The 70,790-nt window shown below is 37.7% G+C and overlaps 1 protein-coding gene across 1 annotated transcript; it reads right to left on the reverse strand.

Annotated features, from left to right (window-relative positions):
* Window positions 1-16,732: 16,732 nt before the first annotated feature.
* LOC149802811 (nose resistant to fluoxetine protein 6-like) lies at window positions 16,733-51,287 on the reverse strand. The gene is made up of 15 exons (XM_089951318.1): window positions 50,925-51,287; window positions 49,383-49,567; window positions 45,753-45,846; window positions 42,784-42,877; window positions 41,708-41,880; window positions 41,225-41,392; window positions 40,346-40,442; window positions 39,852-39,950; window positions 39,289-39,454; window positions 38,155-38,234; window positions 32,392-32,514; window positions 31,186-31,309; window positions 30,457-30,643; window positions 19,872-20,014; window positions 16,733-18,155 (listed from the first exon to the last, which is right to left on the reverse strand). Exons 1-15 carry the CDS (start codon window positions 51,280-51,282, stop codon window positions 18,033-18,035), a joined length of 2,214 nt encoding a protein of 737 aa, XP_089807444.1. The 5' UTR covers window positions 51,283-51,287; the 3' UTR covers window positions 16,733-18,032.
* Between the last annotated feature and the right edge of the window lie 19,503 nt (window positions 51,288-70,790).

Here is a 70,790-nt window from a genome sequence, read left to right on the forward strand (position 1 = left end):
TTTTAAAAAAGAAAGAATCAATATATTAGTTGACGACTAGTGTACTTTAAGTAAGAGTGAAAACAAAGTATTTATATCACTTCTGCGAGGGCATATTACTTCAAAATTTCTTTTACAGTTTTATTACAATGTTCACAAAGTTGCCTAAATATTGTGCATTTATCTGAAAAGAAAATAAATTTAATTTTTAGGAAGTTATAACGCTTTTAGCCATTACTTGCTTATTGTGGCTAAATACTATATTTATACCTGCAGGGTCATTATACACAAATTATTCCATTTGTGACTTTAAGCAAATATTTTAAATGTAAAATAACACTGAAAATTATACTGCTAGATTAAACAAACACTATAAGAACCAATTTTTTTTAATTGTTTGTGTATCTAAAATTATGTACCAATAGAGTGTGCATTTTATATGCATGTGTGTTTTTGTATTCTTTGCTTTTCTTTTAACGAATATTTTATTTATTTTTCCTAGATTATCTGATAAAAAGAGGTGGCCTTGGGATAGTTTTTTTCCAAGCCAATCGTCAACGTTCTATGGAAAAACAATGTTTACAAAAATTGTAAAGCTCGAATCCGAGAAACTCCCTTTATTAAAACCTGCAAATTTGTTTACCATTATCACCATAATATCAAAAAGTTATATCAATAATTTACATTAAATAACTAGAAATTATCTGTATGAATATGTTCAACATCTCTACTGTAAAAGAGATTGGCACAGTCAGACTGTATTTGTTTTCAGTTTAGTGGAGCTAGATGCAAAGACGTTGAAGATTTTCGAGTAATTTATATTATCACTTTGAAAAGAAAACCAGAAGTCATTATTTCACTGGTGGATTTATCAAAACGTACACGCAGTAGGAGGCGTGAGGAAAATAAAAGGTTAAGGGGAGGAATACAAATCACTATCTGAATAGATGAACCAAGAAGCGAGCATGACGTAAACATGGATAGCTTTTGAGAAGTGAGGTTTGATTCGTAGTTGCCCCCACTACTGTCAATAAATTATGTGCTGGCCATGATCATTTTTGTGTTCAGGTGAGGGTTCATTTAAATTATTTCATGAATATATACCTGTATTCATCAGACTGCATTTTGCCATGTATAACATTATCACCACCCGAATATTGTCACACGGAGTGATAGATATTGCTCTGATCTCCTTCAATATTTAAATCACAAGTTTGTTACTATAAATGAATAACACATGTCATGGAAGCCAAACCAACCGCTTGCCATACCCAAAAATTACATGTCAATTGCTTATCGTCTTGGATGGAATCCTCGGTATGACAAATAATTTGCCTTCAGTAACAATACCTGCAATATGCCTCAGTTTCGAAAGGCGTTGATTTCTTGAGTTATGTCAAATGAACTTTAACTGTTCAATACATTTGCCGAAAAGGTCATAGCTTATATTTCAATATCTGCAAACATACAACCAAAGGCAAATACATGTTTTCAGTTCATTTTATGACTTTTATTGATAAAAATAATTACTTTGATTACCCCTTGTCACTTTGGCTTCTTTGCAAATCATTCCGACGAGACGGCATTCACTGGTTTGATTGATTACTGGTTACCGAATATTGATGGCGAGAAATGAACCGGAGTTTCATTATGCTGACATATGAAAAGCTTTTGATACTGTTAAACATATATTTTACTACATAAATTATCCCCACATAATGTTGCAGGACGCTCATTACAATATTTTTAAAACTATCTCAATAGCAGATGTGAATTGTAGAGGTACTGTAGCAGATATGAGTGGGAGAGGTACTATCTTGGAATTCAAGACAATTTCCATTGAAGGACCCAAACAATAAAATACAGGCCCTCTCTTTTTCATAGTATGATATATATGAATTTGCTGAGTACTTGAAACATTCCTCAAAGTCTTTTTATGCAGATAAATACATCACAATTATTTAGTTGTAATGATACTAGCGTTGTTGAGAGTAAACATATAAAGAGTTATAATTTGCATTGAAAGAAGTGAATAGTAACAAACTTAGTTTAAATGCACATAAAACCCAGTTATTGCTTATTTGCTCAGCGCAGCGAGCAGCCAAATGTAGAGAATTGTATTTAGAATAATTGGGTACACAGCTTGAAACTGATGAATGTGAATAAATATGTATCCCTTTTATCATACTTTATTCTTTGAAACATTCTTTGGAATAAGTATTATATGAAAATATATTTTTATTGATGGGTTAGAAGTTTATGTCGGGTCAATTGATCCGAAAAGTGTTCGATACAATTCTTTATGTCGGATCAGTTGATCCGAAAAGTGTTCGATACAATTCTTTATGTGGGATCATTTGATCCAAAAAGTGTTCGATACAATTCTTTATGTGGGATCATTTGATCCGAAACGTTTTCGATACAATTCTTTATGTGGGATCATTTGATCCGAAAAGTGTTCGATGCAATTCTTTATGTGGGATCATTTGATCCGAAACGTGTTCGATACAATTCTTTATGTCGGATCATTTGAGTTGAAAAGTGGTTGATATGATTGTTTTTCCACATTTTGTCAGCTGCTATACAGTGTGGGCAGAACATTCCTTTTACATCCAGAGACAAGAATACAATTTACAGGAAAGAGCAGTCAGGGTGATTTTAAATGTCAGTGGTATTTGAACATTTCCATCATCTGTTTTTAACATTCTTAGATGCATGCCAGTTAATGATTAGATTCTGTTTAGGAAACCTCTTACTTTTCAAGGTCTTACATTTTTTAGTGCCAGTGTATTTTAACGCTTTCAAGTTTATACATTACATTAGCACTTGAGTAAGGAACATTTACACAAGGTGTATTGTAAATTAAAAACAAAGACTTATATGTACCAAAAGTTCGGACAACTTATTTTAGGCATCGGTTTGCTTACCCTTGTACAGATCTATTTTTAAACATGTAATGATACCCATGCAAATATTTTAAAGGACAACCCTGGTTCCATGGCAGCATAGCATCTGTAACTGGTGGCTGTGATAGATCGATGTGACAGCAATCCGTTAGTCTTTTATAATCTGTATTAACTTTTGTCAAAATTACTTTTTTAAGCAGTAGACGTTAACCTTGTATATTTTTTTTATAGCTAATTACACATTTTTGCAGTTGGTCTGTTTTAATTGCAGGGTCATAATGTTAAGTAAACCGTAGCTAATTATGTCAACGTGGATTAATAAAGGATATTATTATTATTATTATTATTATTATTATCAATCATAACATCGAAGTGAAAGCAATCAATTTACACCCATTCACCAGGTACGTAAATCGATTTTGTTCAGATCTGATACCAGCAAAATCATGTACTGATGACATCTAGCGAATCAATGTCAATGCCTACCCGCGTTTGATACTTTGACTGGGTTCAGCATTTATCTCTCGCACTTATGTTATTGGCAAGAAAATAAGACCAATGATTCATATTTATCAAGCATGAATTTATGAATATAAACACGATGTAGGCAACTTAATGCCATAAATTGGTTGAATCTTTGGCTAAAACTGATTGAAAATATAACAAGGCAGACCATACACAAAAAATGGAAAATACAGTTAAATAATTTTGTTGAAGGTGAAAACTCGCTGATTGGAAATAACAGTTTATATATATTTTTTCAAAGCTTGATCATGCCATAGCCAGTACCCAAAGCGAGATGAGAAAGGAAATGGAGTCGGGGATGTACCATGGGATCTCTCTCTCTCTCTCTCTCTCAAAATTGCAAATGCGGACACCATCAAATTAAATTTGTCTTACAAACAGCTCTGTTTCAAAGCTTTGAGAGATTCCAAACACCGACTACTTCTATACCAATGGACATAATACGCAAACTTTGTGGAGAATCACTGCTCTAACACTCACAATGCGTCAGCCACCTGTATTGTTCGTTGTATAATGGTTTTCTCAAGACAAACATCTTGTGTCGCACAGGCAGCACTTGGTCAAGGGAAAACAACAACTTACATAAAAAGGAACAAACAAAAGATAGGTGGGTCTTGTGTCTTTAATGAATGTTCACTGGAATGTTAATGATATTTAGGTCATAGGCTCATTGGAAACAATAGAGGAGGAGGAATCTGAATGGAGCACATGAGAGGATACCAAGAATACACATCACGGCCAACACACGACACGGTTACTGCGTGGCAAATGGGAGATGCACTGTCTATTCTTTTTGCATTCTTGTATTTTTCTAGGTTCAAAATTAAAACCAGGGACAAGGACAAGAAAATATAGGCATTCGTAGTAATCAAACAAGAAAAATTTTGAAATTATATTTGCAGGGAACAAGAAACAAAAGCTTTATTTTGAAGATATTTTTCAGGGAAATCTTTCGGAAATAAAGGAATAAATTAAAATATTCTAAAACGAAGTGCTGAACACACAGACACGCCCTGGAAAACTTCAATTAATACAATTTACCAAAGGGTGTGATTCCGATCCAACCATTGGATCAACCCAGGTCGCAGTCCTTATTTGTCAACGATCTGTGACCAGCCATAATTTGAATGTGGTTATTGGTCCATTAAGAATGTTCATGTTCACAATGTATGTCCTCCTTTAGAGGATGACATTTATGGAGAGAAGTACTAATAATCTGCGCGATCAATAAGTTTACGTCCGTATTTAGAAGCGAGTCGGAAATAGAATCAGACATCTTTACAGTAAAATAAATACTCCTGACGCTTCTATATGAAAGGAGTGTGCTTGTAGAGGTGGGAAGGAAACAAGCAATATAACTATAAAAGAATTTTTTATATCGTTATTTTGTTATTTCAAAAACATTTGCACTGGTTGACGAAATCCCCATATTTTACTGAGATAAGTACACGCTTCTTGTCAGACCAATTTCACACAAGAGAAAAACAATATGGAAGATGTTAAACAATGGAACGATAATTATAAGTTGCTGCAGTTGTGGGGGACAATATGAAAGAGTATTTATGAATTATACTGCAAGACATTTTGAGCACAGTATTACTCAAAACAAACAAAAAACGATTTCAAATTTTCCAGGACATAATGTAGTCAATCCAGTGTCAAAATTGCTGTTATGAAAACAACCAACTCTAACAACAACTAACAAATTTGCACGCGCCCTACTTTTTACATTTCTAGCAAGTATGGATTCTTGGATGTATATCTTACATACACTCTCTTTAAATTAGAAATAATATCTTTTCATTAAATACTTCATAAGAGTCAAAGTTGATAAATAAAATAATACATGTTAATGTTATTAGTGACAGCTTTTGAGCAATTTAATCTTTCAAATTTCCATATCCTGAAATCACGTGCAAAATCAACCCAGCATTTTGTTTTACAAGAAACACATTTTAAAAATAATTACCTGTGGGAAGAAAAGAGAAGATAAATGTCAAGACGATGGTCGGGATCATAATTTTTTGAAAGCGTCTGCATTTTATCCACATCTTGCTTAAAGCCGCATGCGCACATTACATTATATACATCTCTAAAGCACACTGTTCTATTGCTCACGTGTTTCTGTATAGTGTGATCAATAGCCTTTTGGTTTCAACAAATGTATAGACCATTCGCTCTTCATTTCCAAGTTGACAAGGACAGTTTATCCTAATTTGAGCTTATTAGCTCCATTTATTGTCTCTAATTTCGTCTCGTACTAATTGTCTCCGAAGAAAGTGTACTTTTCAAAACCATCACATTTCGCTGGTCTTTTCAATACATATTTGAAGCTTGGAAGTTGTTGAATTTTTTAGAAGTATCGGCCTTTATTAACCAGACAAGGTACTATCCAAATGCAAACTTTTTGCGTCATGTGGTTTAAGAACGTTCATCTAAGCACAAATAGCTGGTTGTCACGGAATTGTATAAATCATTTTTTTTATATGCATGTACTCGGGTTTCGTTTTTTTCTTCTGTGTGTGTGTGTGTACAAAGATACCCGAGGGTGATTTATGTATATTGTACAATGATTTGGAAATAGTGAGTTCTGTTCATCCTATGCCGCAAGTGCGAAGTGCTTTCGATGGGAAGAACCCAATACACCCAGCGCACAGACGATGTGCTCGGCATCGTCTGTGTATAAATACCTCACCAAAGGTCAAAATCTTTACATTACGGAACGTCTTGTCAGTGAGCGGTCCAGAACACAACTAGAAATAAGGATGTCCTGCTGCGGTAAAGGAGGAAACCTAGATTTCCCACTCTTTCCCGCCTGGAATAAAAGGAAGGTAACTTCTAATCTATCTCTTTTTTGCACACAAACAAAATTAAATTTTACATTTAACAATCCAATAGTTCAGAAAGTTAATATTAAAGTGCCCAATTTGATGTAATAGGGGTATTGTTGTACCAACAGTTCTTTTCAGAACTCTTTGCACCCTTAACGCGCTTAAGGCCTACAATGAAAACATCAACTCTTAACTTCGTCATTGGGGAAAACTTCCTCAAGGAGTATTTTCGCACTGAAGAGGAAGACATTGAAATAGGCAAGCTCTTTAAAGCTTTTATAGATCAGTGGGTTCAATCAATTGACCTATCGGACATATAGGCATCTGACAAGCATAATGACTTCACTATACTAGCCTCATTGGCAGCAAGAGGAATAAATTCCAGGTTCCCGAGGGAAATTCCCCTGGAAGTTTTCCAGGAAGGTTTTCAAACGAGAACTGGGGTCAAAACCCTCAAGTGTCCGAAAGGACACTTTCTAAGCCTTCCCTGGCTTGCATAATGGAAATATTGTGGTTAGGGTGGATATAAAGGACGCCCCAAACATTCCCCAGCATTTCAAAATCTACGGGATACCCGTACAGACATAGTACTATCATTTCAACATTTCAAAGCATGTGGCAATTGTGGAACTGTAGAACATAAAAGATGGGATTGCACACAACCAAGACAACAACGACAACAACAAAACAATCCAGAGATGAACACAAACCCACCATGAACACGTAAGCACAAGCATTCATGCAAAACACAAAAGATATAGAAGACATGGTAACATGACAATAGACATGGTAACATGACAATAGACATGGTAACATGACAATAGAGGAAGAGCCAATACCTCTACAACCTAACCCTCCACTACAAACACCACAATCATACACAACAACAACAATAACAAAGACAGCAACACCACAAACCACACAACCAAATGAACAAGCCAAACATGAAAACGAGATGGAAACAGAATACATATAAGATACTGAAGCAACACCCAATCCAAAATAAAAATTAGAAAAGGCAACAAATAAAAGGAAAGCTAATTCACCAAAAGGAGGCCAATTGACTAAAAAAGACATCAGGTAGACTTACCAGGGACAAAAAAATTAAGGCTATGTTAAAAGAAGTCACACAAATACTGCAAATATTACTTGCACTAAACAAAGAATCAAACGAGACAACCTGTACACCACCTACTCAACAAACCAGTACTTTAACTACATCACCTGCCAACAATGAAGACTACAGCTACACAACTAAAAACAAACAAACCCCACCAACAAACCCAAACAAACAGACAACTCCTAACGCTGAACAAAATTGACTCAACAATCAGAAGGAAAAAAACAAAAACAAAGCCACATCGATACAACACTATGAAAACAACAAAAGACATCACCCCCACAAAGGAAAATAATGAGAAAAATGTGCTAAAAAACATTTATCACTACTTTGAATAGTACAAACCCAAAATACAATAGATAAAAAATTGGAATACACACTAAAAAATGATGAAAAATGGAAAAGCAAGGAAGATTAAAATACTTTCAATAAACAAAAAAGCTAAATTTCTAACAGAACTAGCAAAATATGACATCATATGTATTCAAGAAATACATAATATACAACAGAAAATAATAAACTACATAGAACATCAGCTTAATGCAATTTTTATTACACAAAAAGATTACACCAACCTAAAATCAGAAGTAGGACTAATAATTAATAATAGCAATACAGACTGATTGGAAACTTATACCAACTCCACCTGAATTAAAAGGAAGAATTATTCATATACACACAAACAAAATACATATAACAAACACAAATGTACCACCAAGAAGGAATAGAAAAATACCATTTGTCTATAGACTAACAACCTATATACAACCATATACTCCAGATAATATTGCAATAATTGGGGATTTTAACTCATCACTAACGATATTGAAAGAAAAATTGGTGTATGCCAATGGGAACAAGAATCGATACTTCTCATGAATGGCCTCATTCACAATAATGATCTTATTGATACTTTCAGATATTTACACCCGACCAAGGTAGAATATACACATATTACGGGAAATTTGGCTGCAAGAATAGATCACTGTAACCAATAAAATACAAAACATTATTAGCAGCGCAATATTACAAGATCAAATAGCAGACCACAGAGCCATAACACTAAAAATTAAGTTACAATCGGGAAAAAGCCACTGGAAACTCAATAGTTATATCCTTAACCTTCCTGAATATCAAGAGGAAATAATAGATTTCTTACATACCCTACAAGGGAATAGCATTTACGACATATGGGACCAAATTAAACAAGAATTATCCAGAATTAGTCGAAAAACTCCAGATTACAAGCTGAACACTATATAATCATTGAAAGATAATGTCAGAAAATAATAAATGATCCCACCATGAATATAGAAATCATAAACAAAGCAACGGAAACCTTTAAAGAATTTAAGTAAAATACATACGAAGGGTGAACAAATAAAAGCAGGACTAATTCAGGACATTTATAACATAGGAAAGATTTATAAATTAGAGGAAATTAGAAAGGTTTACAGAGAAGCATAACAAAACTAAAAATCACAATAATGAAATAGAAGGAACAAAAGATATACTAGATCAGATAAAAAAATAATATAACAATTTATACACATCGCAAAATATTCCTGATGAAATTATAACAAACTAGACCAATTATCTGATCTTTCCAAAAATAAACGAAACGACCAAACCTGAATGTGAACAAACAATCCCTGAAAGTGAAATAAAAAAGCAATGGATTAATTAACCAAAAATAAATCTCCAGGTTTTGATGGTCTGACAGCGGAAGTTTATTAAAAATTCAAATAACCTCTAATACCCTTACTAAAAGCCCGATATAACAATACATTTAGAAGAAAAGAAATGACAGAAAGCATGAGAACTGGTATAATAACTTTAATCTACAAAGACAAAGGAGAGAAAACCGACTTAAAGAAATGGAGACCAATATCTTTATTAAATCTAGATTACAAAATATTAGGCAAAATACTGGCAAGTAGAGAACAAATCAACTTTAGGAGACATCGTAAATATAAACCAGGGATGCGGAGAAGGAAGAAAAATTCAAAATAATGTACTATCCATAAAAACAGTAATAGATTATATGGAATCGAACAACTTACCAGGTGCACTAACTCTCTTTGATCAAGAGAAGGTATTCGATAGAATAGAAATAAACTTTATTGTACATATTCTTCATAAATTCGACTTTGGGTCCAATTTTATACAATGGTGAAAACTCTATACAAAATATCCAATCAAGACAAATGGAGCCGAAACTCAACCCTTTCCAGCCAACAGATATGTTAGGCAGGGGTGCCCCTTGTCAATGCTTTTGTATGTACTGAGAATCGAAACATTACACATTGCAATTGAAAATGATAACAATATTAATGGAATAAAAGTACCAAACATCAAAACAGAATGTAAAACTTTTCAACATACTGATGACTGATGACTGTTCCAACTTCCTCACCACACATCAATCGTACCAACATTTAATCAAACAATACAATCTGTTCGGCCTTGCTTCAGGTTTACAAATAAATCATGAAAAAAGCATTCTCCTTCCAGGCAATTGGAGAGTAAATCATCCAGGGTCCACTCCGGAAAAAATTAGAAAACAAGTCAATGTATTAGGTATATATCTAGGCGAAAACAGCAAAAGCCTCAACTTTAAGCAAATTAAAAATAAAATCCAAAAAACACATAACAGCATGGGAAACTATACACTTAAACTTACTAGAAAAAAAAACAGATTGCATAAACATATCTTGACATTTCAAGTTGGTATGAATTTGATGTAACTGATTCTGAACTTCATTAAATTAAAAAATTGAATCCTTTATGCTAAGCATAAACTTCATATGGAATGGAAAAATCTGTACACTATCCAAATTCACACTACAAAAAGATTAAAAAGGAAGAACCAGCATCACAAATCTAAAACTTAAACAAACAGTTAATTATATTGATAGATTCAAAAACCTTACACAGGATCCACTATACGATTGACATGGTATTTATTTATATTGGCTTGTGTTTCTGATGTCAAAAAGACAGGAAATCCATAAAAACAGTAAACTCATTAAAACCATAAAACCCCCTATTGAAGTATATAGACAAACCAATGCACTGAAAGAATACATAAATGCTATTAAAAAATCTGGACCACAAAAGATAAAGAAGAAATATATGATTTGCTAAAACTACCCCCAAACAAAATATAAATTCAAAAATCCATTCTAAAATGGAAAGATACTGGAAAAATGTGGAAAAAGTTAAAGCACTAAAAAAAAAAAACATGCAAAATTATTAGAATATCTACCTGATGCATGGTGGACTGGGGAGAAAGCCTTCCAAAGGAAGGTTATCAAAACCAACCCATCGTGTCCCTTGTGTAAGGAACAATTTGACAACAAAAGACATATAATTTATACTGTATGTAAAGGTCTCGTAGACTACCTTAGGCTGGGGTGGGGTGCTCCCAGTATTATCTTTAATTATTACAGAAGACCCACCCTGGCTCGTTTTTGTTAGAAATTGAAGTAGTGATAGAGATGAAAAGCTTCGAGCCCCCAGTCAGCGATGCGACAGTTAAATTACTGAATATACAAAAGGTGGAATTCAGATAAACAACAAATTTAATGCCATTCAATTACAGATAGTCCTTCCTCAAATGAAATTCAATATTTAAAACCCTATAACTCGTCTTTCACTCGACCAAGTGACGGCCTATTTCATCGTCTGACTTAGTGTGATAGATTTTCCTCCTGTCCTGTGTTTCTACTCATCTGTAGTATTTCTTGATTGGTAACCAGTACACCTTCAGTCCAACAACCACGTCCTTCACCCTTACACTTCCTCCACTTCCGTTCTCTCCTTTTCTTGTCTCCCAAAGACTCGGGACCAATTGTACCAGGGTATTTCCCTTCTGTCTCCTACAGCTCCTCTGGTCCCTTAAAGCTTCCTGTCCGAACACACACAAGGACATTAGTATATTCCTCTAGCTATCTAGTCTCACACTAAACAACAATCTATCATCAGATAAGCCATTACCTTCTTTGGTCACGCATTCGTGCACATCGAAATACCCATACTTTCTGGTATGGTATACACAGTATCAACTGCTTATCATGCATATATCAATAGATTTCATCACATCGGTATATATAGATTCTCAATCTTATTATACAGAACACTATCACATAATCAGACGCATTTCTGTACATTACACTTCTACAAAGTGTGCACAGATATCCACATATCCATGCGCTGATATATCCTTATACATTATACTCCTACAAAGTATACACAAATAGTCAAATACCCCTCTTAACTAATGTTGCACACTACAACCAATTTACAAAGTTATAACTCAATTCAACATTTGCAAATCTAGAATATCACATGAATAAATGCACGAGGTTACTGCGAATTAACCAAATAGCGAGTTACAATATTAATTTTTTACATAAACATTGCTCATATCTCAAACTATGCATGTAGATCAAACACAACAAATGAATCAAACCCTAGAAATGGTAATTCTACGTACTAACGATTCTAGTAATGAAGTATACATACTGCACATAATTAAAGTACAATTACCTTGCCGTAATAGATTGCGACAATCGAGCAAATGAGTCACTGACCTGTCCGAAGCTCCTTTGAATTCCCAGAATAACAATGTTTCCCGCCAATTTCGAATGACGTTGGAGTAGCTTATAACTTCCTTATGTAATTCCCGCAAGATGGTTTAGCGAGTACTGACGCTTAGTTTCAAGACACTAGATTTAAACTTGCGATTCCAATGGCGGCCACGCCTTGCTCAATTCCGAGTGGATGTCGATTCACCCATTCTACATAATTAGCAGACATTGCCCCTTCCCCGGCAGTCTGTCAAGGGTGGATTTACGACCCCCACTTGATGTTCCTTTGAGCCCAACACCAGCAATTCATGCCACTTACCTGTGAATTGCACGCAGACAAATAAGGCGCCAGTAACAAGTTCATATGGCCATGTTATATATAACTGGCTTCCCATCCGTCCTTTTGATGTCGGCTTACACTATCGTAACATAAGCCGGCCGGCCAGCTGTGTACACATCGCTTTGACACTCATTGTTCGCAAGGCTGACACTCGCAACATTTATGAAGCGAATAATTAGCCTCAGGGTCTAGCATATACATGTTGCAATCTGGCTATTGTTCCTTATCTATAACGTGACACTGTAAGAAACTAGAAACACAAAGAAATGAAATCATACATAAAATCACTAATAAGTTAGGATATTTTGAAGAGTCTTGCCTCTTATACACACATCTGATTAATGATAAAAACCTGTTTAAGGATGTAACAGGTTTTATACTCTTATCAATTGAAACTAGGCGCCAACATGTTTGGATAACTGAAATTTAATTAAATAACTAATAGTATAATGAACTTTACTTCTGGAAAAAAAACATCTATAGATGTGCTAGCATCAAAAGCCCTAGAACCCATGTTTTTCGTCACGTCCGCGTAAGGAAAACTCTCAATCCTTCACATGGGAAAAGCCAAAAAGTGTGTGCTATCATAAAAAGAACTCATGTTTTCCATCACGTCCGTGTGATGAATATTTTTATATCCCCCTCATGGGAAAAGCCACTAGGTGAGCTATCTTGAAAAGATCCCATGAGGTGGAGTATCTTTTTGATTACTACATAGTCACCTTTGCCACCTATATCCCAACACGACCTCTGAACTACAGCAGATGCTTTTTCCCAATAATACCAGAAACAGGACTATCTAAATAACCAAGCCATCCATAAGATGAGCACTCAAAGGATAGGTTACATGGAGGAGGTCTGTAAGTGGCATTCAAATTTTGCACCATTCTAAAAATTTCCAGTATCCAATTTTAATTCAAATTTCGCAATGCTTCCATAACAGAAAAACTGCCTAAACTGCGAACTATTTATAAGAGAACTCGTGTTTTCCATCACGTCCGTGGCTTTAATAATTTCAATCCGTGTTTTGGCTCTGAAGTGCACAGCACAAATAATACAATACTTACAATAAAGCAATGTAATTGGACAACAATATGCTAAAGCATATCGATCAACTCCATCCTAAATAACCAAACACAGGACATGCACTCGCCAAACGGAACACAAAGCATTTAGACACCTTATTATTTTCAACACTAAATATTTTTATTAGGCTTAGATAAGGAAAACAATTAGTACATATTTGATCTAGATAATGCTGTCCGAAAAACAAAGGGTACACTATAGAACCAAGCATTCATTATTTCCACATCACAAGGACAAAATTACTTTGGCAAAGTCATTCATTTATAATCAACAATGGCAATTGAGGGAGAATATACACCCCCACCCCCCGATTCAATAGTTCTAAGGGGGAATAGTACTATTCTAAGTTCTAAGCAAGGTAGGATATAAATCAGGCCCACTGCCAACATAGGCTAAGGGAAGAGAGTATAACCACCCAAGCTTTTAGCGGGATAACTAAAAATTCTTCAGTTTGGTGAACAAAACAAAGAATACCCTGCGGACATTAATTATATTATAAAATCATTATTATTCTTATTTAACAACAATACAACTAACACAAAATGGGAGGACAAGGAAACTCTGCATCACATCGCATATTTGGAAAACCAGGGTGTCACTTCTAAGTCCTAACCAGCTATGTGCTGGGATGATGCTAACAGGTGTCAACAGGTACTTTAAGGACTTGCACATCTTCAGCTGCAGAGATATGCGAGTTATTTATTAATTTCATGTGTATAAGTTATAACTATTGTACTACCACGTTTTATTTTTATATATTTTCTATGTAGCTTTGGCTTACGTAGTTGTATGCAAAATTTTTTTATTGTTTATGACTTAACAAGAGATTTATATTAGCAATAAATAGTTGCATTTTTAAGAAACGTTTAGTACCGTAGGATTCTTGTCGGGCACGGTTAGGTTCACTTCTGAACTTGTATATGGTTTTACAATTACTGTGCCGATAATATAATCTGTATAGCTTATCGTATATAACATCATTACGTTTTATTATATATGCCCTTGTCATGCATAGTACAGGGTGGTAGATGTATTTTCAGCTGAGCGATCGGAGTTGCAGCTGTATAGCTGACCAGAGTGATCGGCGTGGTCGGACTGACCAGAGTGATCAGAGTTATCGGAATGATCGGAATCGTCGTGGTACAAGCTGTAGAGCTAACCATAGGAATTGACTGTAGCAGCTGTGAAGCTGAACTATAGCAGCCGTAGAGCTGTGTAAAGTGTTGCTGGTCCAGTAGCAGGTGATCGGTCGTTGCTGACCGAGATTAGTGGGCGCTGTTTGCTTGATTGGCCAACCTAGAATACTGACTACTTGATTGACCAGTGTGTCTGGCAGCCAAGCGTGATGGTGACGGAGTGTCTAACTCCATGCATGTGACATTGTAGCCGTGGGCTAACCCTTGGGGTTTGCAATACCCATTGTGTTTTGGGGACTGTAGAGATATTTTTTACATCTGTTCCTTTGTTTTCATCATTTCTCACTATCTGAGTGAATACTTGTTTACTATACAAGTAAAATAGCACAGTTTTTACTATTTGAGTAAAACATTGTTCTTTCGTTGTGAAATCACTGAATTATTCACCCCTTGTGCTTCTACTGTGTAAAGTCATTTATTTGTATTTTTATTATTTAGTTCGTGCGGATTATGTTAATCGATCCAATATTTGGATATTATATACGCACGCATTAATCAAAATTATATTCTTATTCATGTCATGCATCATTAAACATTGTATCTGTGTCACCATCAGAAGTGTTCTGTTGTAAATCCGAAATCCCACCCGGTTATCGTGTTACACTGGTTTAGTTAGAATTGTAATACGTTTTGAAATCCTTCTTTCTCAAGATAATATGAGGCTAATCAAATCTGAGCAGAAATCCTTCAAAAACATGCATTGAAGCTGATACCTTTGCTGTGTAAAATAACTAATGTCTGTGCCCGTCACATTAAAAGGGTTAATGGTCACTTACAAAAATCAAAAGAATATTGATTATTTTGCGTTTAATATAACGTGTTGAAATTTAATTTCATAAACTCTCACATTGTCTCATTTCCATTGGAGTACCAGCTGTCGAAGTAAACTCGGCAGCAACGGGAGTCAAGGCATAGCATTAGCAGGGACCCCAAATTCCCTTTAAACAACTTGCTTTATTGGTAGGGAGTTGCAGGATTCAGTTTGTTGAAGAAAGCAGAATTTTTTGCTAAGCGACTGCAATTAATACTGCAAAGAAAGAGCACTTTTCCTTGATGTTTATATTCATTAATTTCACATTTGGATAATCACATAGTTTTCCCGAAATTAACTAATTTCAACATGTACTATTGTAAATCAAGAAATCTGGGGCACATGCTTCGAGCCTAATAACTTTCGCTTGTAATTATGAGGTTAGGATCATGGGTCATATAAATATAATAGATAATGTTTAAGTTTAATTTCATCCAATCTCAAATCAAGTATTCCAATTGTTATAATTCAGGCTGTTTTATATTTGTTTATTCAAACAAAATTGATAATATAAATCCCGCTTCACTTTTCCTCTGAACGCCTACAAGCGATAGGCATTAATTTCATTATGGTTAAAGATGCACCATTCAAGTCGAACACACGATACGACTAATGGTCACAAAAATTCTCACACCTTTGGGCTAATCAGATTAAAGAGACGATGGATGTAACACAGTGGTCCCTAGGTGCACAGATTGGTAGTTGTATCAAACCACGTTGGCCATAAAAAGACGTTTGTTTTGTATCTGTTACGGATGTACGTGTCAATAATCAGCAATTCATATAACACCTTTGACTACCCAAAGGGCACATACTCCAACTATATAATACCTAGAAAAATAAGCAACCCGCCCGCAAAGAACCTTAGGCTTATAAAATAAGTTTGGAACAACTTTCCTGACGCTATGCATCATTTATTCATTCATATTTGATGATAACATTGTTATCGATGAGCATGTGTGCGTGGAAGCTAATTTTATTCGCGTGCATTGCTGCGGTAACACCATCGAAGCCGGTGAGTTCATAAGCGAAATGTCAAAAAAGTACTCAACAGTCTTCAATGAACAATATATTTATCTGTCTATTTAAGTCTTGTAGATATCATTATTGTTTTCAAACCCCATAATGTTAAAGGGAGAGAACATCAAAAATCGACAAAGAAATTATTTTCTAATTCATCGAATTCACACACACGGATTTCCGATAAAAATTCAATTATAATATATGTGTGTGTGTGCGTGAGAGAGAGAGAGAGAGAGAGAGAGAACCCATGAGCTGAACGTGAAATCATGTACAGTTGAACGAAAAGAGTGTTACTGATAAGAAAATATTAGGTTAAGTCAAAAAAGCTGTAGCTCCTTTATGGTCATTTCAGAATTTCAACGATATATAATGGAAATAATCAAGGACTCGACATAAGTGTTTTAACATTGGAATGTAAAAGTATTATAACATTGGAATGTAAATGTTCTAACAATGGAATGTAAAACGCTCAGTTTTTCCGGCTCTAAGTTAAATATAATAAATTAGTATTTTGTTTTATTACCGCGATACACATTGAGGTAAAATATACCAAAATGTGGATTAAAAATAACTTCTGCTAGCACACAGACTGGTAACAAACAATTCCACATGTAAGTAAATGACATGCCAGTGGAAAAGTGTTTGATGTTCTTAACTCAGTGAAGTCTTGTCTTGAATATTCTTTTACTTCAAGCAATGAAGAAGTAAAGGTCGTGACCGTTGCATGGTGTGATTTGTTTCGATCTCCATATCTGTGGGTTATATGGTCAGTACATGTTTTAGTCAGTCTAGAAAGAACATCGTTCAGCGGCAGGGACCAAGAATACATTTAATCTTCCTTGAAAATACTTCGGAGACTGGATATAGCATGCATCCATGAGTGAAAGCGATTGTTGTTAATGGATTGAACAACACTAAATTTGCAAACATGCCTTACAATTTAGCTAAATTCATTTAACTTTGAGTGCAATGTATGAAAGTGTTCTAAACTACAGATAGCAATTCGAGCAATATGCTTTATAAAGCACTTCACTCAATATGCCGAATAAGGCACTTCACTTAATATGCTTTATAAAGCACTTCACTCAATATGCCTTATAAAGCACTTCACTCAATATGCCTTATAACGCACTTCACTCAATATGCCTTATAACGCACTTCACTCAATATGCCTAATAAAGCACTTCACTCAGTATGCTTTATAAAGCACTTCACTCAGTATGCCTTATAAAGCACTTCACTCAAAATGCCTTATAAAGCATTTCACTCAATATGATTTATAAAGCACTTCACTCAACAACTTGAGTTTTCGAGGTATGTAATGATAATTATTTGTTGAAATAAAAGCCTGCCATGGAACAGATAAAAAAAGAAAGTTGAAAAATGTGATATTTTGTTCATACAAAAATGAAACAGTTATAGTCTAATCCAGTTATATCAAAATCACTTCAATCATTTCGACTTTTATATTTTATAAAAACAAATTGGCTAATACATTGAATAATAAAAGAGTCCTAGCTTATTTTGTAATTCAACCTTCACTGTCCATTCAAGACATGTTTTCTTATGTCATGTGTGTTGGGAGTAGAAAGGTTTCATTGCGCTCATTATCGTAATTGAAATTCATTTTCTTGTTTCTCTCTTTAAAATAACTTTTTCAAGACCCATCATAGGGGACTCAAAGGCAAGAGAAACAAAGTAGGCAACCACATATGAGATCGCAAGATTCCCTACGAACAGGAACACCTGAAAAGAAGAGAAACAGTGCTTTAATAGTATCTGTGTGTGTCTGTGTGCATCCATCGACCCTGCAAAAAACTGAAACCCTACTAACGAGATTTTTGTACTTTAAACAAATTCAAATTTTGAAGATATTTTCCACTTCCTACAAGGTTCTGTACTACATCCACTTTGATGTACTCTACATTTTTGTAAAATTATGGCTCTAACGTAATAGTTTTATTCATAACATCGGCATTTGTCTTTTGTACATATATTCTAAACTTCTTGTGTCTGTGTATGTATGAACCAAAACCGTGATATCAACATGTGCTTTTCACGTCTTGGTCCACGGGTTGTTTTTAAAATTAGTTGCTAGATTGACTGGATTAGATTAACCTTTGACCTTTTGTCTTTTTCATCATGATCCATACCAATGAAGCAGTCTCAATGGATGATGAAATAACTGATGCCAGGACCTCACCATATCATCATCAACAAATCGTTTACCACTACGTATGTTCCAAGTACAACTTTGTTTTGTTTAAAGTTATGAAATGGATGTTAAACATTTATTTCTAACCCAGGCTTTGTGACTGAGAAAATAATGCATGCCTTCTTCCACTCAGCCAATGGTCTGCCTGCTATCTATCAGGTGTAAGTGATTTTGTACTTGCTTAAAATTTAACACTGTACAATATCGAGTTGGCTTTTTCCTAGTAACAGTAATGTTAACGTTGAAATTTGTCTTTTGTCATTTTCAGTTGCAGTAGATGTGCTTTATAGGTGATTTGTACTTACCAAGATCTCTAACAGATTTCATCACACACACGCACACACACACACTTAACACACACACACACACACACACACACACACACATATATATATATATATATATATATATATATATATATATATATATATATATATATATATATATATATATATATATATATATATATATATATATATATTAGGGCCCTTTTTGTTGAGGGGTAGAGTTGCTAAATGTTTAATAAAAGAGGTATAAATAAGTTTCTCTAGAGTACCTCAATCATTATTAGTTATTAGCTAACGTGTATTGGGTTTGCCTTGTGGAATGTCAGTATTGTATAGAAGAATGTTGTGCCAGTCGCTTTATTAAGTACGATGCCGCAGTTGTTATGCGTGGATGTTAGTCAACGAATAACTTTTCACATCCACCAACTTGAATATTCTAAAATTATGTAATTTTACGGAAAATTGTACGGTCATAGTACACTTTTCTACTTTATTTAACGTATGAGGGTCTCACTTAACAAAGATTTATTTAACTTTCATTTCCACAATTTTGTTTGGTATACATTTATAATGGGGTTCAAAAAGTAGAGATTTGCTGATTTTCTCTCACTATTGGAGATGGTTGGGTGTGAAAGTAAATAGCTAAAATAATCCGAAGAAATGTTTGTCATGCAAATGCCCTATTGACACAATTTCTCTGTCCGCTTACGAACACAGAAATATATACAAATCGATGATTGCATTGCATTATGTTGATATGGATGTTTTTTCATATGGATGTTTTTTCATCTACCATAGTTCTTGCAAGCACATGCAAATTGTCCAATATTGTTTACTGCTCAATTTACATAAATCTGAGAATTACTGATTAAAAACGGAGTGGGTTGCAATTGCAAAATTATATTTTTATTTAACAGAGACTAGTGTCCCTGTTCCTGACTATCGAAGTAAAATACATACCAGCAAAATATCAGTGAGATGCAAGGTTGTCCTCAGAGATTCAAATCTGACGTAGAGGACGATTGGGTGCACAAGGTACGTGCAATAGGTGAGTCTGCTCAGTGGTATAAAGGCTCGCCAAGACAAAATGGAGTTAATTATTCCTGAAACATATCAAATATGTTATTTTATTTCATTTTCAGGCTATTGATTAACCTAGATCACGGTCATTTTGATTATACCAACGTGGGAAAATGATTATTTACCATGTATTATTCTTCTTTCCCTTTCGCGATATTCGTTCATACTTGTTCAATAATCAGCGTACGCCGAACCTCTAATTTTATCTCTTTTTCCTCCTTTGCACGGGAATGGGATAAATCGTTTTAAGAGTAAGCTTTTCTGTAAGATTCATCGGCAATTAGAAAAATGAAGAACAGAGATGTGTTCATGGAACACGGATGCCCGAATGATGTGCTTGAAATGACCTAAACGCAAAACTTAACTAAGGTAGGACGGACGGACGGATGGACGGACAAGGATAGCATTTTATTCTCCTTGTACTATTTTGGTTGGACATAAAGCTCATCATTCACGGACAAAATTAAAAGCTACACGGAGGCAATACCTTAGCTAAGTGACGTAGGGCAAATACATTACAAATCATGCTAAGTTTTCCCATTTGTTATGCACAAGTCCTTTTCACAGATGCTAATATTCGTATGACTGGTCTCCATGTCAACCATGATCAATGTAAGCGAAGTACGTGTAAAATACAAAGATTATTGGTCACCTTATCACCACAACTCAAGTACAAGATGCAATCACCTGATCGCGTAAATCAAACTCAAGTCCAGGCTTTCTTGACCCAAGATCGATCAACTTCTTCGGGTGAATCTTGATTCGAACTCGTGTAAAACGGTTCTTAATATCGACTCGAGACAAGACAATGTGCATATATAAACAGCAGCATCTCATCGAACTGCAAACACTAATTAATACGATTATACGATTATAGGGGGAGAGATACTTAGAGATATTTTTTTATTATATAAATGTAATGCAAATCTAATTTACACGTACTTCGCTTATAAGTATATATATATACTAAAAAGATAAATATTAAAATTTAGATTATGCGTGCAATAAAATTTATAAGGAAGTTTACGTTCCGATGGAAAGTTGTAGAATAAGGAGAAAGATTACCTTGGCATAAGTGAGAAGATCACTATCGTCGTTGGAGTTTGGAAAAGTACTTTTCGAGATACAACAGCTTCGGAAATTTGTTCAATTATATCATTAAAGAACAAACCCTTAAACAATTCGTATGACACTGATAATATTTTCATGTCGATTCCTCCCCAAAACGATGTTTTTTTGTAAAATACCACCCCTACCAATTTTCAACACTTCTTCCAACAAGATTCGGGAGATAAATAAAACAGTCTGCTGACTTAAACGCGATCAGGTTAGTCACCCGTAGGTATTACAGTTTGAAGTGTGTAATAATTAGTGAATTCATAACATAGTTTCTATGATCAGAAACGATTAATATTTACGAATTAGAAAATAATTAATGAAGAATATTAATATTGGAGCAAATAACGAAAGATTGTTAACCTGTTCAAGAAAACAAATATTTCACTTATACAAAAACCGTTTCGCCCCCTTACAATTAGAACAAAAGTATTCAAGAGGACCGCTTAATTTAATTATAACTATCATATTTTGCCAGATTCCTATACAACTCAACTGATATCGGCGTCTTTTTCCCTCAAGTTGTATTTAAACATGATTACATGGTAAGAAATTGTACGCTCACTTTTAAATTGACAGATCCTAGCGATGAAAGGATCTGTTTGATATCTGTTTTTAAATCATGTGCACATGTTTCCCAAAATCATTGAGTTTAATGAAATACTATTTACGCTAGAATCTGTAAATAAAGACGAATGTATGCTGGGTTGGGCTTCTCTAATCTCATCGAGACCCCATGACTCAAAGAGAACCCACGACGTAATTAGAAGGAACTTTCCAACAAATTCAATATGGTCTTCATAACACGTGCCCGTCTCAGAATTACGTTCTTCATTTCACCGTATCGATACATCCCGGTATTCTTTCGATCAGACTTTAACCAGCTGACTTCCCTAGTTGGACAAGTATCAATAATGACTCGCACTCAGAACAATGTATGAATCATGATTCGCACTCACAACAATGTATTAATCATAATTCGCACTCACAACAAGGTATCATCAACCATGATTCGCACTCACATCAAAGTATAAATCACGATTCGCATTCACAACAAGGTATAAATTATGATTCGAACTCACGTCAAGGTATAAATCATGATTCGCACTCACAACAAGGTATAAATCATCATTCGCACTCACAACAAGGTATAAATCATGATTCGTACTCAAATCAGTGTATTGGTCATCATTCGCACTCACATCAAGGTATAAATCATGATTCGCACTCACAACAAAGCATAAATCATGATTCGCATTCACAACAATGTATAAATCATGATTCGCGCTCACAACAAGGTATAAATCATGATTCGCTCTCACAACAAGGTATAAATCATGATCCGCACTCACAGTAAGGTATAAATCATTATTCGCACTCACAACAAGGCATAACCCATGATTGGCACTCACATCAGGGTATTGATCATGATTCGCACTCACATCAAGGTATAAATCATGATTCGCACTCACAACAACGTATAAATCATCATTCGCACTCACAGCAAGGAATAAATCATTATTTGCACTCACAACAATGTATAAATCAGGACTTGCACTCACAACAAGGTATAAATCATGATTCGCACTCACAGCAAGGTATTAATCATGATTCGCAATCACAACAAGGTATAAATCATGATTCGCACTCACATTCAAGGTACAAATCATCATTCGCACTCACAACAAGGTATGAATCATGATTCGCACTCACAACAAGGTATAAATCATGATTCGCACTCACATCAGGGTATTGGTCATGATTCCCACTCACATCAACGTATAAATCATGATTCGCACTCACACCAAGGTATAAGTCATGTTTCGCACTCACAACAAGGTATAAATCATGATTCGCACTCACAACAAGGTATAAATCATGATTCGCACTAAGAACAATGTATAAATCATGATTCGCACTCACAACAAGGTATAAATCATGATTCGCACTCACATCAAGGTATAAATCATTATTCGCACTCACAACAAGGTATAAATCATCATTCGCAATCACAACAATGTATAAATAATGATTCGCACTCACATCAAGGTATAAATCATGTATAAATCGTGATTCGCACTCACAACAAGGTATACACCATGCTTCGCACTCACAACAAGGTATAAATCATGATTCGCAGTCACATCAGGGTATTGGTCATGATTCGCACTCACAAAAAGGTATAAATCATCATTCGGACTCACAACCAGGTATGAATCATGATTTGCACTCACAACAAGGTAAAAATCATGATTCGCACTCAAGACAAGGTCTAAATCATAATTCGCACTCACAACAAGGTATAAATCATTATTCGCACTCACATCAGGATATTAATCATGATTCGCACTCACATCGAAGTATCAATCACGATTCGCATTCACAACAAGGTATAAATCATGATTCGCACTCACAACAAGGTATAAATCATGATTCGCGCTCACAGCAAGGTATTGGTCATGACTGGCACTCGAATCAAGGTACAAATCATGATTCGCACTAACAACAAGGTATAAATAATGATTCCCACTCACAACAAGGTATAAATGATGATTGGCACCCACAACAAGGTATAAATCATTATTCGCACTCACATCAAGGTATTGGTCATGATTCGCACTCACATCAATTTATAAATAATGATTTGCACTCACGACAATGTATCATCAATCATGATTCGCACTCACATCAAGGTATAAATGATGATTCGCACTAAGAACAATGTATAAATCATGATTCGCACTCACAACAAGGTATAAATCATGATTCCCACTCGCAATAATGTATAAATCATGATTCGCACTCACATCAAGGTATAAATCACTATTCGCACTCACAACAAGGTATAAATCATCATTCGCAATCACAACAATGTATAAATAATGATTCGCACTCACATCAAGGTATAAATCATTATTCGCACTCACAACAATGTATAAATCGTGATTCGCACTCACAACAAGGTATACACCATGCTTCGCACTCACAACAAGGTATAAATCATGATTCGCAGTCACATCAGGGTATTGGTCATGATTCGCACTCACAAAAAGGTATAAATCATCATTCGCACTCACAACAAGGTATGAATCATCATTTGCACTCACAACAAGGCAAAAATCATGATTCGCACTCAAGACAAGGTCTAAATCATGATTCGCACTCACACCAAGGTATAAATCATGGTTCGCTCTCACATCAGGGTATTGGTCATGATTCGCACTCACATCAAGGTATAAATCATGATTCGCACTCATATCAAGGTATGAATCATGATTCGCATTCACAACAAGGTATAAATCATGATTCGCACTCACAACAAGGTATCAATCATGACTCGCACTCACAACAAGGTATCAAACCTGATTCGCAAAAACAGCAAGGTATAAATCATGATTCGCACTCACAACAAGATATAAATCATGATTCGCACTCACAACAAGGTATAAATCATGATTCGCACTCACAACAAGATATAAGTCATGATTTGCACTCACACCAATGTATAAATCTTGATTCGCACTCACAACAAGGTATAAATCATTATTCGCACACACAACAAGGTATAAATCATTATTGGCACTCACAACAAGGTATGAATCATGATTCGCACTCACAACAAGGTATAAATCAGGATTCGCACTCACAACAATGTATAAATCATTATTCGCACACACAACAAGGTATAAATCATGATTCGCACTCACAACAAGGTGTCAAACCTGATTCGCACTAACAGCTAGGTATAAATCATGATTCGCACTCACAACAAGGTGTAAATCAGGATTCGCACTCACACCAAGGTATAAATCATGATTCGCACTCACAACAAGGTATAAATCATTATTCCCACACACAACAAGGTATAAATCATTATTGGCACTCACAACAAGGTATAAATCATGATTCGCAATCACAGCAAGGTATAAATCATGATTCGCACTCACAACAAGGTATAAATCAGGATTCGCACTCACAACAATGTATAAATCATTATTCGCACACACAACAAGGTATAAGTCATGATTCGCATTCACACCAAGGTATAAATCATGATTCGCATTCACAACAAGGTATAAATCACGATTCGCACTCACAACAAGGTACAAATCAGTATTCGCACTCACACCAATGTATCAATCATGTTTCGCAATCACAGCAAGGTGTAAATCATGATTCGCACTCACAACAATGTATAAATGAGGATTCGCACTCCCAACAATGTGTAAATCGTGATTCGCACTCACAACAAAGTATAAATCATGATTCGCACTCACAACAAGGTATAACTCATGACTGGCACTCACATCAGGGTATTGGTCATGAATCGCACTCACATCAATGTATAAATCATGATTCGCACTGACAACAAGGTATGAATCATGATTTGCACTCACAACAGGGTATTGGTCATGATTCGCACTCACATCAGGGTATAAATCATGATTCGCACTGACAACAAGGTGTCATGAATTATGATTCGAAGTCACATCAAAGTATCAATCACGATTCGCATTCACAACAAGGTATAAATCATGATTCGCACTCACTACAAGGTATAAATCATAATTCGCACTCACAGGAATGTATAAATCATGATTTGCACTTACAACAATGATTAAATCATGATTCGCACTCTCAAGAAGGTATAAATCATCATTTGCACTCAGAGCAAGGTATACATCATGATTCACACTCACAACAAGGTATAAATCATGATTTGCACTCACATCAGGGTATTGGTCATGATTCGCACTGACATCAATGTATAAATCATGATTCGAACACACAACGAGTTAAAAATCCTGACTGGCACTCACAACAAGGTATAAATCATTATTTGCACTCACATCAGTTTATTGGTCATGATTCGCACTCACATCAAGGTATAAATCATGATTTGCACCCACAACAAGGTAGCATCAATCTTCATTCGCACTCACTTCAAAGTGTCAATCACGATTGGCATTCACAACAAAGTATAAATCATGATTCTCACTCACAGCAAGATAAACATCGTGATTCGCACTCACGGCAAGGTATAAATCATGATTCGCACTCACAACAACGTATAAAACATGATTCGCACACACATCAGGACATTGGTCATGATTCACACTCACATCAAGGTATAAATCATGATTCGCACTCACACCAAGGTGTACATCATTATTCGCACTCACATCAGGGTTTTGGTCATGATTCGCACTCACATCAATTTCTAAATCATGATTCGCATTAACAACAAGGTATGAATCATGATTCGCACTCACAAGAAGGTATAAATCATGATTCGCAATCACAGCAAGGTATACATCATGATTAGCACTCACATCAAGGTATTAATCATGATTCGCACTCACAACAATGTATATATCATGATTCGCACTCACAACAAGGTATAAATCATGATTCGCACTCACAACAAGGTATAAGTCATGATTCGCATTTACACCAAGGTATAAATCATGATTCGCACTCACAACAAGGTATAAATCATTATTCGGACACACAGCAAGGTATAAATCATTATTCGCACTCACAACAAAGTATCAATCATGATTCCCAATCACAGCAAGGTATAAATCATGATTCGCACTCACAACAATGTATAAATCAGGATTCGCACTCACAACAATGTATAAATCTTGATTCGCACTCACAACAAGGTATAAATCATGATTCGCACTCACAACAAGGTATAACTCATGATTGACACTCACATCAGGGTGTTGGTCATGATTCGCTCTCACATGAATGTATAAATCATGATTCGCACTCAGAACAAGGTATGAATCATGATTCGCACTCACAATAATGTATAAATCATGATTCGCACTGACAACTAGGTATAAATGATGATTCGCACTGACAACAAGGTATAAATCATGACTCGCACTCAGAACAATCTGTAAATCATGATTCGCACTCACAGCAAAGTATACATCATGATTCGCACTCACATCAAGGTATTAATCATGATACTCACTCACAACAAGGTATAAATCATTATTCGCACTCACAGCAAGGTATAAATCATGATTCGCACTCACAACAAGGTATAAATCATTATTCGCACACACAACAAGGTATGAATCATTATTCGCACTCACAACAAGGTATCAATCATGATTTGCAATCACAGGAAGGTATACATCATGATTCGCACTCACAACAATGTATAAATCAGGATTCGCACTCACAATAATGTATAAATCGTGATTCGCACTCACAACAAGGTATAAATCATGATTCGCACTCACAACAAGGTATAACTCATGACTGGCACTCACATCAGGGTGTTTGTCATGATTCGCACTCACATCAATGTATAAATCATGATTCGCACTCACAGCAAGGTATTGGTCATGATTGGCACTCGCATCAAGGTACAAATCATGATTCGCACTAACAACAAGATATAAATAATGATTCGCACTCACAACAAAGTATAAATGATGATTGGCACCCACAACAAGGTACAAATCATGATCCGCACTCACAACAAGGTATAAATCATTATTCGCACTCACAACAAGGCATAACTCATGATTCGCACTCACATCAGGGTATTGGTCATGATTCGCACTCGCATCAAGGTATAAATCATGATTCGCACTCACAACAACGTATAAATCATCATTCGCACTCACAGCAAGGTATAAATCATTATTCGCACTCACAACAATGTATAAATCATGATTCGCACTCACATCAATGTATAAATCATGATTCGCATTGACAACAAGGTACCATCAATTATGATTCGCAGTCACATCAAAGTATCAATCACGATTCTCATTCACAACAAGGTATAAATCATGATTCGCACTCAAAACAATGTGTGAATCATGATTCGCACTCACAACAATGTATAAATCATGATTCGCACTCACATCAAGGTATAAATCATTATTCGCACTCACAACTTGGTATAAATCATCATTCGCAATCACAACAATGTATAAATAATGATTCGCACTCACATCAGGGTATAAATCATTATTCGCACTCACAACAACGTATAAATCGTGATTCGCACTCACAACTAGGTATACACCATGCTTCGCATTCACAATAAATGTATAAATCATGATTCGAACTCACGTCAAGGTATCAATTATGATTCGCACTCACATCAAGGTATAAATCATGTATAAATCATGATTCGCACTCACATCAAGGTATAAATGATGATTCGCACTAAGAACAATGTATAAATCATGATTCGCACTCACAACAAGGTATAAATCATGATTCCCACTCGCAATAATGTATAAATCATGATTCGCACTCACATCAAGGTATAAATCACTATTCGCACTCACAACAAGGTATAAATCATCATTCGCACTCACAACAAGGTATAAATCATGATTCGCACTCAAATCAGTGTATTGGTCATCATTCGCACTCACATCAAGGTAAAAATCATGATTCGCACTCACAACAAAGCATAAATCATGATTCGCATTCACAACAATGTATAAATCATGATTCGCCCTCACAACAAGGTATAAATCATGATTCGCACTCACAACAAGGTATAAATCATGATCCGCACTCACAACAAGGTATAAATCATTATTCGCACTCACAACAAGGCATAACTCATGATTCGCACTCACATCAGGGTATTGGTCATGATTCGCACTCGCATCAAGGTATAAATCATGATTCGCACTCACAACAACGTATAAATCATCATTCGCACTCACAGCAAGGTATAAATCATTATTCGCACTCACAACAATGTATAAATCATGATTCGCACTCACATCAATGTATAAATCATGATTCGCATTGACAACAAGGTACCATCAATTATGATTCGCAGTCACATCAAAGTATCAATCACGATTCTCATTCACAACAAGGTATAAATCATGATTCGCACTCAAAACAATGTGTGAATCATGATTCGCACTCACAACAATGTATAAATCATGATTCGCACTCACAGCAAGGTATACATCATGATTCGCACTCACGGCAAGGTATAACTCATGATTCGCACTCACAACAACGTATAAAACATGATTCGCACTCACATCAGGGCATTGGTCATGATTCACACTCACAACAAGGTATAAATCATGATTCGCACTCACAACAAGTTATGAATCATGATTGGCACTCACAACAAGGTATAAATTATGATTTGCACTCACATCAGGGTATTGGTCATGATTCGCACTCACATCAAGGTATAAATCATGATTCGCACTCACAACAAGGTATCATCAATCTTGATTTGCACTCACATCAAAGTATCAATCGCAATTCGCATTCACAACAAGGTATAGATCACGATTCGCACCCACAACAAGGGATAAATCATGATTCGCACTCACAACAATGTATAAATCATGATTCGCACTCACAGCAAGGTATACATCATGATTCGCACTCACGGCAAGGTATAACTCATGATTCGCACTCACAACAACGTATAAAATATGATTCGCACTCACATCAGGGCATTGGTCATGATTCACACTCACGTCAAGGTATGAATCATGATTCACACTCACACCAAGGTGTAGATCATTATTCGCACTCACATCAGGGTTTTGGTCATGATTCGCACTCACTTCAATTTCTAAATCATGATTCGCACTCACAACAAGGCATACATCATGATTCGCATTCACAACAAGGTATAAATCATGATTCGCACTGACAACAAGGTATAAATCATGACTCGCACTCACAACAAGGTATAAATCATGATTCGCACTTACAGCAAGGTATACATCATGATTCGCACTCACATGAAGGTATTGATCATGATTCGCACTCACAACAAGGTATACAACATTATTCGCACTCACAACAAGGTATAAATCATGATTCGCACTCACATCAAGGTATAAATCATGATTCACACTCACAACAAGGTATAAATCATGATTCGCACTCACAACAAGGTATAAATCATGATTCGCACTCACATTAGGGTATTGATCATGATTCGCACTCACAGCAAGATATCAAATATTATTCACACTCAAAACAAAACTGCACTTGCAAAAAAACGTCTGATTTGAGATCGAGTGATTGAAATCCCCATGTACGTGAATCAAGGTTTATCATAAGGCAAACGTTATAAATGACTCATTCGGTTTGAGCTTTTCTCAAGCCAGATCCGGTCAGTAGAAAGGTGGGTGTAGTGATCAGATGAATATAGATCCTAGCATATGCTGGCACAAAGTGATTTAACCATGGCCACATAGGTACAAACCAAATAGTTTTATTATTTAGTTGTAGGTTTTATCATCTACTGACTATCTCAGTATTTCAGCTTATTCCGACCTTTTTTGGGATTGCCCGTAATGCAATTACTTACCCCCGTTCCCAGAGGCACATGCAATAACAACCCATGCCACACCTATCCCCCAGGCTGTACGGAACGTAGCGGTGTATACCGAAGCAAGCTCACGACTGAGGGTGTGTGTGTTGTCAGGGTTGTATATTCCGTAGAGGACTGTCAAACACAGACCCGTCGCCACGGTCCAGCCAAGTAGATTCAGCAGCTGTAATAATAATAATAATAATAACAATAATAATAATTCATTCATTCATTCACCGATTCCCTCTATCCTCTTGGACCTAGTCCAGTCGGGTTCTCAATATTCCCTCTGAAATGTTATAGGTCATCAAATCCAATAATAATCGAATAATTCCAACAAGAGTTCTATTTCTGATTGTATGAGATTAGAAAACACCACTGCAATTATATTTACAACAAAATCAACAAGCAATATATAGTTGACGCTGAAAGTGCAACGAATGATAACAAACATTGTCATTGTTAAATCATGTGAAATCTCCCCTAGAAAGACGGAAAAATCCGACGAAGAAAAGCAAAACTGGAACACGAGCAAAAAGGTGTATTTTGAAAGAGCGAAACAAAACAAAACTTCGTTCGTAAATTTGTATAAAGTCATTTCTGCCACAAATCCAGCAAGTTAAAAAAAAAATCTCATTCGGCTCAATAACATAAACAAAACTACATTTTGTGGCAAGTTTTCTCTTTTTGACCTTCATTATGAAAGCTTTGTCCTCGCAAGCCTACCTTGCTTATTTTCAGTCTACAGTCGGTTCTATATAGTATGTAGCCTGTAATTAGACCGATTATATAAGGACCCATCCTGCAATACGGCTTGATGTACAGCTTTGCGAAAACGTCATTGTCATCTCTGAAATTACATATAATATTAAATCAAATTTGGAACAAAACTACTCTCACAAATTCGTGTTTTTGCGACATGGAGTTCACTTTATTATTAAATACGAAATACAAGAGCCTCGTAACATTCCAGCTTAAATACCGTGTAACAAATTTAATAACTCTTGGGGCTGCAACTCTTGTAAATGTGAGCATCAGTTTGTAGTATCCTTTGAATGTTTTCTTATATATAATACACATTATCTTTTTTCCGAAATCCACGTTCCCACTTAATCCTTTCCATGACATGTCGTGGTCGTCGTGGTTTGACGACGTCGTGGTTTGCCGACGTCGTGGCTTGTAGTGGATGGATTAAGTTGCATTGCTCCAGTTAGGAGTCACGACAATATCTTTATGTAATGGTGGCTCAGCTGCTTTACATAGTGCAGGTTGCTCTTTTTAAGTTGTACACAATGCCATTTAACATTCAAATACTTTCCCACTAAAACGAAAATGACATACATAAATTGCAAAAGGTTAAAGATTTCTGAACGAAGAATGCTGAGACAATTTAGGTTTTTCACAAAATATACAAAGTTTAATTATAATAATTTTAAAATGAGAGAGAGAGGGGGGGGGAGGGAGGGAGGGAGAAAGAGATATTCTGCTTTAAAGAAAAACAAAGAAAAAGAAATCACATGTTAAGTATTAGCTTATTTCGTTTTTGCCGTAGCTTTTAAATTGTTTGTTTAACATGTTCCCACACGATGACATATACATAGCGCTATCCAAATTCAACTACTGCTAGACCAAACTGTTTAGTACTTGCGACCCAAATATACATATCCATGCGACACATTTTGTCAGGAACTAGACACGTATTTACTTTTACCATTTACTTACTGCTTTTACGCAGGCTCTGCGAGCCAGGTGATGTTGCATTCTATAAATAACAGCTTAATAAAACAAAATACTTAGGATTGCTGGTTGGGTAATCTGATGAGTTTACACGTAATATTTCAAAATGGACAGGTGAAAGTGAGATAACGGTGACACGAGAGAGAGAGAGAGAGATGATAAATGTCTATTTTTCATCGTGCAATGTATACTAACCCGGCTAGACCACCGAAATGAGGAACATCTGGAGGGTAATTATGGTCGTAGGAAATCAATCCTGGTGGTACAGTCGTGGCAGCAAGGAAAATTATACAAACCACAGTACCGGCTACAGGAGAGCTGTAATGACAACATAGTCAATCATAGAAGAAAAATTAGTAATATATAATAGCAACATTCATGACACCATTTTGTGCAGGGTACATGTTAGTCTTTCCAACATTATGACACCGTTTCCCTTAATAATAAAAAATGTTGACATTGTAACATCAGACAAAATAGGTTAAATCGATTTTATCTTCTCACTTTCTGGTGAAGTTGTTTGTCAGTTAAATATTATCTAAAGCACGAACGTTAAAATATTCTCTTCTTCAGTATAATGGCATCTCATACGGTTCATAACTTACGTGAAAGTTGAATCAGTCATCATTTCCTTCTCTCGGGTCATATAATATAGTTTACTTCCGATATCACATTAATATATAGGTAATCTAGTACGTAAGGTAATTGGTATATATGACTGTAATTTTTTCATTTAAACTTCACTATGCCATTATAAGTGTTCTTTTCAAATAAGTTTGTAGGGATTATATATGGCTAAAACGAGGTCTACACTACAGGAATTGGTGTGCCCAAATTGTGCAAATTAGGATATATGGGTATTCGGTGTTCATAGTGTCCCAACTGCAAATTCGGATTTGTAGTCTTAGTGGCTTTAAATTCATAGCAAAGAAAAAAAGAACTTGGAACAAACACATGGATTTTCGGCAAACATGCCCAAACATAAGGACCAACACACATTTTTATAGAGAAGGGTATGGTGTGATAGGATTACTAGCACTCGTACTTACAACAAAAAAAAACCCACACCTACCCACGCTTCCTGAGCAACATATATCATTAAAACAAACGCACTCTTACAGACAAGCAAACACCCTTTCAGATCAATACACATCCTTAAATATCAACATTACTTCTTAGAAACCAGCACTGATGCCTAGAACGAAACATCCAACCTTATAAATAAATGTATGGACATGATACGATGGTGAATGGCATGTTATGGTGACCAAACCCCGTACTTACAGACCAACACACATCCGTAAAACAAATTCACTCTTACCGACCTACATACACACTTGGAGCTCAGTCCATGTACTTAAAGAATAACACTCACCGTTACAAGCCAATGCTCGTTCCTAAAAGCGAACACCCACCTTTACAAACAAATGCACAAAAGTTATGGGGAGGGGTTCGGTATGATACGGTGACCAACACACATTGTTAAATACAAACACTCATCTTTACAAACAAACATCCATAAAATATTAAGATGGCAAACATCATGAGTTTGTTCTTTCGTGATCGAATTGAAATGGCGCTGAAAAGAACCATAAGGTTGGCGGTGTACGTAAACAAATTGTGTTTACAGGAATTACAACTCTTGATTCTCCGTTTCGCATACCCCTTTTCACCACACTCTAAGACTCGTTTCAGATTCCATTGTGGTTCGATGTAAATCATTCTGACAAATATGTGCGCCTCTGTTCATTTTTATGACCCAATTAATCTTGACGCACACAGGAATAGAATACATTGGGTGTCAAGTAATTTCTTTGAGAATTGCCAACAAAACTCGTGAAAAATCGTATGCAAAAACTCGAATCATATCGGGAGAAAACGGAAGGAAAATAGTTTTATCACTTAGCCAGTCGGAGGACGTTTCGTCTAGTCAATAGACGTGTGTCATGCGCCATGCAGTCAGAATTCCGGGACGCATGTTGCGTGACACAGTCAGAGTTTAAAATAGCATTTATACAAACAATAACAACACAATACGATACAATACAGTACAGTGCCCCACAGAAATGTACCGAAAGCACAATCGCTGAACCGAAGATTAACACCAATGCTTGGTGTGGGCCTGCAATTGCTCTTTATGCCAATAATGATACCACCAGCGTTACCAGTACATTTGATCTACTCCATTCGACTCTCTCCGAGTTTCTGTTCGGTAAATATCATTTCTTACGATAACTCTCCACAAAATGAAATTCAACGCTTCACCTGATGGATTGGCAAATATAAATGACCTGGAATTCCAATGGTTGCCAAAATATGAATCTGTATCAATACCTGTCAGATCTACTTACTATAAGTAGATCTTGAACTTAACCAGATTGCCCACCAGGTAGTTTCAATATCATTAAAACGAAAGTTAATCTCAAGTCCCAATCTTACGGCCCTTTAAAGGGCCATTCCAATTCGATCGTGAAAAGAACAAACCTATTACAATTGCCAACTTTATTGAGTTTATGTGTGTGTTTGTTTGTAAGAACAAGTGTTAGTTTCTAATGATGTATGTTTGTCAAAATTTCGAGTAACAGTCATCTTACCAAAACATATCCGGCCTTATATAAGGACTGATGTTGGTAGTGATAGGAGTTCGTCTTTAAAGACCTGCCTTGGTATGCAAGAGTGTGCTTTGGTCTCTAAGAGTATGTTTGTTCGCCTATACGAGTGTTTTGCATGTAATAGTGTATGTTAGTCTTAAGTGTGAATACTTGTCTGTATTGATGCGTGTATGCCTATTTCTGAGTTTTTTGTCTGTTATTAGGTGTGTTCGTCCCTTTCTGTGTGTTTGTCTGTACTCAAGTGTATGTTCCCTTCACCTCCACATCTCACAACTCTGTGCATAAAATGGACCATAATGGAGGCACCTACACCCCGCTCTCTTACTATCAACGTGTTATATTAGTGTAAGAGCTAGATGAATTAGTTTGTTTGACTTTTCCCTTTAAAATCAAAAACGCACTCAAAATCAAAGCTGAACATCGCTAGACCAGTACTGGGGGGGGGGGGGGGGGGCATTTGAAAAATCATTGAAGTTTCTGTATCACTCAGACGAAGTACAAGCAAAAACAGTTTCGTTTGCTTAGAGTTGTGCTTGGCTTCTTGCCATACAAGCCAACGCGAAATTTCATTCTTGCCACTTATGAATTACAGATTAATTTCTTAGTGCTGCAGGCATTATTTTACTGAAAACATATTTTACTATAGACTATAGTCTTAGCCATTAGCAATACCCTCAGATTGTTTTAAATCTTAATGTAATTGCAAACGCAAAATATATAGGGTGGGGGATGACAAATATTTTACTATTGACTATTGTCTTAAACATAAACAATATTGTTAAAGAGATTATATTGCAGATGCTGACAATATCCATTTGTGTTACGTGTCAAAGTCAAAAATAGGGAAAACAAATTCAGAAACTGACTTGAAATCTTGCTAAACTAATGTTCCAGGGGTGACTTTGAGATCAGTAAACATGTTTGATGTAAAAGAATGTGTGCCGAAGTCTAATGCTGTGATATATAAAGGATGATGTCCCTTCAGTACAAGCCTCGTTGTTTACCAATAAACATGTAATTCTTACAGTGTTCATATAAAAAGGCCCTTGCTGCAAACCTTGACGGTTCGATTTCGAAACATATTTGTTTGTAGCAAAAATTATTTCTAGACAAATTAAGAACCAACTCACTGCGTAGAGACTGACCACTACAAACTAAATCTACTCCATGATCCAAATATGTTCCTTAGTACTGATATATATATATATATATATATATATATATATATATATATATATATATATATATATATATATATATGCATTGAGTTATCTCCAGTTATGTTAATATTATGATATTTTAGTTTCAGGTTCCCACTTATTAAACGATTCGTCACATCCTGTCCATTTTACGACTGCGTTCATTTGTTTACCATTCTTCAGTTTCGTTTTCGAAATCGTTTCAAATTGTATATAAATCGTCTTGTTTGCCGTATACAGAAAACGCTAGTTGGTAAAATATATCTCCATATCCTTCTTCACTCGCCTGTTCCATTCTGTACGCGACTGAATCTCCTTAAATTTCTTGCCTGATTTTAATATTTCCACAAAAAGTTAGGATTGTCTCACATAGCAAAGATTTCTTTGTATTTCGACATTCTAAATATTTCACCAATGCTAAATTTAGAAGTTTCCAATACATCAGCTGTTAGGTAACTGAATAAAATGCATTCTTTTTGGTTACAATTCGACGTCCGCCATAAAGCACTCATGAACTTCGCTAAAGACGTGTGTGTAGAAAACCTTTACTCGCTTGCCTGTGTAATGTGTAAATATGAAAATTCAGCATATTTTTTTTTTGTGTTCCGTTTAATTTGTTTCCAGATTTAATAGATTGATATAAGCAACTGGACTTCAGAACCGAAGCTAAGTTGTCTTAAAGTACTGGTCTTTCTCTTGAATGCGAAAATCTCCAATTTTAGTTATTTAAAATGGTACAAAAACATCCAGAGAATACTTTTGGCCTATTAATTTTCTTAAGGTGTTATCAGCAATCTAACATGCTGATCTACATTTGTTATTATTATTATTATTATCATTATTATTATTAATGTTTTATTCTACACTTTCTAAGATACGAAGGATTTCAAATTTATGTCAAATCTCGTCACTCGTATGTTTGACTCTGTAACGGTTTATTCAAATACCGAATCACGTTGTGCTGCTTTCAATCTAAGATTGTTCTTTGTAAATTCTATACATTTTGATTCAGTTGTTGCAAAGTAAGCTTGCAAAATTTACGTGATTTTGAGTTGTACTGCAAAGAGTCAGTCAAATAATAATTTTTATATTTGCTCACACCAAATACATAATTTATTTATTTAAAAAATAATTTGGAAATTTTCTTACACAAAATACATTATTTATTCTTCATACAGTCCTTTTATACCCATCCTGCTTTTAATTGTATGGTGCTTATCTAAATGTTATCCTGAGGTTTATCTAGATGTTATCCCGAGCTTTATCTAAATGTTATCCTGAGGTTTATCTAGATGTTATCCTGATATATATAGATGTTATCCTGAGCTTTATCTAAATGTTATTCTGAGGTTTATCTAGACGTTATCCTGAGCTTTATCTAAAGGTTATCCTGAGATTTATCTAGATGTTATCCTGAGCTTTATCTAAATGTTATCCTGAGATTTATATAGATGTTTCCTGAGCTTTATCTTAATGTTATCCTGAGATTTATCTAGATGTTATCCTGATATTTATCTAGATGTTATCCTGAGCTTTATCTCAATATTATCCTGAGATTTATCTAGAAGTTATCCTGATATTTATATAGATGTTATCCTAAGCTTTATCTAAATGTTATCCTGAGATTTATCTAGACGATATTCTGAGCTTTATTTAAATGTTTGCCTGAGATTTATTATGTTAATCAGTCTTCCCTAAAGCTTTGTAGTATATCTTTTTAAAGTTTGAAATATAAAGATCCACATTTCTGCTTTGTTATGTAATTGTTCAACAGAAATTACTCTGACCACAATTTTATTCCTTCCACACGTTTTAACACGTTTTAACAAATACATATTATCTATGGACATTTTTGCTTTCATGTTTGGCTTATTAAATATTTCTGTCAGCTCTTTGGAGACTGTTGAATCAAATGTAAGACAGTTTTGCGCCATTATTTATAAATGCGTAAAAAGTGTTTTGTGCCAAATACTTTTAAATCGTGATTTTCACTATTGTTTTATAATGATCGCGTTTCAAAATGCGGGATTGTAAAAAAGCAAAATAACATAAGTAATAAATGGTTGATCACTCATATTTGAACTCCGTTTTGGTGTCAAACTTCCCGTTTTTATACAAGATATATATAGATGCTTGAATATACTTACATATACAGTGGAATCAAAATTAGAGGGCTGAGAACAAAGAACTGCATATCATTGGCGAGATACCAACTCCAGGACATGCACTAAAACAAATTGCAATAGTAGAACGCAGATCAGATACAGATGGAGTCAGATGAAGATAACGTTATTGCGTTAAGACGCATTTTCTTAAATTTGATGAGCTATTTTCGAAAAATCCATGATCGTGTATGCAATATTCGAATCGGAGGAATAACCTTGTCTTAATCTTCATATAGTTTTCTAATTTTCATAACATTGCCCTTTTCTTTAAGTATTTTTCATTCAGGCTACTAAAAAGAAGTCTGACTCATCTGTGCTGAGAGATAGGTTTGTTCTGCGAAAGCAAGAATGGAACCTAAGACTAAAATTGAAGTTGGTGATAAATGTGTACTTTATATGTTTATATTTTTCAAGGCTTCATACAAAGCTTAGTTGAAATCTTGTTGTCCTCGAAAGATCTGGTCTATTCACTGACCCTAAATTGGGTCAAGATACAAATTAAGTGAAGTAATTAAGGACAATCAGAGTACATCTTATCAAAGATCGTCTTGAAAGCTCTTTCCCAAGATTTGGGGTCTCATTTTTGCCTTACAGTGATAATGGCAGTAAGCATGGGACAGACATCGGAAATGATAATATTGTGTAATTCCTTAGGTAAAATAGAGAAATTTGCAAGACGATAAAACAATGAGACTAAATAGTGCACATTTATTTATCAGTGTTCAGGATCATTTTCCATCCTTCACTACTAAGACTGTAAATCTAATGTTACATTAAGAGCCCTATATTTCGTGGCATAATGTCTCATTCTGCGAGAATTTTTTTACTTTATTCCGGTCTCTTGATATAGTATAAAAATAGGTTCTCCCCTTTAAACGCTTACTTTTCGAAGCATCATGATACTCTCTCAGACGACAAATCACATGTACTTAATGTGCCAAAGACGAAATAAAAATGTTCAACTTTAAGTGTCATCATGTGTCTTCGTATTATTTGAAACTGACTTTTTGCATATGGAACCCGAGTGCATATTTTGTAATGACCAGTGAACACTGGTTTTACGTAAACAGCTGACGCTTACCGAATGAAAATACATTAATAGCTTGAATATCATACCATTTTGTCCGTGTGTACGAAGTTGTTGATGTAAAGCAGATTTGTCCACCATGAGTTTTTACAGTCTTCTATGTCAGAGCCAGCTTGGTTCCAAAGCGGACCGTCGAACCAGTACTTTAACAGGATCGTATTCGTTGCCAACACAAGCATGTAAGGAGGGGTGAGTCTGATGTAAAACATATGAAGGATATTCATTTCAACGAGATAGCACGAGGGCTCTTTTAAATACTATTAAAACACCTTGAAATAAAATACTAACACAGATGATTTTATGAACTTTATGTATATGGTCGTGTAAATATGTGACTACTGGAATTAGACTTCATACTGTCATGTTTTTGTAGTATCATTATGACAGGAAATACCTGGCGATTTGCTTATTTCACCATAACTGAAATTCATTTGCATTCAATGGCCAAATAGTGATACATCTCAAGTAACAGATATTTACGTACTATAGTCCAAGTCAAATTCAGATGAGGCTAGCTACATATATAATCTATTTAATGCAAGTAAAAAGTATTCAGGACTTTTTGTGTTATATTTTTGTCACAATGCATCACCTCCAAAACCGATGAAAATAGAACATTCCCCATCGGAATTTCCTGATTCCTCCCAGCTTCTTTATCTCCCCTAGAGTCAAGTAAGCCACAAGTAGTCCACTGAAAGAGGAAACGAGCAAGTATGTTATAGGACATTATAAATCTAAGAGTTCTATATAGAAAAGAAGCCCTCCGATTCGGCCATGAATGCATACTGTTGAATGTCTTCATTGGACAAAATCGTTCGTATTCATCATTGTAAATCTGATACTGGTGACACAACAATAGGTAAACCATAGAAAATTATTCATCACACGTGTAAGCAAACGACACTATAGCCAGGAATAGAAACATAATTAAAGCATATAGATATATATGTACATAAATTAAACACTTCCACAGAAGAAGAAAAATTTGGTCTCCTCAAATATAAGTAGTACAACTTTATCCGCGGACGTTTCAGAGACATGTTATTAGCAAGTCCTTTTTATTTGCAAATCATCCCAGCACATTACCTGAGGAGGAGAAACGAATCTACGGATAAAGTGGCATTCGAAATCGCCATGAAGCTCCATTCGTGTGACTTTACATCAATAACTTGCTTCAGATTTTCTGCAATAAAGTAAGGAGACTAGCAAAACACGCATGGAAAATGTGGGCTTCAAGCATTAATAAAGATGCTTCGACCAACATTTTTTCCCTAGAGACAGTGTAACATTTAACATTAATCGAAATTATTTCTTTTTGATCTGTACTCTATCAAGGCTATTCGCATTATTATGAAATGCGTGACTATGACGTCAAGAACTCTCAATCAAAAACAAATTGTTATTGATTTGAAAAGAAGAGGTAGAAAATTACAAAGTCCTAAGAGACGTAACACACGGACACACACACACACACACACACACACACACACGAACACAAACACGCACACACACATATAGATACATGACAGAGAAGTCAGAAGACATCGTTGTAATGAACTTCAATCAAACTTTAAAACAGGAGATTAAACATCGGCTCAAAAATGAAGTTTTTCAATCCCCTTCGAATTTTTTTAGTCCAATCCTTGATTAATAATTAAACCATGATACCAATCCAACGACAACGAAAAACTAATAAACAAAGCCACAAAAACGTTATTGGCACAGTTTTTCCGGTCTGTGATTACATTCCTTGTTCTGACACGTTAGATGAAAAGATGTATCCATGGTAAGCCTTCTTCCGCTAGGCTTTCCGGCTGCCTGCACCATCTAAGAACACCTTAGGCCAACGTCTCACCCTTCCAAAGAACTTGATAGAAGCTGTAAACCTTGTATAATCGACCAGAAATGTAAATTCATTAATTTTTAATCTTATAAAACATACGCACATTTTTACCTGATACTTACGTATAATTAGGGCAGATGCGGAGTAAGTATGTCCTACAATTACCCAGGACATACTAAGGACGCGTATGCCATTGATGGAAGTCAGTGCACCTGCCGCTTGTTTTGTGCTCAGCAACTTTTTGCCGTTTGTGTAAATAGAAAATGACGCAAATATTTGCCCAAGCTTTCCTGCAACATAAAGCGATATTAAATTAATCGTTCGGGATGAAACGTTAATTTTTGTATCAAACTCGAGCACAAACATTTTTAATCGCTCAGAAAATAACAAAACATTGTATAAATTATGGCATTCGATAAAATGTATCGTTGAGCAACCAAATCGTTACTTGCATCTCCGTCAAATATTCCAACAAGTCACTCATTTTAGCAAGGAATTGAACATTTCGCGAATTAAAAAAACTCATTTTTTCAGTCACGTGTCACATAGTTCATAAGATGGTTAAGACAGACACATGTATGCAGATTGGGGGTCAGAGTTATTACCCTGCCGTTGTTTGTTTTTCTCTGGTTTTTCTTCTTGGTGAGTAAAACTAGTAATCGTTCCATTCTCTTCTTTCAGCTTCGGATTCGATCTCACACTGTTTTGTCTACGCAGTGCGATGACGTCATAAAGTGTCCCAATCACCAGCGCGGCAAGGAGTACCCAGAGGACAACACTGCACGAAACAACTTTATTGTGAAGACAGGTATATATTATAGCGATATCGTGTAGCGAAATATGTTAGTTTATGGAACATGGCTGCATCCTAACGCAATCACCTATTTAAATTAGCATGAAGAAACATGCCCACACGATTTATCCATTACAAGAGAGAGAAAAATATACAACAGCATTTAAATCACTTTGCTGCATTACACATAATGTACAACGCAGGTACTTAGTACTAAACAAGTAGAGATGTTTTTACCGATGACTAATTGTTTATTGCGAATTATCTTGCTTTCCCTTTGATTCAAGAACTCTACCTTATGAAAAGCCCTTCTGACTGTTGGAGAATAACAATCTCTCTCTCTCTCTCCGAGCGAATGAAAACTCGTATCCATTCCCCATCTAAATATTGCACGATATGTGCTCCATAGATTCACAACCAAAATCTTAACTGATGGTGCGTGCATGTGTGCAAAACAGTGTCAGACAAGGAAGGGTTTAAGAGCGCGATCTCATATACCATTGCAATTTCTTTCGAGCAGCACTGTAATTTCAAATAAATAATGGCAATAAAATATGTTGGTATCAGACTGAAAGATCAATGAGATTATAGCCGTTGGTATCGTATACTCTATCTTGCATTCGAGAGAAAAAGTGATGCAAGTTACCAAAAAGAGATTTATGTCTAACACTTTGTCAAGAATGTGTTAAAGATAATCCTCTCAAGGTGTTACGATAGACTCGTACAAGTATACAAGATTAATTAAGACTCGTACAAGTAGACAAGATGCATTACAACTCGTACATTTATGCAAGACTTAGTATGATTTGTTGTGTCCATCAGCAGTGAACGATAAAAAGACATTTTTAATTGCGTGAAATCAAAATAAAATAATCACTCTGTACTGACGTAAAAGCGATAGCTGGTACATCATATTTTATTTTTTTGTGGCAGACAACATTTGAAACTGCACTGGACGAATTTTCAAAGAAGTATCCTGCGGCTGAATAAACCGAAAAATTAAAAAATGTATACTTCAAAAAATGAATATGATGAAGCGTTTTCAAATTTGAAAACTAGGAGTGATCTTCAAATTTTAAATCAAAGAGTGATCTTCAAATTTAAAACCAGGAGTGATCTTCAAAATAAACGGATCGTAGGTCGCCCACCTGTCATAAATATAAAAGGAAAATGAAATTGACACCAATCAGAAAATGTGGATAAAATTAGTTTCAAACCTTTTTTTTTACAGTGAGAAAATTAGATACAGATTGATTGATTGATAGTCCGACTCGTTGCTCTACGGTGTGTTGTTGAACTGAGGATCCGGAAGGGCGGAATTCAACTTATCTTCTATCTTTCTTTCATGCAAATGAAAGTACATTTTGGTCTTATATATTTTTAACTACAAAGTCATTTGTATTCTGTTCAAACGATGAAAAAATGCATAAACATATAAATAAATACAATGGTTCAACCCGCACGATGTAAAAGTATTTAGTAGCATTCTTTAGAAAGTCGTTAGATTTAATTGACATTCCAGTATATGTTTGCATTAAACTGGTTAGGTAAAGGACTTTATGATATTTTTGGTACATTTCTCTTTGTTAGAATATGTGGGTGTGTGTTAGAAAAATATCTGGCAAACGAAAACCCTGCAGTGAACTAGACCAACGAAGATGCCGATAATTATAAACAGTTTAAACAATTTCGAATTTAAAGCATCATTGGTGCGATAATAAATATTCACAGTTTTGATTTTTGAAAAAATTTTGATATTTTAAAATAATGTGTCCGAAGAAAGGAAACCGATTTTATTAGAGTCTGCGGTCAAAAATTGTACTTTTCGAAAACTTAGGAAGCCATTTTATTAAGGAATTCAAACAGAATGCTTCATGCTACAAGATGACCTTCTGCTGGTGTGAAAATGTATGCCGTCTATCTTAGCTTACGATACATTTTGGAAATATTTAATCTCGGTTGGGAATCTTTCATCAAATATTAGTTTTCTGTTAATAATATAATTTATTAAGTGTTACTTTAAATTCATGTTCATAAATGCAGTTCACTGAAAGGTTTGGATTCCCTGGCTCTTTTGTCCGCCATGTATTAGAGGTCCATCGTTCTAGAAATGTTAACCAGTGTTGACTCAGGGTATATATTGGGGATCCTATCAAGATTGTTCAAACATAACATCTCTCGTGTTTACATATCACAACAACTTCTATCGGGGATGGAAATGAGTCAGTGATAAAGAGGGTGTTGTCTCGTATGGAGGAATGAAACGAGAGAGTCGAATTGGTAAAGGCACTGTCTTATATCGAAAGGGAGTGTTATAGAGATAAATGTGTTGCCTCGTACTGCGGGCGGATGGGATAGGGTATTAAAGAGGAAAATGGTGTCGTATATCAATCGTATATGAGGAGAAGTAATAAGGGCAAATGTTTAGTCTCACGTCAAGGTGGGGAAGGGAGGGAGTGTTGAAGTGGTAAAGACGTGTCATAATGGTGGTGGGGGAAAGAATATCACAGAATTAAAGGGACTGTCTCATATCAACGGGGGAAAGGAGAGAGTGTTAGGGAAGTAAATATCCTTTTTCAAATCGTGGGTGGAAACTAGAGTGTTAGCGAGGTAAAGGGATTGTTTGAAGAAAAAAAACACGCGGGGAATGCAGGAGAATGCTGATACCGACAAAATGGTGTTGTCTCAGATCAACGTGGAGAAAGTAGAGTGTTAAATTGCCGATGGTGTTGTTTCATACAAAGGGGGAAAGAGAGAGCGTTGGAAAGGTAAACGTGCTCTTAACTTGAAAACAAACATGAAAAGAAATAAGATGACTGTCCAGTGACAGATGTGACAAACAATAAATAGCGGTAGTGTAGAAACACGTTTAGGCAGTAACATACTGCCAATCATCTTGTGGAGGCGATCTTGACACGAGTTAGTTATTGCAGATCGTTTAAATGGATCGCGCTTGTCGTCCGTGAACGAAGAAATATAGCATATTAATTGAAATAAATCAATAATGATACAAATTATCATTTATAAATGACACAGAAGTGTTGGGTCTAAGTTGTCCGCCATCCAATTAGGTACATTGTTCAAGAAACGTCTATCCGAAATAGGTACTGACATTTATTGTGAGTGACCAAGATGGCACGCGGAAAGAAAAAAAGAATATATATATGAATATATATATATATATATATATATATATATAGAGAGAGAGAGAGAGAGAGAGAGAGACAGACAGACAGACAGACAGACAGACAGACAGAGACAGAGACAGAGAAGAAAGTGTGATGCAGTTGACAACATGCGCAAAAAGAATGACATGTATTTAGGGTTTAGGGTAGAGGTTGCATGTAAAATGGCGAGAGTGTTTAAATACTGTGAGGGAATAAACATAAACAAGAACCGTGGTGATATTTTACTAATTATTCCATCAAGCGCGATAAAGAAAAGTCATGAGGATAAATGTCAAAGAATATATTCCACACAAAAAAAAAGAGAACAAATAATTAAGAAAAACAAAACCAATGCTAATGTATTCACCACTTCCAGCATTAGGCGAGGAGGGAGAGTATTATTCAATCATTTGTAAGTCATTATCATAACATGGAGAGATTTATTTTATCAAAACGTATCCTTCTTTAGTTGACTTTATCTATATACGTGTAAGATTTATACTACAATAATATCCAACAATAATGATCAGTATGACAACAACGCCAACTTATTACTATGTGACATGTTTTACTAATTATAATTTAGCACATCGTCTAAAATATCTTGTACATATGTGAAGACGAAGACGTACACCAAACCGTATTATGAAATCCTATGTCATAACAGGTAAACAGATTTTTGTAACTCACCTGTTTGAAGGAGAATACGTACGCTGTTGTCATCACACGAGTCAGGGACACATACACCAACAGACAATTGTATAGGAATAATTGAAGATTGATCCTGGAAAGATCAATTGTAATAACTTCTGGCATGCGTCATTTTGACAATTTCTCTCTATCTCTCTCTCTCTCTCTCTCTCTCTCTCTATATATATATATATATATATATATATATATATATATATATATATATATATATATATATATATATATATATTTGTACGATTCTAAAAGATACATAGTATTTAGGTCAGATTTTCTGGGTTACAGGTTAAAGACGGTCGTTGAGTGGGTCTTCATGTGGGTCTTTAGAAATCACATTTTCATATGCATTTCGAGTCGAAATGTGGGATATTTTTTGTTTGGTACATTTTATGAATATCACTTTTCTTAATTAAAGTACGATCGTTCTTTATTGATAGATGATGCATTTTTTCCCCAAAATAACACGTGATCCAATGTTTACAAAAATGTATCGTTGTGCAGAATTACCAGACTATATATATATATATATATATATATATATATATATATATATATATACACACACACATATATGTGTGTGTGGTCGCGCGTGCGTGTGTGCGTGTGTGTGTGTGCGTGTGTGTGTGTGTGCGTGTGTGTGTGTGTGTGTGTGAATACGTGTTTATATTCGTCACTAATAGCACCAACAGTTTCGCCAGTATCATATTATGCGAAAACAATTCTATCACGTTAAATTAACCACGAAGGAAGTACCACCATGTCGGCCAATTCTGCGAATCAGGTAATTCTGCGCAACGATACGCCATTTCTGTAAACATTGGATCACGTGTTATTTTGGGTCAAAAGTCCATTTTGCATCAAGAAAGAACGATCGCAATTTAATTAAGGAAAGTGATATTCATAAAATGTACAATAATATCCAGAATTTCGACTCGAAATGCATATGCAAATGCGATTTCTAAATGTCAACATGAATACCCACTCCATGATCTTCTTGAACCGGTAACCCAGAAAAACCGATTTACTTTGTAAGTTTTAGAATCATACAAATAAATACATTATATAAACGATGGAAACGTATACCTTAAAACAACAGTGCATTTTAATCCAAGTTTCCATTTTTGCAGTAAGTTGTCTCACACTTTTTTTTTTTGGGGGGGGGGCACCAGACAGATGCACCCTGCCATTTCCAAAAAATAAAAGTATTTATGTTTGTGTGTTTCCTCCTCAGATGTGTTATGTGTTTTATTTAAAACAAAGTTTTATATCAGAAATTTAGTTTTTAGAATTTGTGATGGGGTATTTATGTTTCCTTAGTGTTATCTAAAGGGTTGTTCGTCCGAGCCTGGTTTCCCTCACCTTGCTCGAAGTTCCTTCCCTTGAAATTTTGTGACCTTTGCCTAGGTCTCAGTGTTTGCTATATGTAGTGGTGCTATATTGTGTGTATGCTATATTTTCTGTATGTTTGAGACAGCAAGTATAAATCAAATATCTTTCCCAGTTGTATTTCTTCCTAATTTGGATTTAAGATCCGTTATGATATATTATATTTTATCCTTTAATTTGTTTTATGGTTTTCGAATTTTGACGATGGAACGGTGTACTATTTAGATTTTTTTTTAATTCCTATTGTATTATTCGAGTGATAATATGTGTCGTTCCTCGTAAAAGATGTTGATAGGTAGGTTACGCTCGGTCCAAGGTCCACACTTCTTTTATTCTCTGTGTGTTTCTCGTGGGTCGAGTTAGGCATTCTTTATTTAGTTTATCTGATTATTCTTTATTTAAAGATCCAAAATTGTTTAATGAGACCACATTTTTGTATTGTGGTCAACCATACAGTGCGGGAGATGTATGACTTTTAAGATATAGAAGAAGTTAGTAGGGTTTTAAACTAAGTGTTATACAGTATGTATTTGTGTCTGTTTTGTCTGTTTATGTTCTACATGGGGTGTTTTCAAAGACTCTTTCATGGACCTGTCCACTTCGCATAGCGCCATGTAACTCAGCCCCATGATGTCATCGACTTTTACTTCCCCCATATAGTTTCCCCGTATCTCTTACTATGTGTCTTTAGAATTTTCTTTCAGAAAAAAAATAATGACAAAATTTCCTTTTCATTCCTTTCTTCCCTTTTCTTTTTTTAAAAAACAAAAAATTCAAAAAAAGTTTTTTAAAAAATATTTGAAATATATTTTGAAATTTTCTTTGAAATATGGCTGTTGTGGGGTGAGATGAGGGGATATGGGTATGGCATCGGCTCGCATTTGCGCTACTCGACCCTTCGGTCTGTAATACCGATTCCTCCCTCCCCTTCTCTCCCCCAATTCCAAAATAAATTGCGTTATATCAGCCTGACGGTAAGTATCTGTTCGTCGTAAGACGTATTGAATTCTTATTGTGGTTAATATTCTTATTTGTACCACGTATCTTATTTAAAAATATTTATCACCTGTCCACAGGATATCATCGTAGTTACTATATAGTCAATATTTTTTAGAACGATTTTGTTTTCGTAGTCTATATCTATGAATAAAATGTTATTTTTGTTATACTTATATTTTTGCATATTTCCATTATTAACTTTATTCTATTATGTTTAGTTTTATCACATTGGGCAATCGTATGTAGTTTGGTGAAGTTCGCTGTTTTACATAAAGGGCATTTCGTCATTATCCTGATCATACGACTCCACACGTACAAATTCGTCTGCTACCCAACGTGTCAATTTTACGCTACAATATAAATTCTCAAGAAATTCACCGGTGTATAGTCTGTTTCTAAATTCTGTAGGATTTTTTTTTTTTGTATTACCCATCAGCAAGACGTAAACTCAAAACATCCTACTAATTGATGTTTTTATAAAATGTTGAACTTTACTAACTTTTTACGAGATCGGTTTTGTTTGATTAATATATCTTGCCATTTATCGGCATTATTACGACGAATTTTGTAAAACTAGCTATGAATTTGACCTAATTACTCGACTGAATGCTGACAGAAACAGTCCAAAGTAATGCATTCATTTGTATTGCCCGAATTATAAATATTACATCTTTTCAACGCTGTGCGCAGAATAAGCCGACATATCGCGAGTCAGGAAAACACAGGGTGGTATCCCCTGTGTCCAGAATTAATAGCATTTTGAACAAAATATTCTGGTGACGATTGCCTCTTTTCAAATGGTAAACATTGTTGTATTTTATTTTCGTCAATCGGTCGAATTCGGTATGCGTTTTGCTTCAATATTAGAGACGGAAACCTTAAGTGTGCAAAAATGCCTGACAGCATTGTAAACACAAGCAACGCGCTATTTCCTATAACTGAATTTAAGGAGTTTGACTTGCATCAAATTAAATAGCTATGTAAGTACTTTTGTTATTGACAAATCGTTATCATTTGAAACCCTGTTTCTTAAATTAAAACCTTCCATATATGTTTTCTTACATGTACTCAGCTGCAACTGTACCTACTTGTATCATTTATATCATATCAAAACAATATCATATTGTTTCAAAGTATATGGCTTCAGTCATCAGAAATGTTTCTTAAAAAATAGATTTTATCTAGACCGAGGAAAAGGTTTCGTGTCACTTAGAAATGTTTACTTACTAACAAAAGCGGAAATCTGGCCAGACAGTATCGTCCATTAAACACATGCACGGGTGTGGCACTGCTAATTTTGTTCTCGCCTATAACCAGTTTGGCCTCTACGCCAACACATTGTTCGTAAGATCCAAGCCATTGCACGTTTCCGTCCAAAATGGCGCTACCAGGCTTGCCCAAAGCGTCGATCACTGAAATGGATTGAATGAACTTTTTTGTCCATCTCTAGAAAGTCTATTGGCAAGATGATTGGGTCGCATCGCACTATTAAAATACCTGCTTAAAGTCTCCTTGGTTCTGAGTTAGATCTCAACGTCCGACTCAAGAAAGAGCATATAGCCGCTTTCATTCGGATTCAATGGTCTGCACTACATGTATTGCACCTCATTTATTCATTGTGACGTTTAAAGTTATTGTGACGCAATAGTAACCACGTGCATGATGCCAGTTAAAACTGGACATTATTTATATCCGAGATTATTCTTGTATATGATGGGAAAGGCCTAGGATGTTCCGACTGACATCGCTCTGTAGTTTTTATTAAGCTCTGCGCCGTTGCCGAGCGTCACATCTGCAGAAACCAACGCTAAGCATTGAAAAACATGAGTATCCTGACATCACAGTGACAGTGTATATGATTTGAAAATGTTCATCAAAAATTATATTATTGCTATATACGGTAAAGATTAATGAAATTGTAACATGAACGTCAGTCGTTGTGTTAGATAAAAATATTAAATACAGCACAATATGTGATCTGAAATAGTACAAAAGAAATCACATGGTACAAACTCGAATCCTTTAGCCAATGTTTCTCCAGGTTACTCAAGCAGGTACAATCTTAGGCCGATAAATCAGCCCCTCTCCAGTGATGATATCAATTGGCGGTTTAGGGGATGATATCACCCATTCATAAAACCTGCAAAAGTCTGCAGCTAATCTTGGCTGCACACATAGGTGTACATTTTATACACTTACCGGTTTTTCTCGGGGCTGAGGAGCTAATGTCGAATGAAAGTTACTTTTGGTGACATGTTCATTATATTTCCGGAGCAAATGTTTGGTGACTTGTAAATCCATGTTGAATATTTTAACACCCTGTCCTGTAGCCATTTTGAAATTCGCGCTATACATAGCTATTACCAAATACCGGCATATGTCAAAAGTGTACGTAGGTGTGTTTCGGAAAGATTTGCATGCAGCAAAATTGCACATTTTAATGAGCAGGCGACATCAGACTAACATATCGTCCATTAGTATCAACACAGATTTGGGGGATTTATTTATCGAAACTAGTACGATCTAAGGCTTTTTGAAGGTAACAAACCTGAGTGCTAATATCCATCGAAATGAGATGAATTCTTCTGGGACTAAACTTAGAGCCATGTTTAGATATACTATTTAACGTGTGTATATTGCATACGCCAATTATTAAATAAGGTAGTTTTAATTCACGCACATAATGCAGATTTCTTAAGAAGAACAGAACATTTTCTATGTTCGATTTATTATAAAAAGATCAACATAAAAAGTTATTAAACAACTTACTTTGCATGGCCCACCCTTGCCGCTGGATTAATTTTTCCAACATCAGATTTGTGTGATTTAAACACACATCATTGACACCATGTTGCCCTTTTATACCATCCTGTTTCATCCGGTTAACCACGTCTCCCAACCCACTTCGCATTTGCTGTAGAAATGGTAGAAGCGACAGACTGGAACCGTTGATAACCCCGCCATTTAATACGTTTTGTACGGCGGTAATTGAATTTGCTATTGCCAATAATTTGTCGACATTCAAACTGTTGCTTCCTACTTGCTGCGTCAAGATTATCGACGACAACAAAGCGAGGAAACCAAACAGTTTAATATTGAAATTTACTCTAAATAAACTGTGCTCCATCGGGACTGAGGTGTTAACGGTTGTGCAACCAGTTAACGTATGCGGGTTTTATTGAAACTAATATTTACATATTTTCAGCGCTAGGTTGGTTCATATCTATCATTTGTTAAGGATAATGGTGCTTATCAGCTAGTGACAACCAACGGAGTCTCATTCGTTTAGGGTGATTCTTAAACGGTGACATAGGTATTTGGAATTCAGTGTCTTCCAGAGGGGAGGAGGATGGTGTAATTGCAAATTATATTGCACAGGAATTCGACCTCTCTCCCATTACTCGTACGCCGAATACATGTAATAGAAGATGCATAACTGTTCACTATATATTACTCTGCTCCTCGAAAATTCTACACTTACCCTATAAAGGTCTCGTATTTTAAAGAAGGTTGACATACAAAGACATGCAACTATGCAGGTATTACCTTTTAATGTTATATTCGACTGTTTTAATATTTTTTGTACCTGACCGCACTGAAAAATAAACTATCAAGTATATTATGACATATTATCGAAATATAACATATTCTCTTATACACTTTTCAATTCATTCATCAGTCTCGTGACCTAGTGTGGTCGTCGAGGCGCTGTGCTGCTGAACATCTGACCAGTTCCCTTCACTTGTCTCGATCATGTGCCAATGCCTGTGTCTCCGCAAAACGTTTCCTGGTCCATTCTGTGATGTTGTCAGTCCACTTTTTTCTCTGTCTACCTCTCCTTCTGCCACCCTGGACGCTGCCCTGCAGGACTGTTGTGACATGGCAATACCATTTCAGCTTTCTCTTTTTGACGGTGATGAGGAGGTCCTCATATTGGCCTACTTTGCGCCTGATGGTATTACGCACTTCTTCATATGTGATGTGGTCCAGGTAAGAGATGCCAAGGATGGTTCTGTAGCATCTCATTTCAAGTGCCTGGATTCTTCGTTGTAATTCTGCTGTCAGGGTCCAGGCCTCACATGAGTACAAAAAGACTGAGATGACTAGTGCTCGCAATAGTCTGATTTTAGTTTTCAGACAGATATTCTTGTCTCTCCAGATGGGTCTTAGCTTTGACATAGCTGCAGTTGTTTGTGCTGCTCTTGACAAAATTTCTGCTCTTGATCCCTCTTCGGAGATTATGGAACCAAGATATTTGAACTGGCTCACTGTTTCCAGTTCATGTCCTCTGACTTTAATCTTGGCTGAGATTTGTTTGCCACTATTTGTCACCAGTTTTGTCTTCTCAGCGCTTATCTCCATGTCAAGTCTGGAAGATGTTTTATCCAGGTTCTTCACTAAGGTGGCAAGCTCGTCTTCACTGCCTGCCAGCCCGTCAGCGTCGTCTGCAAAGCATAGGTTAGTGATGTTACGACTTCCAATGCTGACTGCCCCACAGTGGTTTTCCAGGGCTTCGCTCATGATGCGCTCTAAGTAGACGAAGAAAAGCGTGGGTGACAGGAGACAGCCTTGACGCACTCCCACTGTTGTCTGGAACCAGACCCCACAGAACCTTGGACAATTACTGCACTGGTAGCCTTGGCGTACATCTACTTGATGGTATTGGTCAACTTTTGACCTATGTTGTACTTATTCATTGTGGCCCACAATGCCTCATGCCACACTCTGTCAAAGGCCTTTTTGAAATCTATGAACACATGATAGATGTCTTGTTGGTGTTGCGAGTACTTTTCACACAGAACCCTGAGATTGAATATTTGTTCTGTTGTGCTTCTTCCACTCCGGAACCCGGCCTGTTCTTCAGCGATTATTTCTTCTGCTTGTGGTTTCAGTCTGTTCAAGATGATCTTCAGCATTACCTTACTAGCATGGCTGATCAAACTGATAGTTCTGTAATTTTGGCACAGATGGAGATTGCCTTTTTGGGGAGTGTTATAATCAGTGACTGGGTCCAGTGTGTTGGCCATTCACCTCTCTGCCAGATCTTGTTGCAGATTTTTGTTAGTAGCTCTTTCACTGACCCTCCCCCCCCCCATTCTTGATAAGTTCAGCTTCAGTGCTCTTATTGCTGACTCCACCTCTTCTTTGAGAATGGGGAAATCATCATCATTTGAGGAATTTGGAACTTAAGCACCTCTGGGTCTCCTCTGGACTGATGGTTGTAGAGTTCTTTGCAATCTTCAGTCCATCTTTCTGCAATGTCACTCGCTTCTGTGAGACATTTTCTTTTTGGTTGCTTCTGTCTGGTGAGGTCTTTCACAATTTGGAATGCCTTTTTGCTGTTATTCTTTATCAGACTACTCTCTATTTCTGTGCACTTTTGTCCAATCCAATTTCCATTTGCTTTCTTCAAGTTTTTTCTGATATTCTTGTTTATTTCTCGGTACTCCATTGCCCCTGTTGTGTGTCTGGTGTTTTTGAGGTCTCTTCGGGCATCACACAAATTTAGAATCTCGTCTGTAACCCAGGGTCTTTTATTTGGGTGATGGAGGCCAATGATGTCCTTGGCAGCTGCTGTCATGACTGTGTTGAAAGTGTCTGTCATCACTTTAACATCACCATCCATCACAAGGAGTGGAGCAAATTTTCCTCTAATTGTGGCTTGAAATGACTTGCAGATGTTAGGGTCCTTCGGTTGTTCAAGGTTGAATTTGAGCCTGATGGTCTTTGGCTTGTTAATTTTCTTCAGCCTCACTCGGAAGTTCATAATCACGAGGTCGTGATCACTCCAAACATCAGCACCTGGGAACGTCCTTGTTCAAAACCGTTACCGATCTGGCATCAATAGGGCAAAAACTTTTCAATAAGAGCGGATTAATTGCGATGGGAGGCTGGATGATGTTTTTCTTGGATTTCAGACTTCGTTTGTGTGAATTAATTTAAAGAACAGCGGGTAATTTACCGACGTTTTTGAATTTGAGGGAATCATGATAGTAATGTTGTACACCCAACATGGCCAAGATCGCATCCGTTACACAATACATTTTTGAAGTACCGCTCCGGTGGCCTAGTGGTTAGAGCGTCCACCTCGGATGCGGGAGGTCGTGGGTTCGATCCTCGGCCGAGTCATACCAAAGACTTACAAAAATGGTATTAACAGATGCCTCGCTTGGCGCTCAGCATTAAGAGGTTAATGTTAGGACTGGTTGGCCTGGTGTCAGGATAATGTGACTGGGTGGGACAGCATGCTATTTGTCTGCGGCATGATGCCCCAGTGCTAGACGTCAGTAGTAAATGGGGGCACCCTAGCGTCAAGGGGAATTAGCATTACAAGACCCCTTGGGCAACTCTAGCGTCAAGGGAAAATTAACATGGAGAAAAATCGTGGGTCAGATTAGCGTCAAGGGAAATTAACATGGAGAAATATCGTGGGTCACTCTAGCGACAAGGGGAATTTAACATGGAACTATAGTGTGGGTCTGTCTAGCGACAAGGGGAAATTAACATTGGAATAGAGTTTGGGTTTGTCTAGGGACAAGGGGAATTGAATATGGGATTTTTTTTTAAATTTAAATTTAAATTTAAATTTAAAAAAGGGGTAGGCAATGGAAAGGCTATCTCTTTTCGAGAAATATGGCTGGCCCTGAAAAGGGCCTTTGGGTTTTCTTCTTCTTCTGCTTCTAATTTCTTCTTTTTCTCCACCAAGTTCTTATTTTATCTCCAACACTCTTTCTCTTCTTCTCTTTCTTTTTCTCCTGCTCTTCTTTCTTCTTCTCTTCCTCCTCTTCTTTCTTCCTCTTCTCATTTTCTTCTTCTTTTTCAATCTTTTCGTTCCATTTGCTTATTCTTATTCTTTCCTCTTCATCCTCCTTCTCCTCCTTTATCTCTTTCATGACACCACTAATCTTGTCCTTTACCTTTTTTAAGTTATTAATTTCCATCTTTACACGATGGGGACTATAGGAATAATGGTCTTCAACCAGTCTTATTAACATCTGCTCCATCATTCCTAAGTTGTCTAAAACGTCTTGTAATGTTTGTATTTTGTCCATTTGGTTAGAAGCCATCTTCTTTTTTTATTCTTTGCAGAATGGTTTGAACGACGAATACTATGGGTTCTTGTACTTAAAGCGCGTACGTGAAGGAAAACATTCCCCTAAAACGTAAAATTGATCTTACCTAGATCATGACCAAACAACGCGCGAACGTGAAGGAAAACATCCCCCTACTTTTTCATTTCATATAATAAAACCCAAACTATACTTTCTCATTTCATATAATAAAAACCCAAACTATACTCTCCACATACGCTAAGAAACAATAAACAAAATCCATAATCTACTATCCACACAATCTTACGTGAGCGCTTACAAAACCCAAACTATACTCTTCACATACGCTAAGAACAATAAACAAATCCATAATCTACTATTCACACAATCGTACGTGAGCGGGTACAAACACAAACACAAACACACAAACACAAACACACAAACACAGACACACAAACACATACGCTAAGAACAATAAACAAATCCATAATCTACTATTCACACAATCGTACGTGAGCGGGTACAAACACAAACACAAACACACAAACACAAACACAAACACACAAACACATACGCTAAGAACAATAAACTAATCCATAATCTACTATCCACACAATCGTACGTGAGCGCTTACAGAACCCTAACTATACTCTTCACCTACGCTAAGAAACAATAAAGAAACCCATAATCTACTATTCCCACAAACATACCTGAGCTCATACAAGCACCAACACACAAACACATACCCTCACACTATCTTAAAAAAGAGTTAGTGTTTATAATCACACTACTCTACCTACGCACATTGGCAAATCGATCGTTATTTCTTTTCTAGAGTATTGGGTAGCCCTGAAAAGGGCTGTTTTTTTTTTTTTTTGTTTTTTTTTTTGGAATTTCATGGACACCTGGTTAATGGTGGCACCTTCCAGGCCTAGCGCCACATACACATCTTGTCCCCCAGTTACTTTTTACCTTTTTGGGGGAGAGAGCAGAGGCAGGATATGTCGCTTCAGAATCCCAATTTTCGCTCTCTGGGATTCTGAAATTTCTTCTTCTTCTCTCCTTTTCCTCCTCCTCCTCTTCTTTGTATCTTCTCTCATCCTCTTTGTATCTTCTTTCCTCTTCTTCTTTATATCTTCTCTCCTCCTCTTCTTTGTTTCTTCTTTCCTCCTCCTCTCTTATCCTTCCCTCCTCCACAATGGCTTCCGCGGCCAGTTCATTTAATATGCGCCTGGCATATTCCAGATGCACATGAAGTTCCAACAGTTTCTCCAGTCTCGTGTTCATTTTTGGTGTTGATCAATCAACAAGGGTAGCTGGACTGCCGAACGAGTTTCAATTTATAGTGAAAGCGCGGACGTGAACGAAAACATCCCCTAAAAACATAAAATTGATCTTACCTAGATCATGACCATAAAACAACGCGCCGACCTAAAAGAAACACTCACTCACTTTTTTATGATACCCATCACTATTTTAAAAATTTTTATAAATCACTTCAATAGACTATCCACATACGCAAAGCAATCCAATCTAACCCCAAATTTACACCTCAAACACCAAAAAAAAAAGACATCATTTTAATCTACTATACATACGAACTTACTTAACCACTTACAAACACAAACACACAAACACATACCCTCACATTTTTTTTAAAAAAGAGTTAGTGTTTATTTTCACACTACTCTACCTACACACATTGGCAAATCGATTGTTATTTCTTTTCTAGAGTATTGGGTAGCCCTGAAAAGGGCTGTTTTTTTTTTGTTTGCTATGGCATTCTTTTTTAGTTTCTAAGAATGCGATGTCCTCTGAGGATAGACGTTCTGGCGATAGGTCTGCTTCTTCGGAAAGAGAAGAAGAACTCTTTGGTGTCGATACGACAATCGACAAAGCCTCTGTCAGCTTCAGGCTGCTGCTGCTGCTCTTGTTGTTGTTGTTGCTGCTGTCTCTGAAGTCTGTACTTCTCTGTCCATTCTTCTTTTTCCCTGTTCATTTCTTCTCTGAAGAGCTCTTCTATCAGGTTTTCAGTGATTTTTAACATTCTCACATTCTCTATTTCTTCTGGCTTCGGTATCAGACTGTGTCTGACCCTATGCAAATTCACGTAGGCTTCGTTGAGTTTAGCTAGTTTGGAGCACATCTTCTTAGGAGGATGAGTCGACAATGGATGGTTAGACTGGAAACAACCCGGTTCTTAAAGTCAAAGCGCGGACGTGAAGGAAAACATCCCCCACACGGTTTTTGAGTCGCAACGTTTAGTGAGTGTCATGAGAGGGATAGTAAGAAATGAAAGAGCGTCAATTCAACATTCTTATAGCTAAACAAAAGACAAAGGCATTTTTTTCAAAACACAACATTTTTTATTCAAAAATCACTTAACACTAAACAACAACTCTAACATTTTTAACAATAATCCAACAATATAACATCAAACAATTTTTTCAAAACACAACATTTTTTATTCAAAAATCACTTAACACTAAACAACAACTCTAACATTTTTTAACAACAATGCAACACTAAAAGTTTCTCCACTAGGTAAAGAGGGATAACAGTCTTCCATGGTTTCTAGTAATCTAGGATGACTTCTCTCAAACTGTTGATTTCTATGGTATTATCGAATTCTGCATACAGGATGACGTTCACCGTTTCATCAGGGTCTCGGTCTTTAAACTGAATTTCCACACGAATCTGGCAGGATTTTATAGGGTGGAAATGTCCCTCGTCGCTGCCTTGGTCTGGAGTGAAATCGAAAGCCCACAAAGCGTAGCCTCCTGCATAATCCTCGTACGTAATACCGTGACTGGTATTGGTTCCTAACTGTCCGGTGGCTTCGTACAGGGACAAGTACGATCTCAAGTAATTCTTCTTGGTAAAGTCAGGTTCGAAAGATCGGGTACACAAGGTCTTGCCATCGCGACTGACTTCGATTTTGGACACGCCAAAGTGTTGAAAGTAGAAAGGATTTTTTTCGGCAGCTCCGTTGAAGGCTGTATTCTCGACGATACCAACGATCAAACGTTTGGGTAACTGTCCTTGGAACAGATGATCTTCGATCATGGATCGCTGTCCCTTGGGAATGGTGAAGGTTTTCACTTCCACGCGTCGTATGGGATACTTGGCGGTCGTTCTGCTCAACGTCTGACTGATGTCGTTTCCCACTTTAGGTAACACTTCCACACGGCGTACGTAGAGTCTGGCTTCTAGGATTTTGGTTTTGTAACCGTCACTATCAGCCATCAAATGGAAAGCGGCACTGCTACGATTCAGTCTCAGGCGGACATCCACCCCGTTCAGCAAATAATTTTCTTGCAACCACATGTCCAAATGCAAACGATCCATCAGTTCTAAACTTGTGTCGGCTCCCGTGATTCTCTTTCTTCGTTCTACAAATCCATCATTGTTGTCTTTCTTTTCATCAGTTTCCAATATTTCAAACTTGGTAGGTTCGTCAGCTTCCCATACCACACAGGCATTGAGATGAGTGTTCTTGGCATCTATTCCGTACGTCAAGAGATTTTCCAGGTAGGCACGATAAGGGTAAGTATCCATGCTGCTACTGACCAGTTTGTTATTCAAATACAAGTCCACTCCACTGAACAAGGAATGCATGAAATTGTTGACGGGAGCTACTGCTTCATCGTCTATAGCACCTCCAGTCTTATCTAGAATTTTGACTTTCAGGTACAAGTAACTGCTATTCAGATCGATGTAATCTTCGGGCTGTCCTTTGATTTCAAACTCGATGGGAGCGGAATCGGTCAGTGAGGAGACGGGGTGAAATTCCACCCACTGGGATTCTTGCATCGTCATCATCGTGGGGGGCATGGCAAACAGATCCAGTTCGTCTTGGAACAAGCGCAAGATTCTCGGTGCATCATTTTTTTGTCTCTTTTCTCAATAATCGAAAACGTCTAAGTCTCGAACGGTTCTTCTTTTCTTGGCCTTTCTCGCTTGAAGTCTGGTGAAAGGGTGTTTTCTTCGTCGTCTCTTTCTGCCTTGTCCTTGCTGACTCGGTAGCGTGCAGGGCATTTATAGGTGTCTCTCGTTGGCCTAAAATGTCTTTGCCCGTTTGCAGCAAGGCATTTTTGCCTGCCCTCATGAAGGCTTCTTTAGGGTTTTGTTTGTCGATGATGACATTTTGGAGAAATTCTTTGCCTTGCGTCAGTGCCGCATCTTTCAAGGCGTGCAATCCGCGTGTCACCATCGGTTTCAACACCGGGGCCACCGAACGAAAGGCCGATTTTAACATATCTCCTAAGCCGTGTCCTCGCTGTTGAGCAACCCCTCGGTACACTGGATACATGACTTAAGAGTCGTGAGAGAACCGTTTTCGAAAATGGAGTTTCACCGTGACTTTTCCTTTGGTGAATGGAATCTTTTGTCCCAGATCTCCTTTTATAGCAATGTTGACCGTGTCCAAATACGACTTACTGACAAGCAAATAGTGAGGATGGACAAATTCGCGGTGGACGTGGTAAGTGTTTCCACCTTCCTCGTCAGTGTTCGTGGCAGAATCCACTTTGAAAGGAATGACACACAGTAACGGTACGGAGGTGTGTCCCACCACGTTGTACTCCACCACATCGGAATACACGAACATCAAATTCAGTCCTTGGTTCAGTTCTACCGGGGCACGAAATAACTTGCTAAAAGACTCGTTGTCGTAAGCGATGGGTAATTCGTTTTTCTTGATCATGGTCTTTCTCATGTCCATGTCTCCGCCCAACATGTCATACAATTCAGGACAAAATAAAATGGACAGGATTTTACTCCGTTCAAATTTCATCAAGAAGCGACGAGCTGCTTTGTGGTACTCCAGGGTGACACTTTTTCTGACACTCTCCAAAGCTTTCAGAAACACGACATTAAACCTGGAGGCTATGGTGCTGACCAAATGTTGACTACTAAAATAATAGCCTGGGGGAATGAACAAGTGATAGGTGGTGTACTTTTGTGTACGGGTTTTCTTGTCATATTTGACATTGCTATCCATCCACTGTTGCATTTGCTCGTCATGAACTTCCACATCAAAAAAATTTTGATTGGGAAGGACATTGAGGACTTGGGTCGGGTGAATCATTTCTACTAAAGCCACTTCCCAATGGGCTTCGTGATCTAACTGGATGGCCTGAGGTAATTTGGCCGTGTAACAGCACAACGTGTTCTTGGGAAACACCTCCATGGAACTGTCACTGGGTAAAGTTAAGTAAAATTGGTTTTGGTGACTCATAATTCCAGAGTTCTGTGGCTGTCCGTGGGGTTACTGGACGTCAGAGGCGTGTCTCCGTCTAAAATGGGGTTCTGGTTGTGATTGAAGTGGTGACTGGCACTGGCACTGGACACAAGGTTCCCGGGGTTCCCGTTTGAGGTGAATTTCAGGGAGGGATTAGGAAGCAGGTAACCGATGCAACTGCTCAATAAAATGGTCCACAATTGTTTGTCTCCTTGTTGCAAACTCAAATTGGCGATGGCTGCCCCGATGACACAATACACCACGAAGATTTGGCAGAAAAAGACGATTTGCGTTTTAGGCACACGTTCTCCACACCACACCCACAAGGGTTGTTTTTGTAAATCTTGCACAGAAGAACTAGGTGAAGGAGGAGTGGTCGACGTAGCTGCGTCTGCTGTGTGAAAGGGCATGATGGTCACTTCTTTTTATAGTCGATGACTTGCGAAGCGTCGATCCAAGAATCAAAACTGGGTGGATATCCTTTCCAACGTACTTTGACTTCTTTGACACGTCGTTTGCCCACTTTACGGGTTCTGCGTTCGAGAATGCTTTCGATGTCGTACACGTCTTCTTTTTTGGCGACACGTTGTAACTCGGGCAAATAAAACGTTCCTTTGAGCACTTCTCCGTTCATGTCTTCCAATTTATAGACGGCAGGATGACGGCCATGCATTCGTCCAGTGACGCGAAACAATTCGGTCGTCCAGTTAGGTAAGTAACCTTTGTCGAAAGTGCGTTTGGTTTTGCCAATGCGCACCCAATCTCCTACGGCCAACTCTCCACTTTTCTTGGGGACAGCCCTCGTTGGGGACGTACCAAACAGGCGCTCAAACATCAACACTTCGTTGTCGGGAGTCACGTCTTGCGGGGCACGTCCGATGCTTCGATGGTAAGATTGGTTGTGCGCTTGCACCAGGTGCGATAAGATGTCGATGTACTTCAGAGTGTGGTGATGCGTAAAATATTTCCACATGCGTTCTTTCAAAGTGCGTTGAAAACGTTCCACGATGCTGGCTTTGGTTTCGGGATTCTCGGTGGTGAAAAAATGAATGTCACGTTCCTTTAATTCTTTTTGGAAAGCTTGGTTCAGAAATTCGGTGCCTTTGTCCGTTTGCCATAGAAGAGGGTGACGACCGCTTTGTTTCAACACCCGTTGCAGGGCTCGCACTAACTCGCTGCTCGATTTGGAAGTCAAGGGCACGACCCAGGCAAATTTGGAAAAGACGTCGATGACACAAAACAAATATTTGTAGCCACGATTGTAGCTGGCCAAATGAGAGACATCGGCTAAATCGGCTTGCCATTGATGATCGATGCCTTCCACTCGGGTGCGACTTCTGGCAAACTTGCGTCGAATGGGTTTGTGTAAAGTGTAGGTAGCTTGTTCTTGTAACCATCGTTGCACTTGAGGTAAACGGAGACTTTTCAGTCGCGTTTTGGCAGCACGATACAATTTTTGAACTCCTGCGTAACCTGCAGGATGGGAGGGATCGTAGTAAATGCTGGCTAAGACTTTTTCCATTTTTTGTGTTGGTTGGTGTGTTAATAAGACACCCACTCTTGGAGGATGCTACTCTTTTTCTCTTGGCGTATTTTCTTGGATTGCAATGCTTTGCGTGTGCGGCCAGCAATAGGTGTCGAAGAGGAGAAGGATGTCTGAGCGGGGGATATCGGTTCTTGTTTCACTTCTGTCTTCACTTCTGTCTTCACTTTCTTTTTCTCTTGTGAGGAAGAAGGGGTGGCCATCATCTTTTTAATCCATCCAATTCTGGAGGTAGGTGGTGTTGTTAACTTGCGTACTTTTTCTGGTGGAGTTTGAAACCCTTCCTCTTCTTCTCCTTTTTCTGTCTTGGTCACGGGTACTGGTGGTACTGGTACTGGTACTGGTGATGGTGCTGGACTTTTCATCAAGGTCTTAAAATCTTTCAGAGTGGGTAGAGCTGTTTTGTCTAAAGCTTTCTGGTGAAAGAGTTGCAGTCTTTGCAAGAGTTGACCGTACTTTTGCGATTTTTCTGTTTCGGACAAATCTTGGCGATCCATCAAGGACTGCAATTCGTGTTGTAACTGGGACATCTCGCTCAAATGGGGATTGGGAGGTAAATGCGGGGTGTGTTGTTCTTGCCACCGATGGTATTCCATCCATCGTTTGTAAGGCACTAAAGCTAGTTTTCGTCCTTCCATGGGGTTGTCAGGGGTCGATTCTGAGATCTTGGAACTTCCGAGGCCTTTTTATCTTGCTCCCACCAGACCTCCAAACATGGTTCCCAAGACTCCTTTCAGTATGGGGCCTAACAAGAGAGGTAAAATACCTCCACGTTGCACTAACATCTTCTTTTTTTGACGAATGGGAATTTTCTTTCGAACCATTTGGTGAAGAACGTGACGATGCTTGCTTAAGCATTGTTTCTGGTGTTTGGACAAAGGGATCGTGCCTTTCAAAACGTTCAAACAACATTCGCACACGGTATCGATGACCTCTTTGGAGGCTGTTTGAATGAGATTTTTTCGTAGGGGTGGAGACGCTTTGGACAGGACAGATAACATGTCCCCATGTTTGGCTAAACGTGGTGGCAGTCCTTTCCTTTTCTTTCCTTGGGGTTTTCTGGAGGGTGACATCTTTGAGTCTTCAGGAGCACCAAAAAACACTGATACCCAACTTGGTCACACACCTTTTTTATACTGGAACGCGTCGCCACTGATTGTCTTTACGTCGTATTAGTTTGAGGACAGGCATGACACGTCGTGCAGGGCTACGTAACGGACTAAATCGAGCCAGTTCTTGCTTGGACAAATCCAGTAAACTTTGTAACATGCCCGATCTTTCTTGAACTTTGATTTTGGGAGAAGGTACTTTGTGAGCAGCAGCCACTGCCACTAAATTGGAAGGTCCTGCCACTGGGGAAGTTCTTTTGGGGGTCATCAACGGAGAAGTTCTTGGTGTGATCAACGTCTCCAAGTACTCTTCAGTTCTGGGTGTCATTAACGGAGAAGTGGACAAACGTGAATCTGCCGGAGACGCAGTCACCGACGTGGCAGGTCGTGGTTTGCGAGTGTAAGGTTGCGTCCTGGCCGAAGTGCCTCTCTTGCGACTAGTTTTCTGTGGACTTTTCTTTTTCTGGGGGCTTCTTTTCTTTTTCCGGGGTGGTGGTGGTGTCTGGTCAGAGGAGGGTCCTGCCACTGGAGAAGTTCTCCTTGGGGACCTGGTCTTTTTCTTCTTGGGGCTTCGTTGGACTTTTGTCTTGGGTATAACTTTGGGGGCATTAGGATCCCATCTTAAGAGTGAGCGAATGATGACCCCTCCTAGAGTACCGCTCCCTCCAGGTTTCAAAATGATTTGTTTTTTGGTTTGAGTGTCGATGCGGGGATCGGCCAGTTCGACCAAAGCGACTTTGTTTCGATCGAAAAAGCGTTTGGTTTGATGAGGAATCTGAATGATTCCTTGGAGTAATTGACGTGCCGTCACCGTGAACCATCGTAAGACTTCTTTGAGACTAGCTTCTAAGACACGAGCTCGTGTTTGTGGATTTTTTTCTCGACTGATGCCATACAAGGCACGAATCAATTTGACGGGAAGATGCGATTGAAGGGACGTCATGTTCGCACTGTGTGAGACAGACGAAAAAGGGTCTGAGGTTTTTATAGATTTTTTTATGGGGAGTGAAATGAAATCGAGGACGGAGACGTGTACAGGACAGGCCCTCCGTCTTGGCACCAGTGGTGAAACAAGTGGGTACGAAATCGCAAATCCTCGGGAGTCGTAGGTTTCAAATCGACGAGTAAATAGGCGTGTGGCGTTTGAGTGGCATCGTCGTACGCCTGAGTCAGCCAAGGCGTTCCTAACTGTTTGGCTAAGACTTGCACTTGCGATTTATCTCGAGGGCTTTTAAACAAGACCACGTAATGCGCATTGAGACTGATGGTGCGATGGGCTTTACTTTGTTGAAACAAATTTTGGGTGATGTAAACGACACTGGCATTACGGTGATGCCCTTTGCGCGTGAACCACAGTTTAATTTCTTCTTCGTCTTCTCCTAACATGTCGTCGAAAATGACCAAATGGGTTTGACGGGAGTCAGAGACGATGCCGTCGTCTTCTTTAGGAATGCCTTCCACAAACACGATGCAATCGCCTTGACTTTCTTGCAAGAGGCTGTACGCCGATTGCCACTCTTTGTAACACCACACGATCCGTTGAGGGGGCCGATCGATCAAATGATGTTTATGTTCGATCAAACGTTTGACGAATTCAGTTTTGCCAGAACCTCTAGGTCTAGCAATGAGCATGTTAAAGGGATGGCGAAGATGGAAAGCCTCCCAATTGGCACGATCTAAGTGTTCGTCGATGACTTTGACAGTAGAGGAAGAGGGAGCAGAGACAGTAGAGGTAGCCATGGTGTGAGGAATGTCACTTGTGACACGAAAAAACAAACAAGACAAGAGTTTATATACTTTTTCAGAACACGTTTATTGAATGTTTTTTTTCAAACATGAATACGAAAGACAAAAATACATAAAAGCCAAAGGCTTAAGTACAAGAATAAAAGGCACATGAACGTGGAATAAAAAACAAGTGTCTGTACAACAACCACATGTTTTGGGTAAAGTTCTAACCAGTTCTATAGTAAGGGGTAAGGTCACACAAGTGTCCTCCCGAAAGGGTCTTTCAGGCCTGTCCACGACAGTCCTGTCCTGGGTGACGGGTTCTTCTGGCACCGTCACTAACACAGGTTGAAAAGTAACTTTTTTCCTTGAATAACTCTCGTGCATACTGGGCCACCTCTTGTGTCCAAGCCTCAAAACCCTGGTCTCGGTGATGTCCAACATTTGACTCCTAACCAATCTGGTTTCTTCTTCGTCAACGACATGGTAAGTTACTTCAATGAACAATGAACTATTGGTCTTGGACGTTGTCCCTTTTTATATGCTGACCAATATCGATGTGACCGTACGGCAACGTAAAGTGATTGGGAAGTCTCACTCGCTTCTGGTACACGATTTGATAGATTTTTTCCAGGGGCTGACTGACGATGTGGTGAGTGGGTAAACGTACAATCTTGTTCGGTTGGTAAGTGGTCACTTTAAAGTTTCCATCCTCTCCCGATTGCAAGGCTTCTTTCAATACCCCAAAGTTCACCACTCGACTGGTACGATGATTCAGAGTCAGGCCTTTCACTTTGCACGTCGTGTGCACTTCTCCTTGTTTGTCCCGGTATTCGTAGCCGTAATTTTTGGGACCACCACTGACGAAACTTAGAATCTTGTCGTCGGGATGCTCGTCTGTCCAGGCTCCTAAACGGTCTCCTTCGATGTCAGGGTGCTGTTGAATCGGGTGATGGATGTAAATGCAACTGTCCGTGTCAAAGTACAGGACGCGTTCTTCTAACAGTTCTAAAGCTTCGTACAATTTTAAGCGAGCATGAGCTGTCACGTAAGCCGCAATGATGACATTTCCAAAAGGGTCGTCTTGTACAAAGTCCAGATCTTCTTCGTAATTGACCAAGATCAAATCCTCTCGAACGACGTCCACGTGTTTCATGTATTTGGTTTTGTCGTGAATCATCTGGAAGTAGCGTATTCCGTCTTGGGTAAACACGGTCGTTGTGCCATTTTACCCCACAAGCAATTTAACATCACTTTGGCAAACGATCGCCTGCCTTCGTTTTTTTCGATGTGGTCTAAAGAGATGCCTTCTTGTGCGTAGTATTTCTCTTTGAATTGTATTTGGTCTTGGGGAGTGTGACACCAGGAAGGATAGCCGCTGGCTTCTTGTTTCAGTTTCAAAAAGGCATCCACGTAGTCGGCGAAAATGCCTTTCTGAGTAGGGTCACCCTTGTGGTACTGTTGTGTCTTGGGAAAGTGGCAAATTTCGTACACTTCTAACAGTTGGTATCCCATGTCCAGAGCTTTGAACAATTCCACGCTGACCCAGGTTCCCGTCAAGGCACGTTCTTCCTGGCTGTGATGGCAAGGTTGGTCCTGGTTGCACGTTTCGGCACAAGTACGGCACAAGGGAAACATCAGTTTGCTTTGACAATGGTGAGGTAAGACGGGATGATATAGGTTCGTGGGAGGCAAAACTTTACACTTGATCAAGCCTTCGTATTGTCGAATGTTTTTCAGGTCGATGTGTTCCGTGAACAATTGCGGGTGCCCTACAGGAAAGCGACAATATTTGCACACGTAGGGATACAGCGAACACACGTCCAAGTATTTGATTTCTTCTCCTTTCTCTTCGTCGGCTTGGTACAGCAAACAGGTGGCATTGGTCCTTCCTCCGTACAAACTATCCCTCGGGTTCAGCGGGTCCATGAACTGGTAACTTTCCACGAGGCGTTTAAACTCGGGATCGGTTTTCATACGGTGATCGTACTCGTGTTCCCACATTTCCACCACTTGGTATCTTTGCTGTTCTAACTTTAGGCGTCGCTGACAAGTGTCCTGGTACAAGTCTTCCATGGTTCGTTGCAAAAACTGATTTTTAGTGTCACGGTCAGGGTAACAGATGGGACATCCGTGAAATAAGCAACCGTTAAACTCGTACACGATCTTGGGGTTTTCTAAGTCCCAGCCATCTACCGAATACGTTCCGATGGTCTTTTCGCCTCCTCCGTTGCGGGCATGCTGAATCCATTTGTCTTCCTTGTCGCACAAGTAATGTAACCAACGTAGGGCTTTGACCGAGTATTGACGCTTGACATAGTGGGTCGTTTGAGGACTGATGACAGCCACGGTGTTTTCAGGCATGAATCGTTGGCGGTACACTAAGGAACACGCTTTGGCAATGGTGCAAGCTTCTTTCAAAGGATCGACCCCTCCGTGTTCCATGAACAGTTCTCGAAATTTTCCACAGCAACGTCGTAAAATGTCCACGTCGGAACGACAATACTTTAACATTTCTTCCTGAAAGTCGAAGGGGTCAGATGCATGAGCCTGGTACCAAGCGTAGAAAGCTTCTCGTTGTTCGGTACGCATGTTGTCGGGGTCGTAATAGTGAGCCTCAGGTAAATGGGGTAGAACGGCGTGTTGATTGGCTTCCGTATTGAAAAAGTGTGGAAAGTACCCTTTAGCCATTTCTGTCATTCCAAACGTTTTAGGCATTCGACTCAAAGGCATGGCCAAGTAACTCATCGAATCTTTAAACTGTACTTGTCCCACTTGCATGAAAATGATTTTGGCTCCGTTCAAAGTGACTTTAGGACGTTCGGTGCCTTGTTCCGTATAGTATCTGAGAAGAAACTGTCCATCGTATCCGGAGAAATTGTGAGCCATCACCGTGGCATGACGATGACAATCTCCGTAACGTTCGATGTCCTCTTTGCTCCATGTCTTGTCGATGGGGACTAAAACCCATTGGGCAAAATCGGCTAACGTGTTTGGTCCTCGAAAGATTTTTTCACGTCCTCCAGGAATCTTGCTGCAGTGAGGGCAATGACTGAAGATAGGTTCTTGAATGCACTTCTCGCACGCTCGATGAGCCACGCAGAAATTAGGAATGTGAATGCCGGTCTCTTGCATGCATTCGAAATCGAAAAAGATGAAATTGCCTTTCTTCTTGTGACCGTCCTCTTCCTCTGGTGGGGGTTGGTATTTTTGCACGTAACATTCGTGTTCCAAGTCCACGATGTGGTGACAAATGTGACATTTTTTCTTTCCTCGACATACGTGTGCCTTGGTACTATTGGTACGTATGCCTTGTCCACACGTAGGGCACAATCTCAGGAGTTGACAAGCACATTTCTTCTGTGAACCTTGTGTTTTCAAATGTTGCTGGTAACAGGTAGGGCTGACAAACGTGCGCAGACAAGTTGAACAAGGCACTGGTTCTTCGCTCAGACAGGGTGGAGAGGCCAAACATCCTGGGCATTTCCATCCACAAGACTTGTGTTTCTCTCGATTGTTATAACCATAATCACATTTCTCACAATAATAACTGTATCCCAGGAATCCAGTGATACTGGTAATGGTATCGAAATGTTCATCGTGATAATAGACATGAATGTATTTTCCGTCCTTAAAATCTTGGCCTCGAAACAACAGAGTTCCACGCATTTCTTGAGGGTGCACTTTCAAGGTGTAGCGTGGAGCTAGGGCATCTTGCAATTTTTGCATCTCAGGAATGCCACAGGGTGTGTCTTTGGACAGTCCGGCTTGTTGTAACAGGAGTTCTGCTTCATTTCGTTGTTTGTCTCGATCGGATTGTTGAATAGTTTTTCAGGTTCTTTTCCATTCTACCGTGTCGTTCTTGTTGGCATAGGTTCGTCCCACCACGATGGCACGGGCTAAACACGTCTGGTCTTGAGGGTTGTGAATTCGGACGAGACTTGTTTTCGTGTTGCGAAGGTTGTCCACCAATAACATCTTTTTGCGTCCTGTCCCTTGAGGAAGAGAGACGTGGGCCATTTTTAGTGTGGCTTTACCATCGGTGATGTCAAACTGGTCATTAGATTGTTGTACGTGTTGAATCTTGTCCATGATTTTGGAAGGGGTTAGTTCTGCGGGTCTGCTAAACTCGATCCAAACAGGGGATTTCAAACCGTCGTGATCTATGGATAGTGTCAAGCGATCGTCTTCTTTGGGTTGACATTGTCGCTTGAGTGCGGTGAGCAAAGAATCCCACATCTCGGTGATAAACCCTTCTGCTTTCTCCAATGGTACGTCGGCCTTGAAATCTTTAAACTTCACCGTGTAGGTGTAAGCCGTGGTTCTAAATTTTCTAGAGGAGCGCTTTTCCGTCTCTCAAATGGAATAGTACTTTTCAGGGTTGACTAAGGGTGGTGAACTTGGTTTAGAGGGTTCGGATTCTGGTTCACTCATGTCCTCTTCAAAATCACTGGCATGAATTTGTGCCAAGATTTCAGCCCTGGTACGAGGCGATAGATCACGTTTCTGCCTCTTACTTTCTTCTTCTTCTTTCTTCTCGAATGAATAGGATCGTTTCATCTTGAGTGCAAAACGTCAAATGACTCAAGTTCAAACACCATAGACTAATTTATAGTCATGGCAAACCAGCGTATATAAAAAGGGTGTGTCTTGTCCTTTCGCTATTCATTTCACTCTCAAACCGAGGAGAACAATGGAAGAGACTAGCCAAATCGAACGTTTCGTCAGAGCTTTGCGAGGGGTCATTAGAAAATTCTCTTCAGACCAGCCGACAGACTACTCTCCTTCCTTTCGAGATAAGAGTCAGGATACTTGCTATATCTGTCAGAAGAAAGGGCATTGGTCTTCAGAGTGTCCAGACCGTCAAAAAAGAAAAAAAAAACAGGGGCTAAAAAAGACAAAAGTCAAGATACCTGTTATTATTGTAAAGAAAAAGGACATTGGTCTCCAGATTGCCCAAAAAAGAAACAAGAGGAGTCAGAAGAAAAGAAGGATTCTTCAGAAGAAGAGAGAGATTCTTCGGAAGAAGAGAGGGATTCTTCGAAAGAAGAGAGGGATTCTTTAGAGGAAGAAAGAAGACAATTCTATTTAAAAGAAGCAAAGAAACAGGAGAAGAAAAGAAGAAGGGAAGAAAATGAGGAAAAAACGGTGAAGAAATTCAAAAAACAGAGACTAAACAAGGAGAAAGAAGAAGTCAATGAACTTTTAATTAAAGTGTTGTGCTGTGAATTGGATTGTAAAAAATGGATAAAAGAATACATGAATGATATAAGGTAAGTGTCTTTGAGTTTTGATTTTAAAATAAGAAGCTACACTCACGCACTCATACACAGACACGTACTATAAGGGTAAAATGGGTGGGGTTTATTTTTGAGTTATTGGCAAATTGAAATTGTATTTCTTTTCGAGAAATGTGGGTGGCCCTGAAAAGGGCCTTTTTATTTTGGTGTAGGGGTGAGTTTAACCAATCAACTTTAACTGCCTTAAGCCTTTGCCACGGCCAAGGCCTACTTCTGATGATTGGGTTGAAATCACTAAGGGTGGTACGATAGGCTTAGTCACAGGGTTGGCGTGTTTAGCTCGGGAAGGTCGTATTCTCTTCGGTCGTGATAAAGAAGTCTGATACATTTGTTTCAGACTTCTTAACTCCGCTAAAATGTCCAACAGTACCGTAGCCGTTTGATTTTCACCCTCTTGTTTCTTTGCTGCTACTTCTTCTTGCTGTAGTTGCTGTTGTTTTTTTCTTACCTCTTCTTGTTGCTGTTGCTGTTGCTGTAGGAGAAAAGCTTGTTCCGCTTCCTTTTGTCGTTGCATAAATTTCTCCAACTCTTCTTTCTGTCTCTGTCTAAAATTCTCCACTTGCGGTAATGAAGAAGGTAACGAAGGTTCCGGAACAAATTCTTGCGAGGTAAGAAAATCCACAAAATCCCAATGTACCTCTTCTGAAAGTAAGTCCGGGTT

Source organism: Sinohyriopsis cumingii, chromosome 3 (genome assembly GCF_028554795.1).
Source record: "Sinohyriopsis cumingii isolate HCF-2022 chromosome 3, ASM2855479v2, whole genome shotgun sequence".
Classification (NCBI taxonomy): Eukaryota; Metazoa; Mollusca; class Bivalvia; order Unionida; family Unionidae; genus Sinohyriopsis; species Sinohyriopsis cumingii.

Coding starts and splice junctions, on each gene's coding strand:
- LOC149802811 (XM_089951318.1), bottom strand. CDS start 51,282: ATGGAGCACAGTTTATTTAGAGTAAATTTCAATATTAAACTGTTTGGT. Junction 49,568..50,924: donor GCAAGGGTGGGCCATGCAAA/GTAAGTTGTTTA, acceptor AATCCATTTCAG/TGATCGACGCTTTGGGCAAG. Junction 32,515..38,154: donor ATTTTGATTCCACTGTATAT/GTAAGTATATTC, acceptor TTGTCATTACAG/CTCTCCTGTAGCCGGTACTG.